The sequence below is a fragment of the Cylas formicarius genome, unplaced genomic scaffold (genome assembly GCF_029955315.1).
Source record: "Cylas formicarius isolate icCylForm1 unplaced genomic scaffold, icCylForm1.1 PGA_scaffold_2__14_contigs__length_35257938, whole genome shotgun sequence".
NCBI lineage: Eukaryota > Metazoa > Arthropoda > Insecta > Coleoptera > Brentidae > Cylas > Cylas formicarius.
Window position 1 is genome coordinate 1,746,074 of NW_026844319.1, and position 72,089 is coordinate 1,818,162.

Consider the following 72,089-nt stretch of genomic DNA (forward strand, 5'->3'; position numbering starts at 1 on the left):
GCTAGCGTGTACTCACTCTGAACCGGGTATAAGATGTCGTTTGTCATCCGCGTAAGACAACGCCACCTTATTTTTCAGTTCGACGTACATATCATGTAAATGTGAGCGAAACGAAGACATTTGGCGCAAGATTAGCGTGCCTTCCTCGTCGACAGCGCGCTTATAGTCGTCGAGACTAAGTTCGCGCTGGCTGACCGAGTCAGCAACGCCCTTGGCCTTTTTGGTCAACTCGTTGCCGTCCACATTTACGCAATAAGCTTTCGCTCCCGTACCCAAGAATTCCCACAACGGCCGTCCTGTGTACTCGTCCTTCATTTTACCAAGAACGGACTTGTTTACAGGAATGCCGTGTTGGTTGTTCTCCGAGTAATTAGACGTATCGAATTGGTCCAAATTTTCTTTCATATCTTCGTAGAAATTTTCGCAAAAAATTTGGACAACGAGGCTGTCGGTATCGGTGTAGAGTAAGACGGCTTTGTAGCCGTACTTAGCCTTTAGATAGCCGTAAAAAAAGTCGTATATGAGAGTCTTGGATATGTCCAAAATGCAAAATCCGGCGTAAATAGGCTTATCATATACGACTTTAGTCCTTTCCATCTGGTGAGCGACTATATTTTCGCTAAATATGGCGACATTTCCGGGCAAAAAGGCAGTTCGTTGTGTGCGTCATGCAGCACTTTCGGATAGTCCAAATCTACTTCGAAAATATAGCCCCTAGGTGAATCGTTGGGGATACGCGTAATATCTAAATTTTGAATTTTGCCCTCCTCCAACCACTCGAAGTTTCCCGTTGGGAGGTATTGTGACATGGCCGCCCCGTATAAATTGGTAGCGTCCAAGTAAATGACGTAAGAGGTAGGTTTGGAAGGGTCGTAATTAGGTAAAAATTTATTATTAGCCGCGGCCTTTCTCACACTACACTGACTGACTCCTCCGCGGATACCGTGCTTCAAGAAGTGTATCATGTCCACGTCGGTCAACAGGTCCAGTTCGACCTTTGTCGCCTTAAGGGCGCTCGTCCATGATAGACCCGGTGTCGTATAAAACTGACTCGGGTCCAGACCGTACGTTTTCAGACACACCTCTCTGAAGTTTTCAAAAATATCGGCTAAAAGTAAAACGTCGGATTTTAAATAAATATCTGAATATCCGCCACAGTCCAGGCACGCTTGTAATCCTCCCTGGTTATGTTGCTCTTTCGCATGGAGTCATAAAAGTCCTCGTGCGATGGCAGTTTGGTTTCGTCTAATTTTGAAAAAGAATCTAGATACGTATATGGAAAAACGCCCTTCTGTCGAATAAGTTGAAATTCTTGTTCATTTTTAAAAAATTTTTTGACTTCCCGACACTGACTATCGTTCAAATTTCGACTCAATCTGTCCAAACTGGATGCCATAAATCGAAATGAATCTAAAAATCGGAGTTTTAAAAATACCCTTTTCCCTTTGCCTCCTTTCTCCGACTCAATGTTATCGACTAGGACATTTTTCGTAAAGGAAATGTAACGTTCCTTGTTTTGGGCGATGACATCGATCTTTTCCCCTTCTTCAGCCATAAATTTTACAAATAGATGACTGTCGAAACCTAAATGGTGAAAAAAGACAGGGATGTGCCGCGGAACTTTGAAATTCAAGTTGCAAGTGGAGTGAGCCGCACCTCGAAATTCGCCCGTCATATGACAATGATCCCTTACTTTTTCGTCCTCTGCATTAAATGGCTTCTCGCAAATGTGACAAGCCGCAGCGTTTCGAAAGCCGGTCTCTTGTTCAAACGATAGAGTGGTCATGGGCACGGAAGTTTTCATGAACTTGTTGCAGAGCGCTTTGCAGTCTCTCTCCAACCATTCAATGAAAATTTTGCGTGCGCCCCGACCTCTGTACTGTTTAAAAGTAGACTGGGAATCGTCAAAGTCACATTTGACATAGTAGGCGAAAGAGTAAGGCTCGTGAATATGAGTTTTGACGGTAAACGATTTGTCGGGATTCGGTTCGCCTTCCACCTGTAAAGGAGTCATGACTGTTTCAAAGTCCGCGTACACAACAAAAGGCACTTTTAATTTCTTTTCAAATTCTTCAAATTTCAGCTTATTTGCGGGAACATCTTTACCGTATTTATCCTTGCGCAATTCGGTGGTCGGAAGTTTGATGAAAATGTGAGTGCAGTCGTGTTCTTTATGACGCTTTAGTTTTTCTTCGTTATAAAAATAAACCAAACAACCATCGCATAAAAACTTTGTGGTGGACCTTTTAGTTAATTGTTTTGAAACCAACCGAGACATACTTCTTATTAAACAATAATGATTTTCTCCATAGTCATTACTAATTAAAAAGAGGTTTACATGTCTCTCTTTACGAGATTCAGTAAAATGCAAAGGACCAACGACCTCAACATCATTACGGACTTTGTTATAGACTCTCTCGAGGCCATAGACATTGACCGAAATTTCATTAAGTCGTTCAAAAGTGGATATGTCCTTAAGTTTAACGGGAAAATCGATACCTGTAAAATCCAGCTCGTTCTGAAACTCTACATAGTTATTGACCCTGTTAGCGTTATTTGTCCAGTGAATTGGGTGAAGAGCAGCCAAGATCAACCACATAAAGCATTTTTCGTCCGTATTTTGCAAGTTCAAAACAGCTTTTTTGGCTTCGATTTCCTTGGGCAGGCTAACATAGGACGACGCCCTTAGAGGATTGTACTTGTTAATCCCTATTTCTAAATGGAGGAGTTCCTGCAACGCCCAGCCTGTAAAAAAGAGAAAGAAATTAGTTCGGAAATATACATTTTTATGAATCATACCGCTGTCCCTTTCCTGAACCTCGGACGCTTTGGTAGCCAAGATGTCGACGAACTGGACGTACAGCTCCTCCAGATCGGTGTTTCCGCTCACCAGCCGATATTTGGTATTGAAGGACTTGACCTACTCTTGTTCCTTCGTCTGCAAGAGGAAGTTTCCGAATAGCTCCATACCGACTTTTACGTTGTCGTAGCGTCGGACGTTCGACTCTACCAACGTAAGGATTTTGGACCTAAGGTGGTCCAAGAAGCCCTTAACGTCGGTAGGGTTAACGGTGGACGCCAGACGGTATGTAACTATGCGGTTACGGAAGGAGGTCTGTATCATTTCTACTCCTGGCTCCTGCACCACGCTGCATTTTTGGCGGTGAGCCAAAGTACGCAAGTGTCCTTGCCATCTCATTGCAGGAATGGTCAAGTTACACTGCGTACAATGGCGCGTGGATGATGGTGATGATGATGATGTCGAAGCTATAAAATACAATATGAGAATTGTATGGGATTTAAAATCAAAAATCCTTACCTTCCGGTAGGTCAAGTCTCGGGCGCTTGGGTTCGTCTGCAACAATAGGGGCGGCGGCGGGTCTTTTCGCCTTGGGAACCTCAAGCTTCTCGCGTTTATGGCGTCGGAGAGCCCCCTCGGATTTGTATATCCCGCCGCAAACGTCACAAATTTGTACTGCTGCGCGACAATCCCCGTGCCTCGCCAGGTGGTCTTTACGGCTGAACGAGCGGTTGCAATATTCGCAGGTGAACATTTTTATTTGCTGCGAGGAATAGGCGTCTCACTCTCCAACTGTTCCAGATCTCTACTTGACACTTACCTTTTTTAAGTGGTGAAACACAAACAAAAATCCAAAGAATGAAGTCTCACTATGGCGGCGGTCACTTGTTAATTAAGCCAATTTTTCTGGGGTAATGAATTTAAAATTACATTCGAGAACGTTCCTTCAGAATAATTAAGATTTGTGTTGGCGAGAATTGCGCAATATAACGCGACCCGCTGATAAAATTGGTCGTAGTTAGCGACCTAACCTAACCAAACCGTCGTCGTATGGGGCCGCTTCGTTTCGAAACTCGACCGTTGGTCGCGGCGTGACTGTAAATTGCAGCGCGATCGTGTGCGATGACTCAGGCGTACCGCCACCGTCGCGTTTGACGACTGGATGACATCATCGCCCGCTGCATGGCAGCGTGGTCGCGTCGCCGGTGTGCGGCAGCGGCTGCATGACATCATCGCTTTGCGAAATGTTTAAACGAAACTTTGGCGGGTGAGATCATCGCGTCGCCTGCCTTCGCCGCAAAAAAAAAATGTTTTAAACGAGACTTTCATATTAGACCGCTTAGGAACGGCATACGTGTTTTCCTGCGACACAAGAAATGGTTTGATATTCTTACCGCATGCGTTTCCTTCGATATCGAGTTTATCGTCGCATTTCCTTCGACGCGAACAAAAGCTCAAAAAAAAATCTTTAAACGAAACCAGAATCTAAATGTTCGATGAGGGAGAGTGCATCATCACCCCGCATTACTTCAACCACATCCCTCCCTGTATATATATATATATATATATATATATATATATATATATATATATATATATATATATATATATATATATATATATATATATATATATATATATATATATAGACACTCCGTAATTTCATTTTGTCAGTATGTTATACTTTGCGTCACCAAAAATAATTGTTCGATCACAATGCGAAATAAACATTCCTGTTTAAAGAAGCAAAATGGTCCATATCTGTGTCGGACCTGTCGAAACCTGTTTGTTAAGATTTATATACATAATATCAAACCAGCCTTTGGAAACGTCTGGTTAATGGCCACAGGCCATTAGCTTCTAAATAAATGCGAGATATTATGAAAACCGAAAAAGTTTGAATGGAATCTAACGTTTTCTTTTGTTTCTCAAAGTAGTAATTAAGCGGAAAAGTAGTCGTAGTATATTGATTAATTGTAGAAATGTCACATTTTCTACAAAACAACTTAAGTTAAATAAAATGCAAATTAAATTATTAAAAATTACCGCTTTGTTGTATTCGTTATTTACTATGCCCGAACCTACGACTACACTGGAGGGTAGCTTAAATTTGACCTGCTTGGTTTACCTGCCTTTCGTATGAATGCGAGTTGTTTCACGTGTCAGTCGAAGTTCAAAGAAGCGTTTGTGTTAAGGGTTTGTTTCTGTTATCCACGTTTGTTGCTTAATGCAATATCGCCAACGAGTGTAAGTTATGTGTTCATTGTGTATTTCATATACGGATAAATAAAACAAAAAAGACTGGAAAAAGATAGGTAAGAAGCTTTCGGAATTGCGACTTTAATGAGTAACCGCGTAACATTTTGACCTAGTATTATGTATATGTTCGACGAGGTTTCTATACTTAATTAAAAAAAAAATTGGGGAGTGATCAAAGGAGGCTGAGGTCGGAGATACGGATCTTGTTTAGTATCCATTTTTGTTTAATAAAACAACCAAAAATGCTCGCTTACGTTTTTGAAGTGGGTAAAAAGGAAACAGAATTTTAATAGAAATAACGCACGATATATCTCCCAAAAAATTCAGCCATATGAACAACGCGAAGAAGTTAAGCAGATAAAATTTTACAAGATTTTTGGGGACCAAGTGTATATTCGGATTATGGAAAGTAACAGATAGAGAGAATGAGTTACCTATATAGAAAAAGAGAGACAGAAAGGTAGATTTACTTAAACATTTCTCAATCATCCACCCATCGGAGATAAAAAATAACATTCGCTAGTTTTTATTTTGCATGTATTGAGTGAAGTTCGGAATAGAAATATGTCAATAGTAACAATTTAAATATGGTAATTTTTGGGGATTGTCATACGTCCGCCAGCGTATTGAAAATACGGTTTTAGGGGTTAGAACTTTTTAAGTTTAAAATTTTTGTATTCCGAAGCTTCTGTTGTTTATTAATTTATAGACCCTGGAAAATATAATAATAAAACATCCTACAGCTGACGATACGTGTCCGCTTAAACTCGAAAAGAGCTAATTTATCTTAGAAGAGCACGTATTTTTGGTAAAATAGATATTGTTTTTATTAAATATTTGACAGATCGATGTAATTCGTCAAGCAGAAACCGAGAAGAAAAGTGACGCTTGTGGTGTTAGCTGACAATCCGACCCTGCTTCGTGTACAAATGCAATGACATTTCGGCAGGGCTATAGGCTACGAAACCTTTCAAACTCGAAAAGGACGAACTATTTTAAAGAAAAAAGGTACTTCATTTCTGGTAAAAGTAATAGATAATTTTTTTACGCTAAATATTCGACAGACCATGGCAACTAGTAAAGCAGAATCCGAGAAGAAAAGTGACGTGGGAGGGGGGTGCTGTTTGCTGACAATCCGACCCTGCTTCGTGTACAATTGCATAGCGGGAAGACCTGAAAGATTTCGAAACTGCGTGCGTGCGTGGAAGGCTGCGTTGGGGCGAATTTTGAAAATTACTGAAAGTTCAACGATTTTGGACAATTGGCAGACGATATAGACTACGAAACCTTCCGAACTCGAAAAGGACGTACTATTTTAAAGAAAAAAGGTACTTCATTTTTGGTAAAAGTAATAGATAATTTTTTTTTACGCTAAATATTCCACAGATCGATGTAATTCGTCAAGCAGAAACCGAGAAGAAAAGTGACGCTTGTGCTGTTTGCTGACAATCCGACCCTGCTTCGTGTACAAATGCAATGACATTTCGGCAGGGCTATAGGCTACGAAATCTTTCGAACTCGAAAATGCGCTACTATTTTGAATAGGTACTTAATATTGGGGTAAAAGTAATAGATAAGATTGTTTTACATTAAATATTTGACAGATCGATGTAATTCGTCAAGCAGAATCTGAGAAGAAAAGTGACGGGGGGTGCTGTTTGCTGATAGTCCAGCCCTGCTTCGTGTACAAATGCATGGCGGGGAGACCTGAAAGTTTTCGAAATTGCGTGCGTGCGTGGAAGGCTGCGTTGGACAAATTTTGAAAATATCTGAAGGTTTAACGAATTTTGGTGAATTCGACAGAGCTACAGACTACGAAACCTTCTGAGCTCGAAAAGGACGAACTATTCTAAGGAAAAAAGGTACTTCATTTTTGGTAAAAGTAATAGATAATTTTGTTTTACGCTAAATATTTGACAGATCGATGTAGCTCGTCAAGCAGAATCCGAGAAGAAAAATTACGGATGTGCTGTTTGCTGATAGCCCAACCCTGCTTCGTGTACAAATGCATGGCGGGGAGACTTGAAAGTTTTCGAAACTGCGTGAGTGGAAGTCTGCGTTGGACAAATTTTGAAAATATCTGAAGGTTTAACGAATTTTGGAGAATTCGACAGAGCTACAGACTACGAAACCTTTCGAAACGAACACACGTGTCCTGTTGAACTTGAAAAAGACGAAATTATTTTTAAAAAGGTATATTGTTGCTAAATAATAGATTTTTTTTAATTAAAATATTTGACAGATCATGGTAACTCGTGAAGCAACATCTCAGAATTAAATCGGCGAGTTGTGTATTTGCTGACAATCCGAGCTTGCTCCGTTTAGATTTGCATAACGAGGAATCAAAAATTTTCAAAACTGCCATCGCGGAATGCCTGGTTGAATGAACATTGTATTCGTCGAACCTCTAAAGGTTAACGATTCGGATCATTTTGGAAGATACATACGCCGCGCTTTTCAAAGCAGGTAGACGTGCCCTTGTCCAACTTGATAAAGGCGGAATTATTTTAGGAAAGGTATATTATTTGTAAAAAAAATATACAATTTTTTAAGTAACATATTTGACAGACCATGGCAACTAGTAAAGCAGAATCCGAGAATTCAATCGGCGGCTGTATGTTGACTGACAAGAATATAATTGCTATTAATCCAGCCCTGCTTCGTGTACAAATGCATAGCGACGAGACATGAACATTTTTCGAAATTGCCGACCTATCCTCTTGGGAGTCTACGTTGGACAAATTCTGAAAACGACCCGAGAAATATAATTGGTGAGAAAATAGTTTTTTTTTTGTGTGTTAACAGTTAACAATTTTTTTTATTTTGGAAATAAGGGGTTTCAGTATGTACTGGGATTAGTGAATCAAGTTAATGACCACAGCATCTCTAAACCCCATCTTGAGACGCGTTAACGATCCGGATCGAGTTACGTCGAGTAATTATGTCACTTTTTTTCATTAAATTAAAAAATGAACCATACTTTAGGAACCCCTACTCCCCTTTGGAGGTGATGAAATAAGTTTTGGCATAAAATATAAGTTCCTCATATTACTTTGATATGATAAGTACAAGTCTTGCCTGTTTTTTTTTTAAAGGAGGTTCAAACCCGTGCAAGGTGAGCTTTCATATATGAAACAGACCAGTCATGGGGACACGAGATATGGAAAGTTTAAGCGTAGTCGTCGCCACATTGCTGCCAACACGGCATATATAAGGAATCACGAACCATTCCGGTAAAATTTTGAAAAAACATATTTATGGCAATATAGAACCTCTCTTTTTTTAACAGGAATATTGAGACGTAGACCAGTATCTTTTTAAGTCGGCATGTGGCGTAAAGAAGACGGAGAAGCTTCAGTCGGGTACCATCGGTAACGTAGGCGATTGATATATTTCCACCACTACATAAGTTGGATTGGAATTTCCCATTTGATGCTTTGACTGACTAAATGAGAAAACTTGGAGGAAAGCTCTTACGGAATTCTATGGAAATATGTTTAGGAACATATTGTTGCATTACTCTGTCTTCCACTCAGTTTCACATAAACTTTGCACGTATTATAGAAATTCCACCTATTTTTTTTGTTAATAGTAGTGAAAGTAGTAGCTGGTAGCTGTAGTCGTAAGCTCAGAGGGTGTCTGTTTTGAACATAATACACAAAATGGGCGTTCAATAAATCTGATTCCTTAGACTGCATGGCTTTTAGAGTGGGAGTAAACTATGGTCATATACCCGGATCAAATTCAGAACTAGAAAATCGTTGTGTCACTGCATTAAAAATAATAGTAAAATTTATTGTTCTAATTTTTTTAAATAATTTATGATGTTGGTGAGTTTCGTTTCAATTATTTGTTACTTAAATTTTCTGCGTATTAAACCTTACTTAACAATACGCTATTCGTTAACGCAGGTAGAATTAATGACGCTGACTAACCTCATTTTGTCCAAGGGGAGGCGTAGTACGGTAGTTTGTACTGTGATGTTTGGTAGTTTGGCAGTGAGCTCTCATTTATAAAACTGGGAAAAGTTTCGATATCTTCAAATCGTAAACACGTATCATTAGAATTATATTTTTAAAATATTGATTAGTACATGTACTGAGTAACTAAATGCTCTAGCAAAAATATTCACACACATTGCGGAAAACGTATAACTTTATATTAGAGAAAAATAACTATTTTTAGAGGTTTATTTTTCAAAAAGGCGGGGATTTAGTTAAAGAAGAGATATAGACTAAAGGGAAGCTCTATGAGAAAAGTTAGAATTAAAAAAATCGATGTTATTATTACAAATAATACTTGCATTAATTGTTGTCACCATTTGTGAAAAATATGGAAAATATCCTCTAGGTTCGCATACCTTTTTTTTTTAATTTTTTTAAGGTGGCTAACAAAATACACAGACAGAAAAGTTCAGATCCTGTTCGTTAATGTAGCGCATAGAAAAAAAATTAGAAAAGAGAACGTTTCGTGTATGGCATACGTAGTTAGTACGGAATATTAATCTGAAGGCTGCAAGACAGTGAAAGAGTGATGCGCTTAAGTGTGGTTCAGAGAGGTTATTTGGGCTGTAGAAGTTTTTCTTTGAACGGGGTTGAAATAGCGTCTCCTAGAGCGTTAGCAGAGAAGAGTATTACAGTATTTAGTATAAGCGTCCAGATTTCATTGTTGTTGAGATTGCCATAGAAACACACTTTAATGTAGTAGTCGCAGCAGCTTTAAAGTATATGACTTTTTAGTTAGGATGCCTTTCGAGTTTGTTTCATGGGTTGATAGGAAATTAAAGGGTAGATACAGATAAGTTACGAAAAAAAAAGTATGTACACTATCCTCAAAGATCAGCAATAAATAAAAGAAATTGATGAAATAGTAAAGTTGACTGCGATATCTTAAAATCATTAATAAGATAGATAAATTAATTTTGAAAATATTAAATAATAAAAACAAATAATAAAATAGCAAAGAAAACCAAAATCATCAATAAGATAGATAAATTAATTTTGTAAATATTAAATAATAAAAATAAAATCATAATAGCAAAAAAACCTACCACGGCCACATACACATAATATTTTCGACATATGAACTTTTCCCAGATAAATAGTCAAATATTTCACGATACCTTAAAACAGAAGAATGCGGAAATATGTATGAAGTTAACGCACGGTAGATGGCTTAGTAAATTAATAATGTATATGGTTTCTAATATCCTACTTTATTAATGAAAATTTTAACCATGTTTTTGTTTTTGGAGATATTATTGGTGGTGCCTGCCAGCTTCCAGTTCCGAAAAAAGAAATCCAACACTTTTCGTCTTTATTTCCCCTGTCCTTTGTGCGCAATAGTAAAAAGTACAGTTTGTACCCGCGAGGGTAACATTCGCAGAACTATATGTTTTTAAAATAAATGCTTTGGTCAATATTCACTAGGTGGGGTTACCTTATTAAAGAAAATCTTATTTCAAGAGGGGACACTAGTTTACATTCGAACCGCTAGAGGGTGCAGATGTGACGCGAACAATATGATCAAGTCTCATTGACGCCATTGCTTTTCTTACGGGTGGGAAAATATCTGGGCTCTGATTGGCTTCGCCGCCATCGCAAACTAGAGGAGGGGGATTGATTAAACCCCACATTTCTGGTTGCTTATCCAATGGGGGCCAATTTCAAGGGTTTATGGGTAAAGGGGGAGGAGCTAGAGAGTCGTGGGGAAGGAGGACACGCCTACAAAAAGGGAGAGGAGTGGGGGTGGACTATAGTGTACTTTTATACTACTTACGCCCTAAACGAACCAATTGTAAATGACCAAGCGCACCAACCGCACTCAACCAAAAGTTATGTTAGCACTCCGGAAATAATTCGGGAATACCTCTACAGACTCGGTAGCGAATACCGTGGTGGCTTTAAACATAACATTTCTTCGATCGTGATTTCGCCGATCGGAGGTTCAACGACATATGTTTGTTATCATTATTCCATTAAATTTGCATATTTTAATCTGGTTCGAACCTACGGATCGATCCATAATTTAATGGTTAATATAACTGTGTAAGTCCAGTTTTACGCCTATGGTGTTTTAGTCCAATACTCAGACTTCATATTGAATGTATCGAACCGTTTACCTATACGGTATTCTTTTCATTTTTACAACTACGAATTAGTTCGCTCATGCCCGCTACGGTGCTCGGTGCTAGGGTGTACGATGACAGATGCAGCGATTGCAGATCTCCGACGGATTGCTTTGAGCGCTGCCCCCTGTGGGCTTATAGCAGCGAAGGGGACTGAGTTTACCTGGGTTGTTTAAGACAGTGGAGAAAGCGGAATGTCCACAGGTTTTGCGATCGGATCGGTGAAATAACAAGATCTCGGGATCATTACTATTGTTTCCGGATATATAAAAAAAATCCCTGCGGACCACTATGGAACTTTCGAAAAACCATAGGCCGCCTTCGGGAAAATTTCTCACATTCTTGGTACACCCTGCATACTATAATATCTGCCAACTATACTAAATCACGGTATTTTTTACACTCATGCATTGTACAACTTAAGAAAAATAAATTATTTTTAGCTTGGTCACATGCGTAAATCCAAATATTTTTTTACGATTACATCAGGAATAATTTATAGGTATTTATAGGCGTTGCGAAGCCCGGTGCCGAATTAGGAAACCCAAATCGGGCTTCCTAAAATTAAGCGTGTTTTTGGCAAATTTGTAAAAACTAGCGAAATCTGAATCGTTGGGACTTGACAACCAGTTGGGTTAAAGGTTTCGATTTGGCGCTAAAGCTCAAAAGCCGCTAAATTTTTTAGCAATAATATAAATGAAATGTAAAGATAAATGTGTGGGCTATGTTTTAGGCAAATTAAAAAAAAAACTGAGATCGGAGTTTTTTCTAAGCTATTGAAAATAACCAATTTTTTTACGGGTTTTCTTTAAGAATTTTCTAAAACTTTGTTTAAACGTAGGTACAACTATTGGTAATTTATTTCCAAAATTTGAACTCGAAATATGCAGTAATAAAGATTATTAATTGATTTAAAGGTGAAATATTAAACAGCCCCCTTAATTTCTGTAACCAAAGGTACAACAAATTCCGCACTTAGCATGGGTTACCAAGTGACGCAAATGTTAGTTTAGCTCTTGTAGTAAAGATGGTAGCATTTGATTTGATTCAAAAATAATATGTATAATGAATTTGCTTGAAGGAAGCGGGTCCGCCTAAGAAGTTTACGTTTGTAATAATGTGTTTTGTACATTATCTAAAATGTATGACTTGACTTTAATGTCAAACATTGATTTATGATGCGAAAAATTATCAAAGTAATAACAAAACAAATAATAATAAAAATAAAACAAATATTTTATCAATAAAGGGCGGAATATATGCACGTCTATGCAGTTTCTTAAACTTCACTGCTTAGACTAAAGCTTGGCATAAGTCTTGATGAAACACCTCATAATTTAAAATTCAAGTCAGCTGAACATAATATATAACCAACAACATTCTCCAGCAGTTCTCAGCCGAAAAAATTGAAAAAAAGTTTGAAGATAAAATAATGAATAAACGCATAAAAAATTCAATAGCAATAATACGAAAATCGACCGAAAAGCACTTATCATAGTTTTCTTTTCGCGCAGATCATCTTCAAGACTCTAGAACGTTTGTTTCTTTTAAGTGTTCTACCATAGGTTCTGCCCATGATGAAACTCACAAAAATTTGATAATCGCTGTTTATTGAATAGCACAAACACACTTTTTTCACGAATCGATACAAACAATAAATTGCATTTTCAAGGGTTACCTTATTTAAATACAATCTGAAGGGTAATTAGAATTAAAGGTGTGATAATATTGTACCGATATAATTGCCAATAATTAAGAGGGTTATTTTGTAACTCTTAACGACATCGTTAACGGTTGTTAGGCAACAATCGTCGTAATTTTAAATAACCAAAAACGATCGTTTTCTTTCACTTTAAAAATATCCCATAAATACCTATTCATTTAAAACCATTAATGTGTACGCACATAAAATAATATTTTACCATTTTTTTATTATTTAGCTATTCTTTTCTGAGCCACTATAAAATATAAAATTATTAAAAATTGGTAAATTTTAGGTCTTCAAGAGAAAACTATACAAGGTGTTTCTTAAGTAATCTAAAATATTCAAGGAAGCGATTTTTGAGGCATTTTTTAAGAAAAAAACTTCATATGAACCTATGTCCTAAACGTCTTCACTTTTGGGATACAGAAACAGAGAGAAAAAGATGTTTCCATTATATTCGTAATACCGCTTAAGCTATCCTCATGAAATTTGGTACGCAATTTACTCAACGTATTCATGCAAAGGGGTTTTGTGTTGTAAAACTTTTTTTGACTTTTACTTCCAGTGGGGTCCGTACGGCATGTGCATTGAAAATTTTTCTTAAAAATGCGTGAAGAATATCACAAAAATACAGGTTCTTTATATGACCACGGTACCGCGCGTGAAAACGTTGTTGCCTCTTGGACACATCGGCCGAGTCTTCCTTTTTTGGTCGGCCCGGGGTGTTGCCAAATACACCACACTCCTCACTCCTAGATTTTCCTCTAGGTTGTGTAATTCTCCAAATGTCTTGAAAGGCGCCTCCTTGAATACTTTAGATTACTTAAGAAACACCCTGTGACAGTATAGTGACTTATTACAATTTAAAAGGGAAAATGAACATATTTGTTTGTTTTTCTTCCAAGAAACATGTCACGCACCATTGCTTTTTGCTAGTTTTGGCCACTGTTTTCTCAAATTAGCTTTTCGAGGTAAACTAATAAACAGGCCAACAAAATATAAAAAAAAATTTTTCGTGCCCGAGATCTAATAACTGAATTTAGATATACCGAATGTGCTGATTCTAAAACTAGCATCAGATTTTTTTCTATCACCTCTAGTTTTTGAGTTGGAGACTAATTGAATTTAGTTCTAATAAAAAGCAAAAATAAATAAATCAACATCTCTTTAAAATTCAAAATAGGAATTTGATACTCAAAACTGGGATTTAATTAGCCAAATATATCTGAAATTGTCCGCAAAGCAATAATATTCCTAGACCTCGTTAATTCTCTGATATGTCGACGGACTGGGTTTCCGAAAGAAAACAGTAAAGTTAATTACTTCCACTTTAATATCACAAAAATAGAGGTTCTTTATATGACCACGGTACCGCGCGTGAAAACGTTGTTGCTTCTTGGACACATCGGCTGAGTCTTCCTTTTTTAGTCGGCCCGCCGTGTTGCCAAATACACCACACTCCTCCCTCCTAGATTTTCCTCTAGGTTGTGTAATCCTCCAAATGTCTTGAAAGGCGCCTTGTTCTGGCCGGCCGGGGAGTAACTGGAGTCCCTGAAACCTGCTCTGGCGTGTTCTCTTCTAAATAGGGCCCATCAGCAGACGGTGAAGGGATAACGACCCTTGGAAGAATCTCTGAGGATTCCGCGAATCGCGAAACGTCGTAGTTCTGACCGTCCGGTCTCTTCGGTGAGTGTACGCGGACGAATTTCATCGGTATGTCTGCGTGTGATTTTACCATCGGGAGTTTTCACCTTGTAGCTGAGCGGTCCCGTTGATTCTATTACCGTTGACGGTAACCACCTTTGACCGGGAGCGTAAGACCTTACAAACACCGGATCATTCTCTTGGAAAGATCGAGGGGTTTCATTAGAAGAGTATTTGTCTTCTTGCTTGGCTGACATTTCTTTGGTGAAATCTGGTTGCATAGGGTCTAAAAGCGTCGCTAACTTTCGTCCCATCAAGACATCTGCTGGAGATCGACCTGTTACGCTGTGGGGTGTAATGTGCTGAGTTAGTAGGTATCTTGACAAAGCTAACTGGACGTTCTCGTTCCCCATTTTCTTGAGTGCATTTTTTACATTTTGCACCATACGTTCTGCTTGTGCATTACTGCTTGGATGGTAGGAAGCGATCAAACCTTGACGAATCTGGTTCGTTTTGAGGAATTGTTGAAATTCTTCGGATGTAAAAGCTGTACCATTTTCCCTCATGACTTTGATAGTCGCTGCACTTGACGTGTTCGGGACCAAACGAACTCCCAGCCATTTAGAGAATGAATCAATTACAATTAAAAATGATTTACCATTCATGGGGCCTGCAAAGTCCACGTGAAGTCGTGTCCAGGGTGCACGAGACCATTCCCATGGATGTACCGGAGCTTTTCTAGGCATATTTCGTGCTTCCTGGCACTCGGAGCAAGTTTTGATTTTATTTTCAATGTCACGGTCAAGGTTTGGCCACCAAACGTATGAGCGAGCAAGAGCCTTCATTTTTACCATGCCTGGGTGTCCAGAATGAAGAAGATCGATCACACTTTTCCTCCCTCCTGGAGGTGTTATGACCCTGGTTCCCCAAAGCAAACAATTTCGGTAACAACTTATTTCGTTCTGTGGTTGAAAGAAAGGCTGAAATTCGTCAGGGAATTTAGATCTTTCCATCGGCCAACCTTTCCATACCTATTGTAAAACTTTGGATAGAATTGGATCCTTGGCTGTTTCACTGGCGATACGCTTAGCATCGACCACGCTTTCCGGGATGTTCTCAAACATCAAAACATCGGGTGCATTGGGTGGTTCTGGAGTGTTTAATTTCTGGGGTAAACGACTAAGCGCGTCGGCGTTGCCAATTCTTGCGCCTGGAACCTGGTGTAAATTGTAGTCATACTCTGTGAGCATCAGAGTCCATCTGAACAATCTCAGTGAAAGGATTTCTGGGATTCCCTTCCTCGGGCTAAAAAACCTACGTTCGGATGCAGAATTTTCGTCCATATAGGTAATCGTGGAACTTCTTAACTCCTACAATGATAGCGAGAGCTTCTTTGTCCAGTTGTGAGAAATTTCTTTCTGATGAGGATAATGTGCGACTATGGTACGCCACTGGGACCTCTCTACCGGAGTCGTCAGGTTGACTGAAGACACATCCAACCCCAAATGAACTAGCATCGCAAGTAAGGAAGAGCTGTTTAATGTCCTAGTATGGGCTCTGTAATTAGGATATTCTTTAGTAAGTTTTTCATGTTCTGCATGCCACTGCCAAGAGACCTTTATGTAGCAGATCATGCAATGGATTAGCAATCGTTGCTTTGTCTTCAAGAAAAACGTGGTAGAAATTTATCAAACCGAGGAAAGCTTGCAATTCCGTTTTGTTGGTTGGCGCAGGCGCGTTAACAATTGCTTTCACCTTCTCTTTGGTCGGTCGAATTCCCTCTGCACTAATACTAAAAACCTAAAAATTCTATAGATTTCGTGTGAAAAATGCATTTATCACGGCGTAGATTAAGTCCATCTTCTCGAAAACGGGTAAGTACTTCACGCACTTTACGGTCCAAATCTGTTTCGGAATGTCCAACTATGAGAATGTCGTCGTAATATGGAAGAACTCCTGGGATTCCGGTGAGTCTCATGTCCACGAAACGTTGGAAAATTTGGGGTGCCACGGAGACACCAAATTGTAAGCGTTTGCTCCTAAAAGGTCCTTTGTGTGTGATAATGGTCTGTGCGTCTGCAGCTTCTTGATCTACACTCAACTGCAGGTAAGCTTGAGCCATGTCTAGTTTTGCGAATATTTTACCACCTGCTAGAGCTGCTAATATATTTTGAACAGATGGAACTGGAGAGGGGTCTGTACGTAACGCCTAGTTTATGGTACTTCCGTCACCATTGTCCTGGGCGACAACAACAATGGGAGTGGCCCGTTTTGGATGAGTCACTGGCTCCAGCACACCTTGATCGACAAGTCTATCCAATTCACGATCAATCTTGTCCTTTAAAGCGAACGGTATCTTTCGGACTTTGAGAACGATAGGCTTGATGTTTGGATCTAAGGAAAAACTTATGGGAGGCCCTTTGAATTTCCCTAGAGTTGACTCCAATACTTCCGGGTATTCCTTGACAAGGTCTGATTTATGTGATTTATTCCTCTAATAGTTAAACCTAGCCTTCCAAACCAGTTTCTTCCAAGCAGGCTTGCCCGGTTGCCTTCAGTAACAATAACTGGAAGGGTAGCACTTTTTTGTCCCCGTTGTACGTTCACGTAACACTCGCCAATTGTCGAAATTAGCTGGTTTTGGTAATCTAGTAGAATTAAGTTACATGGTTTCACTTTTGGAGGATTGTCCCTGACAAGTTTTTGAAAGGTTGATTTGAATATGATGGAATATCCAGCGCCCGAATCGATTTCCATTCTTATCGGTTTCTTATTCAGGAGGACGTCTACTAGATATTTACCAGTGATGCTGTCCGAATTCACATTGTTAAGCGAAAAATGGTACACCTGGTCTTCCGAACTGTGCTCATTTTGTGGCACGTTTTTGAAATTGCTTTCACTAGATTGTTGGTTCACTTTTGGTTTTTGTTTTGAATGTTTTTTCTTTGAGAAACATGCATGTCTGGTGAGTGCTTTTCTTCGCAGCGAAAACACCTTTTGGAAACTCGGGAAACGCTTGTTTTCAGCTTCGAGGGGTCTTTGTTTACCTTTTCGCGTGCGTTTACGTCATGTACATCAGCTGATTGTCCGCCGCCTTCTTTGATGATTGCAAGGCTGCGTGCTGCCACCTCGTGAGCAGGGCACATATCATGCGCTTTTTTTGAAGGTAATGTTTTCTTCCGCGAGCAGTCGTCGTTGAAGCCCGTCATCGCGCACGCCGCATACGAGTCTATCACGCAACATAATCTCAAAGTTATCGAATCCACAGCTTTCGGCCAACTGGCGTAGCTCTTTGATGTAGGCGGAAATGTATTCCTTCCTTGTCGCCAAAATGATATGTCGGCGGACTGGGTTTTCGAAAGAAAACAGTAAAGTTAATTAGTTCCACTTTAATATCACAAAAATACAGGTTGTTTGTATGACCACGGTACCGCACGTGAAAACGTTCTTGCCTCTTGGACACATCGGCTGAAACTGCCTTTTTGGTCGGCCCGCGGTGTTGCCAAATACACCACAAAATCATAAGCGGCACTGAATCCGAAGAGTCCGGACGACCGATTCAGATTCATTTGAATTAGAATTATTGTTGTGTCTATATTTTTTGTTTTAGTTAGAATCATAGTTAGCTGTCTTTAGCTTTTTATTATATCATGATTTTATCAAAATTGGTGCGACATATTGGGTTGTTCCAGTAATACATTAATTTGTTCAAATTAAACATCTGCGTGGAAATAGATATTTCATTCAATATTCAATTCAATACATAAGCAAATCGACCAATCGATATCGCAATTCGTCTACAATTATTATAATACTCCCATTCCTTTTCCGTGGTCTGTTTCTGTCGTGCATTTCAATCTTAAACCATTCAAATGGACCGTATTCCGCAAGGGGAATTCGATTTGTGTTGGTACGGTCGATCCATCGATCGTCGTCTCACTTCAGACCGGTCAGGGCCGCAGCGAGAGCGAAAAATGTGTTCGAATCATTACGAACAAACAGGATTCGTTCGTTCGATCATTGGAAAAGATTTAATAAGTGACCGAGTCAATCACGATTGACACAACTCTATTTCTAATTTGAAAATGAGACGAATAAGAGATGGTGCTTGAGACGTCGCTTTGCAATAGAATAGCCAGAGATGGCACCACTATGAATCAAAAGTCCCCTTGACTTTTTCACCCCATTTTGAGATGTGCGTTTTGCAAGAATTTTTTAGGCGATTTTTGCGTGTATATGTTCATAGTTATGGGATTTTTGATTTGACTTTGTATGTTTTGAGTTTGTGGTTTCATTTAGAAAAGTGAGTTAAAATACTTGCTTACTTTAGTGTTTGGTCTGCAATTTGTAATAAGTAATTTTATATATGTATTTCCATTTGTTGTAGAACGTGCAGAGAATATTAGTAATGATATTTCGACTAAAACTTAAGCGCGCTGTGTAGCCGAACCAACATGAGGCATCGTTTTCAGAAAAACTCTCCAAACATATTCAAGTTATGAGTGGATAGAGTTAAACCAAAAGGGCCCGAAGTTTTCACAGTGGACAGAAAATATGTCGTTTGTGATTATCATTGCATTCCAAGTGATATTATATTATAAGAAAGGAGAGGTATTAAACCAACACCAGTTCCCTGTTTGCTTATCCCCCGTGACTTTCTACATTATTTTATTTATATTGATAAAATATTGAATTATTTCAGTTATATCTGACTTATATATTTTAAATAGATATTTACTAAACTTTTTTCAGCTTGCCAGTGTCTGAATTTTTCAATTTACAATTTCATCCAACTTCTTCTGCAAAAACTTAATATTGCTACTGCAGCGACTGATTCTGATTTTTTGATGTCTGATGCAGCAAATGTAGAGATACAAAATATGGACATAGCTGCTGCTGGTCCTTCTACACAGTGTAAGTATCTATACTGGAAATTAAAATCTACATTTTTATTTTATTTCAAAATACAAATATTCATTGATCTAGAGTTGATAACACATTTGATTTTTTTTTCATTATAACTTTATTATTCATATTACCACACAGATTGAATGTAGTTTGATAAAGTTAATCAAAAGGTACAAAATATGTGCAGGACTGCTGTTGGAACTTCTACACTTTTCCAGATTATTGCTGTCAAAAGGCGTATATATATACCGGGTGATTCAAATTCGACTTTCATCATTAGGATCAATGAGAATGTACTTACAAATTTTTGTTAAGTTTTAAAATGAAGACATAAAAAAAATGAAAATAAAACCGGAAGTTTCAGATTTTCCGCCATATCTCCGGAAGCAAGAAAAATAAGTTCAATTTCAAAGCAGGATATTAATGAACTCACCGATGTGCAACTTTGCCCTAGTTTAGGTCACCCTGTATCTCTTACCGTTACCGAGATCCTAATGGTGAGATTCGAATTTGAAACACATACACATTTATTATAAGTTGCAGTACACATTTAATTCTTTTAGAGAACCTTTGAACAAGATTTTAGAGATATTAGGACAAGCTAATGTCACTCGTCACTTCAGATTAGAGTAGGAACTGCCGAAAAACTAATAAATACACCAAATTATGGTAATTTGCTGCACCATGTAAATGTCACTTTTTCAATGTTATATGGCCGTTTCCAGTCTGTGGCTTGTAAACAAGCATAGCGAGAAATTACTATTTTTGAGTGTATCCCAGATAGTTTTTTCATTTTGTGAGTGTGGGTGAGTCTTTTATTTGTATGAGTTTAGTTTGTTGTATTTTATTGATTTGTTTTGCTTCTACGTTTCAAGTAAATGCTTACCTAAGAAAATTGGTCATCAACATGACATTGGTCAACAAAAGTATTTTCATTCATCTAATAAATAGGGTTTGGAGTTATTTCTCTGTGAGCTGAATCGTGAAGATACTAAATCAAGATACTTTCAACAAAATGGCAAAGATTTCAGATAATATCTGACACTGAATTGATATGAAGAATAGGCAAGAAGTAACTGACCAAGACCCGTTTCTTATCATAATATAAATATCATAAGCTTAATGTTAACGGGAGTAGAAAATAGGCTAATAAAATGGGCATGGAATTTTGAACATCTCAATTTGTTAATCAGTTTTTGGTTTATGAAATCTTCAATCATTTTCATTAGTTCTATATGGAAGCTATGCCCATGTTAACTACTGCATCTACTGAAAGACAAAAATTTTAATTGAAGTTGTGGCGGTTACCGAGGTAATTACTTTTCAAGTTATCGCGCTAATAATTATATTGTTACTTTTGAAGACAGGGAGGTTAACAGATAAACAGTGGAAATGCCAAAGGGGATGGATATGTGCCAAAAGTATGTTTTTGAGATACTCAAAAAAAACTGTTTGAATTTACATATGCGGCGGGGGCACATACGACAATTGTAATATATTAAAAAATGGCACATACCGCCTTTGACATTTCCACTCTTCAAATATGTAAATCCAGTAGTTATGTGTGTTAATTGCTGTAGATATGGGCATGTTAAGACTAATTGCATAGGAAATGCGCCTAACTACACCTTCTTGATTAAACAATATCTAATAGACAAGCCTTACTTAAATATACTTCAATCTAATTCATGAAATTGTAGAATTGGCCGGTCAATTTTTTTGGTGTAAATTGACCAAACTAATTTTAAAAGTACAATGAAATGAATAAAAACGATTTTTTTTTAATATAATCATTGAAATAAGATAACACATCTTCATTTTAACAAAAAATAAAAACTAGAAAATTAACCAAAACATATTTCATATTTCTATTTTAACTTAAAATAATAAACAAATAATATTTAAAAGTTTTTTTGGAAATACTTTTACACTATTTCAAAACAAACAAAAATAATAAACATGGTTAATTATTGAGACAAATAGGCAGTGATAAGTTGTGTGTGAGACTAATTCCCCAAGTTGACCAGTTCCTTTCACAAGAAGCTGAGGAGACCGGCATTCTTAGTAGTTTTGTTCAAACCATTTGACTATCGATTTTTTTTGCTAATTATTCCACCAAGTCATGATATTTTACATATTGATTTCATGGTTTTTACGGTTGTCCATATTCGATTATTTCAATTTCTAAGTTGTACGATTAACATAGTCGCTCATTGCAGTTCTTGTGGAGCTAGATTCTCCCCTTGATATTTAGGATAAATGAATATGCTGTATTGGGCGTACCAGTACATGCAATATCATTTTTTTTTATTACTAATGCAGTTATTTCTTCTTTTCTTCTTTTATCAAGCACAGTTTGTGACGGACAAATGGCAGAAGTATTTTCAATAAAGGTAATCAGACGAACAAACTAACCAAAACTAAATGGAGTCGATCGATAATCGCTAAATATGTATTCCGGGTATTCCATTGAAGGGCTATAGGTAAATTGGACATCACAAACAAATAATCATTTATTATAAAATACACATTATTATGATAGATAGCACTCTACAAGTGTAAGATGTTATTTAAAACATTTTGATCGAATTTGACTAGTCAATTCACGGTGAACTCACTACTAATTCATATACCTCAAAATCTTGCATTTTCCGAGTCATCTAAGAAATTTTCAAAATAAGATTGCTTCATGCATATTATACAAGTAATAAAATAAGGAAACTATTTAAAATATTTAAATATTTAATAAATCCAAGGTCTAGGGCAAATATATTTATGAAAATTTTAAAAAATCATTTTTGTGAGCTCATTTATATAAATAATATGATATACATACCAAATTGTGCGTACGATTAAAAAAACAAATTTCTACGTCAAAAAAATCCAAAATGACCGTGTATTTTTGTTAACGTCATGTTTTGTTTCACAAAAAAGTAGCTAAGAACTGCAAGAACTCATGGTTATCTCTTCACTAACAACAAACAAAATGAAACAGAGTGTAGAATTCATATAGTATACTTATCAACTAACTATACAACACAAACTAACTAAATTTACTCAAGGGATTAAAACCACAAAAACATGAAAATGTTAAACCAAGATGTCACTAAACAAACACGAAATCCACGACACAAAAAAATAATAAATACAAATACTATAATAAAAAAAATCAATAAGTATGAGAAACAGAATTATATCACCAAATTCACCGTCTCAACATGTATCTCCAATTGAACACAAAAAACACGACATCGACGCTTCAAAAATTTTAGAAAACAAATTATATCGTAATATCAGTCTTTAAAATAAATTAAGGCATTCGTAAAAAAAATTATAACAATCACGTTTCAATCTAAAACAACAAACCCAAGTATATTTTCTTAAAAAAAATATCTAATTCAATTTCCCGATTTTTAAAAAATTACATATTTCTTAAAAAACAGATGAAGTACAGTCCCGATTATTCAAAATGACAGAAGTTACAGCAGGTGAAAAAAATATTGCTTTCAAGTTGAGCGAGCACGAGCATTGTCTAGTAACACAACACATTTTCTGGGGTACTCTGTGCTCTAAAAAAAAACTACTTATGGTATTTGAGGCCAACATTTTGAAGTTCAAGCCCGTTTCGTCACAAGTGTAGACCTGGTCTGGTTGCAGCACTTACACCATTGCGATTTTTTCTCTGGAACCGTACTTACGCTTACATCTAAATCATTTACTATATTTTTTTAAAAATCACTCTTATCTAATACTTGAACCGCTTTAAGTTTTTCCTGCAAGCCGATAACAACGCCTACATTTATTGCCCTGGCGGTGCATTTTGTGAAATATGTCAAAATAAAACTACTCTTTTTGAATAACAAACGTTATTATACACTTGGAGCGCTCTGAATTTTTGTTTTTTGATAGTTTATTTCGGATAAACCGGATTTCGGAAAATCGTGATTCGGATAATAATATATATAAGATTCTCGAGAGAAGTGGCATGAATTAAACATACTTAATATTATACAAAGCAAACAAACAAAAACACTCTACCTAATTGTCGTAATAACGCCCATGCTACTTTAATTGATTAAATTGAAAAAATTTAAATGTCAGTGTAGTGGCGGTTACTGGGGCAATTGTACAAGTTATCCCCACTAATGATTATACTGTTGCTCTTGAGGGGAAATCTCGTCCTGACGTAAAAGTTAAAATATATATAAATGCAGTAGACATGGGTGTTAATTGCAGTAGATATGGGCAGGTTAAGACTAATTGCATAGGAAATGCGCATAACTACACCTTCTTGATTAAACAATATCTAATAGACAAGCCTTACTTAAATATACTTCAATCTAATTCATCAAATTGTAGAATTGGCCGGTCAATTTTTTTGGTGTAAATTGAGCAAAATAATTTTATGTTAGGTCTAATTGCAGACGGAAGGTACCTAGCTATACCTTTTTGATTAAACAGTAATATGCAAATCTTACTTGAAAATACTGCAATTTAATTTTTATACTCATAAATTTTCAAAATAATTGTTTACGGTAATTTAAGTTTTTGCTTTCGATTTTTTATCGAATTGAAACTTGACAAGGGTATAATAAAATAAGCATCACTAATATAAATAGATTATTCGGATATCAATGATGAACGGGTAGCAATGCACTTTTCAAAATGTGAATTATCTGTTTTATTTTTTTATGGGTCCCCTCTATCTTAAACTTGTCCTTTCATTAGCCTTTCTTTATGAGTCCCCAAAAAGCATATCCTCCCACCTGTAGGTTTATCTACCGTCATAATGTTTGATGTTGTTCAGTTCCATTGGAAACATATGTGTAGGTAAAGAAGGTAAAATTTTTGAACCCTTATGGATTCTAAAGTTCCGAAATCCTCAAAAACTATTTAATTTTTCGGCATAAATTTTTGTCGGTCAAAATAGATAGATATTAATAAATATATTAAAAGGCACACTTAAAAGCAATCAGGAACAACCTGTTCATAAATATAAACCAATCAAAATTATAATTTTTTTCAATATGTTGTTACAATTAAAATAATAATAAAAAACACGTCTTTCAATCTCTGCATGGTTTGCTGAAATTCATGACGCGTTTCTACATTTCGTTTCTCGAAGGTATCTATCGTTCCCAATGCGCCATGGCCTCCTCTGCAACTTCCGCTTGTTTTAAAAATCTGGAAGCCCTCTGGTCAGTACCAAGGCTTTTTTATCACTCATTGCCTCCCAATACTAATTACACTTTAATTCCAAATATCCATGATTTCCGATGTTTTATTACGACCCAATTTACAAATTTACTATCTGTAATCAACCGATCATTAAGTGAATGAATCGAAATTTGCCAATGAGGATTTAATTTTCTGTAAACGGTCATGTAATTTTTATGTTTACATTTACATATAAACCATATATTATATTCAGTGAAAGTACTAAAAAATAAATAAAAACGTTATCCTAATATTTAAGTATCCAAACTAATTCAACCACAAATGTAAAATAATTACTAACAATCACGTTCTAATGTAAAAGAACTGCTCCAAGTCTCCATCTATTTTCTTAAAAAAATTTCTATCTAAATCAATTTCCCAGCCTCAAAAATTACCCACGTAGTTTGATCGATTTGTAAAATCATATCACTAACACCAATTTCTGCCACCAATTAATTATTTTTAAAAATTACATATTTCTTATCAAACATATTTAAAACAAAAAAAAGTATAAAAACACAAAAATTTATCAAAAATAGATACGATATTATATATTCACACTTTGTCCAACAGCTTTTTGAATGAGTATTTCATTTTTATATTTTATGTATCTGTTATCAGAGTCAGTTGATCGAATATTTGTAGGTAAAATTGAAGTTCAAAATAATAGTATTATCTTAAGAAATATTTACAGGTCCTCTAATTCCGATTTTATGCAAAAACTAGGGAACAAAGTTTTCTGTTAGGAAAGAAAAAAATATTTGCAAACAAAAAGCTCTAATTGTCTTGATAATGCAGATGCTATTAATAATTTTTGTCTGTAACAACTTACCCAGCCCAGAACTTCTTAACTTTTATAAAAATACATTACACATTATTGATAGCATTGAAGTACAATTTAACTTTAGCTTAACTGACAAAATTGAAGTGGTTAACATAATTAACACTCTTAAGGCTAAAGTAACAGAAAGCGGCAGTATTAATATTACTTTAGTGCAACTTTGTTACCCCACGTACTTCTGGCTAAAATAAAAGAACCTACCGAGTTTGATCAATTGCATTCTAGAGAAAATAATGGATAAGCAAATAAGAGCATTTCTCAATAATTAGAGTATTTTGCCCTCGAAACAATTATGTTTTAGATATAGATATAATTGTAAAAGCGTTTTTGCGTTACATAGGATTCAGTGAAGTGTCGTGTAAATGTGTATCATACTTTGGCCTTTGTTTGTTAACAAAGGAGTACCGCAGCGTTGTATTTTAGTTTAACTTCTTTTTGCGATTTTTACATTCAGGTTTTACCATTTTGTGATCATCATCTTTTTGCCGATGACACTGAGAAGTGCTTTTATGAAGGAAGTAACAGTATTCTGATTTCAGTAGCTTTTACGATTCTATCACTTAATATATGCTAGTACTTAATACTAATAAGTCCGCCTGTTTTAAAAATTTGGAAGCCCTCTTACGATGGGCACAGGCTTAGTGAACCAAATTTTCGCATGACGTAAAATTTGTCACTGAGAGCTGCCCGTCTATCTCAAAATATCAAATATATGTTTGGTTGGGTTTATCCCCATATGCTAAATGAGCTTCTTGTCTATTCACACGATAATCTTTTATAATGTGACTACAAGCTTTTTGGGACATTTGTTCCAGTTATGCCCGTTTTCTTTGCAATTAAAACATTTTCCGTTCGCCTTTTTCCCAGATATGTGTTTGTCATTATAGGGTTTTTTAGATTTATGTATTGGTATTGCTTTCGATAGCAAAATTTTTTCTCTTATCGACTTATTGCTATACATTTGCAGAGTTGACAAATTTTCGGCATAGAGAGCTTTAGGCGTTTGATACCGTCCAGCCCTAGCACCAGTCTGGATATTTGATTCGTTTATTCCATCAATAACACACAAGACTGCATCTCGTTCTGTAATACGACAGCCATAATTTATGAATTTTTACAAAAAATTAACATTTTTCGCAGATAGATCTTGGTGTTTAGGAAAAGTATCAACTAATAAATATTTCCATTCGGTCCATGTATAATTATAAGATGTCAGATTATCATACCCCCCTCCTTGCCACTCCGGGTAATCTATTTTACATGACAAATATATTCATAGGCTCATCCCAGTTTTGTAACTCTGCTAGTTGTTCAATTTTGTAAACTCGTTTAGTACTACTTAAAGCTGGATTACTTAGGGCAAATTCCGGTACGCGATCAGGTTTAATATAGGAATTGGTGGGCAACGCGAGGCCTGTCCGAATCCTGCGGTGATAATTTTTCCATTAAAGAATCCACCAATTGAGCTTGTTGAAATACGAGGTTCATCGCTCGCCGCGTTGCGTGACGAAGTCGGCGGTGGAGCAAAACTCGTCCGAATTATCCGACGTCCGTTCTCTGGCGTCGCGTAGCCATATTATAATATAAATCAAATAATCTGCCCAATAGGCTGTTAAACACACGCACACAGTAGCACGATACCGCTCGAGAAAAAAAAAATAACAAAAGCCCCAAGGTTGTTATCTCGCCGCTGCAGTATAAACACAAAAAATTAAACGGAAGTCAATAATGTGTAAAACTATGGCCATATAACTATATTGTCGACCTAACAATCAAAAACCAAAGTTGTCAACATGCGAATTATGTTCAAGCGAACACGAGGTGACTTTTTAAAAACTTTATTTTCAAAATACAATCGAAAATTAAGAGTTTCTGCAGCAGCAGTTACAACAAGAATAATCATATTACTTAAAACTAAGACTTTATAGGTTCGTATCGGAAAAGCTGACAATGTGAATCTCACGGTCTCTTCATAGTACCATCGTGGCCAAATGCAGACATCGTAGATCTCCTGGTGTCCTATCCTTATTACGTAGAAATCATTGTACATAACTAGCGCTATCATTCTAATAATTCTTACTACGCCTTTTCGTGTAACTAACTTATTCTATTACATAATTATATACAGGGTGTGCCGAAATTAGACGTCAATATTTTAACCACGTATTCTGTGGCCCAAAATAAGGATAAATGAAGAGGTGATGGCAATTTTTTGTAAATATTTTCGAAACACGTAAATATTTTTAACTATAATGTGGTACAGTTACTGAACTTTTTGGGCTAATTAAAACTTAGTATTGGATTGTCTTCAGAGGTGGGCAACACGGAGAAGGCGTCTTAAAAATTTGCCGGAAATTTTTTGTTCGTCGAATTTTCGTAATTTGGACTGCAGAATTTGAAAATCTCCGTAAATAAGGTAGCCTTGTCGCACCTCGCTAGAACACGCCGTTTTCGAGAAAAATGCTTTTGACAATTTAATTACTTTTTTTTATTTTAATGTTTACAATCGAGGTGCAGATAATCATTGGTGCGTGTGTTTGTGATGCTGGGTAAATAAAAATGAAATGTCAATTATTTGACAGCTTTCAATTTTGTTCATTGTTGGTAAAAAATAATTTTGGTTAGTTTTTTACTTGAATTGTCCTTATAAATCCATTGATTAACGAAAGACAAATCAAACTATTAACTGTAAAGCTAATTATTCTAATAAAAAGTATATATATATAATTTATTGTTGATAAAAAATAAGCCATTTAAAGCTGATGGAGTTTTCAAATAGAGAATTAGCAGATATTCATTTTGTATACGGCATTTGCAATGGCAGAGCTGGGGAGGCGGTACAAGAGTATCGTAGGAGGTTTCCTAATCGTCGAGTTTTTATTAATGCATATAGGCATTTAGTCGAGCATGGATCATTTGAACGTAATCGTGGACAGGGGAGACCGTGGAAGATGCACTGAATTTAAATGAAGATGACCCAATAAGGAGTATTCGAACTGTTTCCATTCTTTCGGGAATACCCCGATTAGCAGCAAGTAATATTTGTTTTTTAATTTACAATTTCACCACTGCTATTGTTACATTAATTCAGCGGCGGATCCAGAATTTCGTTTTAGGGGTAGATATTTTTGGATGATTTGTAATGCATCAGCATTAAGGCTAATTTCAAAATAAGCGTCGCCGGTTAAGGCGGCGCGACGCTTCAAAATCATGATTAATGAATTAAATGATACCGTTCACATAACTTTTCAACGTTTTGAAACTATTTTTTACCAACAATGAATAAAATTGAAAGCTGTCAAATAATCGACATTTAATTTTTATTTACCCAGCAACACAAACAAATGAAACGCGTCATTAACTCACTAATGATAATCTGCACCTCGATTGTAAACGTTAAAATAATTTGTAATTAAATTTTCAAAAGCATTTTTCTCGAAAATGGTGTGTTCTAGAGAGGTGCAACAAGGGTACCTTATTTACGAGGAAAACAGATTTTCAAATTGAGCAGTCCAAATTAACGAAAATTCGACAAACAAAAAATTTGGGGCAAATTTTTCACACGCCTCCCCTGTGTTATCCACCCCTGAAGACAATCCAATAGGTACTAAGTTTTAGTTTGTTAAATAGAGCCGAAAAGGTTTAGTAACCGTACGTGTTTCAAAAATATTTACAAAAAATCGCCATGACCTCTTTAAATTTAACAGCCTGTATGTTAAAAACTAAGACGTTTTGGACCCTAGGTTATATGAACATTTATCCTTATTTTGGGTCACAGAATACGTGGTTAATGTATTTGCGGCAATTTTTTTATTTTATTGTTTTTTCATTTTGATCCTTATTATTATAGTTCTGTAGGTATATGGCTCCTTTTCAATAATTATTGGGCATTCACTTAATGGTACTGGAAAGATCTATTTTTCCATTAACTTTTTTAGCATTTTTTTGTTTTAAATGAAATCATTGTTACAGCATTTTACTTATCAAAATAAAACAAAAATTTGCTTTAGACAACGCCATAACACACAGGAATGTTCAGATATCTATTTTTTTTACAGACTTTTTTTGCTTACTAATAATTTTTATATAATAGATATAATTATTTTTCATCACTATACAGGGTGATTCGTGGTGGATGGTAGAATAAAAATTATTTATAGAAGTTCCTTTTTCGCAGGTAATACAAAATTGAACTCCACCATCGTGATCTTGGAAATTATAAGGGAAACGAGTGTTGTTAAACTAGAGCAACATTGGTAATTTCAGTCCTTAACAATATGCGGTTTAGATATTTTTAACATTCCAAGTAGTTTCGGAAATACTTGAGAAAATCTTAAAAGTTGATAAGCTGCAGCCCTGTCACATGATCTTATTGTATCAATCTGTGATGGCTTTAGATTTTAGTTTTTTACTATGCTGTACTTTTGGATCCCATGATCTAAGAAAACTATGTCAAATAAAAAGTACTTTGTTACCGGGTTGCGGTACGACCAGACGTGTTCTTTTTTAACCTGTCTCCTCTAAGTAAAATAGAAGTTAAACAATAAAATAACAAGCCCCTATACAAAAGCACTTGGCACTTATTTTCAGTTAGCATTAGTTAAGTTATTTTCCCTCATCCAAAGCATACAAGAATTTTTAACTCTAAAGATGGTTTGCTTGGTTATGTTATGAATTCATTGATGAATTGATATATAATAAATACATTTCATTTTTGATAACAAATAAAAAAATCGCCAAATTAAAGTTGTTTATAAATTAACTTCCTTTCCTTTTGCATCGAAATTTAATCCCCGATTCATAAAATTAATAAAAAAACGGTTTCACAGTACAGTAAATTGGAGATGCATTTTTTTTGGTGGCCAACCCTGTGGCGCACCCATTGTTCTGATTTGAGTTTGCAACTTTTTACAATCTCGAAAATGGATTTAAATTTGCAACAAAGAATTTGTATAAAATTTTGCGTTATAAATGGATTTAATTGTGCGCGAACGCTACAAATGTTGTAAAAGTGTTTTGCAACGATTCTCTAAAGCAAATGATCGTTTACCAGTGCCACGAGTGGTTGAAAAGGGGCGTGAGACAGTCAAAGATGATGAACGCAATGGCAAAGTAGGTAGAATGGTAGAAGGCCAGAGACTAAACAAAGAGTATTATTTGTGCGATATGAGACATTTGCGTGATGAAAGAGACCAGAATTGGGGCTAGAAAACTCGCGGATTTTGCACCCTGATAACATACCGTCGCACAATGCCATCATTATTCGTATTTTTTTGACAAAGAACAACAAATACTATCGCACACCCCCCGAATTCGTTTCCCTGTAACTTCTTTCTGCTGAATCGAGTCAAAAAACCATTACGGGAAACGCGTTTCGGCAGCCTAGAGGAAGAAATGGAAAAATGGCAGGAAGCACTAATGGGCATACCAAAAACCAAATATAAAAAATGTGTTGAGGAATGTGTTGCAGTCGATGGGGATTAGTTTGAAGGTGACAGTATAGATTCAGATGGATAAAACATATTTTTAATTTTCTGAATAAATTCAGGGGACTTTGTTGTTTCTAGTATTGTTTTCAGTCTTAGGAATTGGATATCATTGTACATGTGTCGTCAACTGCCATTTTATTTAATGGTAGACATGCGGTTTCAGAAAATGCCAATCCGAGAGGTGATCTACAAATTTATAAACCAAATGTACTTTTTTTATTGTGGTATTGGGGAAAAGTATAAAATCCTTAAGGTTTAATTAATTAATCTCTTGTTTTGTTCCATATTGGTAAAATTAATACCATCATTAAGTAAATATATAGCTGGCTATTTGTATTTGTCTTTTAGGGTTTTAAATTGAGGGTTTGACACTTTAGCCATCTACATAGCCTCGTGCATAGTTGCTGGGCATCGGTACATAGCGTGATACAAAGTTCATCGGAATTGTGTGCTGTTCTGGGAAACTTAAGTCCGCCGATACAGAAACCTGCGAAGGTAAGCCATATCTTTTTTTTCTTCACCAATTTAATGTGTTGATAATAAATTCCCTAACAAAATTTATGTAAGCTGGTGTAATAATTGAAAATACTTTTTCTGTACCAAAGATTTCATTTTAATTTAAATTTTTTGTATAACAAAAATTATTTCATTTGCACTTTCCAAGCTGATTATACTGAAAAAAAGTTGTAGTCTTATTCCACATATTGAGGCTGTACTATATTGTTTATTTCTCATCGCTAATTGATGCAGACAATTTGGCCATGTGGTTACACGATTATGTGTCTTAGTGGGGAACTCTGCCTCCGTCATTCAGATTGCCTGTATTACGGTATATTTTGCTGCCTTTATATATCAAAGTTTCGATATCGACATATATATAGGGTGTTTAAAAATAGATGCGAAAAATTTAGTTTCTATATAAAAAAATTAAATGTAGGTCGAATGTCAAAAAAAAAATAAATAAAAATACAAATAATTTTTGTTCGGTGTTGTGTGTTGTCCAACGGTATTTGTACTAACATTTATGATAATCTTCCAAACAATTATGTTTCAAAAATAATTTATAATCAAACATAAGCTGTGATTAGGTATACCATTTAGATATGCTTGTGTATAAGTACAAACTTTAAAGAATCAAAGAATTTGAATTTGTTCTCCATTACTTAAAATGCATTTCTGCATTAGTGTAATTAATCATTATTGAATTAAAACTTTTTATTATTAAACAATTGAAGGATTAGATAATCAGTTTGAATTAGTGCTATTTTTTATTTAAACTAACTAAGTATTGTCAAATGAAACAGTAATAAGAAACGCCATAGGAAGTGACTATAATTTTTTTGATTATATTTTTTTATTTGTGGACAGTGAGTATTATGAAAATATTCTAGAAGACAAAAGTTTCTATATAAAACATAAAAATTAACAAAATAAGTTTTTCTTTGGTGCTATATATTTTCTTCTTTCAGATAAAACATAAAAACAAAGTTTATATAACCAACTACCCTCTATTTTACACATAGAATTACCCCCTTAAGTTTTTCTTCTTTGTTTTGAAACACCATAAATACAGGGCAATTGACGCTATGGCCAAATGGTTTTCAAAAAATTTTGCTTATGGGATGCTTAAATTTCTATTATGGTATTTTTAAAAAGCCATTCAAGCAATAAGTGACCTCATCTGAATAAACATAAACTTGGGAAATTTGAATTTAAATAAGATTAACCCACTCACTCACCATTGCGAAGTTCCTGTATGAAAATAACATTAACTCTAAAACCTAGAAGTTACAAATCCCCATGAACAGGTTACTTGAAAGCATTGATATTTTCATTAATAGTTATGGTTTTCCGAATGCAAGATAGGTAACTCTACTCCTACTTTCCACTATTCATCTGCATTGGGTTTAAATTATTCTATTATTCTCTTTCGGTTTAAGTAAATCTAACCATGTTTTAAGTTTCACATGCATAAGGAGTGGTTCTGTAGCTAAACAGGAAATTAACTATTAACTGATCTTTTGATCAAGACGAAGATTTTTGTAGTAAAAAAAGTGTTTCTTTTTTTTGCGGTTTGCACTTGTCTTTTCCGCAAGGGTGATATGGTGGAGAATTTAAAACTTGATATCAATCATATGACAAAATTTAAAAATGCTTCCTTCTTGTAACAATGTTCCTATGAAGCGCATTTCTTCGTTTTGAAAATGACTGGTATATTGTCACTTGTTATTTTACTGGTCATTGCGATTCTAGATGTTTTAAGTTCGAGGATTATCTGGATATATTGTCCTATCGCTGAAATTTGTACCTGCATGCCACATTACATCAATTTTCCCTTGGAGAATTTTCATGATTCTTAGGTTATAACGTTCTGCGTCAGTTTAGCATTTAGTGTGCTTTTGGTATCCGTTATTCCTGGTCAATATTTTGTACGATTACCTTGATTACACCTGTATTTTTGTGTAAAACTTGTTGCATTCTGATTTTTTTAATTGTTTACTGTAATCATACGTCAAGCTTCCAAATGTCACCGGCCGGAGTCGTTACTGGCGCAGTTGCCAGATTGTGGAATAGTCTCTAAGGTTTCTCGCGAAGAATAATAATTCCTTATGTTAAAATTAATTGCTTTTGAGTGTTTGGGTAATGTAACTCGATAGAACGTTTCTGGTCTTTATTACTTGTTTAGTGTTACGTTTTGCTCCGCATTCTCGGTTGTTGTGATTGATACATTGATTTGCTGGTTGATTTGGCATTACGCGTCGAGTTTATCTCCACCTGTGATCGTGAATGCGGTGGAGTGAGACGCCCAATGGGACTATGTGAATGTTAGACAAGCATATCTTGATCTTCGTTGTTCATGAGGGTTGATTTTGCGTGTAGAGAACACATTAACGTTCGAATGGGCTTCGCAGTGTAATAGAATTTTTCGGTGTGATTTTGGTGATTTTAAAGAAAATACCAGGCCACCGAGTTGAGACATCCGCCAAAGATTCTTCGAGTAAACTATTGTGCCATCATCTGGATCAGACATTTGGATGTTTTTGTATTTGTTTTCTGATAGGTTGTCTGCGCCATTTTGGGGATGTGATATATGTACGTACCTCATGCATCCACATGAGGTTCTTATTTTTGCTTTGTTGGCACAATGGCAATTAGTTGATACGTCTTACACTCGTACGTAAACCCCGATCATCACCTACAGGTATGTGATATTTTATTTCGGGTGTAGTAACTGATTTTTGGCATTCCCTTACAGGGGTTTTTCTTTTTTTCCTTTTATTTCCTTTTTTACCATTTTTTCTTCCGTTTTCTATCTACGTTGTTTGCCTTGTACGGCAACGTTTTGGAATTCAACAACTATTTGCTGTTCGCTGCTGGAGTGACTCGCTTAATTTGGTAGCAGCTCTTCACCGCAACCAGTCAATCGATCGCGACCGTGCTATCGGATACAGCCGGATTCTAAATCAGCGTACACGACTGCAGCCACTACTTACAGGAACCGCAAGGTATAACACCTTTTTTTTTATTCAACTGAATTTATCAAAACTGAGTTTATATTTAGCCTTTTAAATTTTTAATTATCATTTTCATAAGTTAGTTAATAAGTATTTTACGTACTCTATAAGTGAGACATTGCATTATGGGGGGTACGTCCATGTAAACAATCGTGATCAAGGGTTGGTTAAAAGTACTCACTCAATTAATAGTTTTTTTTTCATTCATTTATTTTGCTGCACACAAACATCTTTGAATCCTTCAATACTTGATGCAACACATCTTTTTTCCTTTTTCTTTAGTCAATTTTTTTTTCTTTATTTCTTTAAATATATTTCACACTATCTTTCCCAGTTGAAACGAGCTATCCGCCGTTTAACATGATCTCCAGAGTCGTTCTGCAAACTAGCGAAATTTCATCAGAAAACACTATAGTTGTCTCACGCTAAAGCACTTGTGTAGTAGAAAAAGTAAGGGCACCCAAATGGATCCATTCAAAATGGACATTTTTAACTGACTACACATATTTTTGTTGAAACTTCTGTCTCAAATTAAATCTAGAAAATTTGAAAAACTTGAAACTAAGAAAACATTCTTCTAATTCGAAAAAATTAATTCTGGAACTAAATATTTTATGAAGCATTCTTGAAAATTTTCTTGAGTCATCTAACCATTATTGCTGTTTGCTTTCCAATTATCAGTGGCGTCAGGTAATGAGATTTTGATGCCTTTGCAGTAGGTCTACAACATTTTCCTTGGCCGAGTTGTGAGGGTTGGCAGCTAGTAAAAATTGCATCGAATTGACCTTTTTCTTTGACATTTTCACTATTTGGCATTCTTAAACTGTGCATTTTTTTTTAATGTCAACAGTGGATTCAATTATAATTCACTCTCATCTCACAAACCCCAGTTTCAAAATCAAAATATGAAAAATAATTTTAATAGAATTTTCTGAAATTTATTGAATTTTTATAACATTGATTTTCATACAACATGGCGCCTATGAATCGAATGTGCAAGCTGCAAATATTTTACTCACAAATAACGAGCGTAATGATTTATTTTCTGCCTCTTAGTAGTTTTAATTGCAAAGTAAAGAAGACTGTTTTTAATCAACCGGTCGCCTTGTAAACGTGGTAGTTTAGCAACTGTAAGTGTTGGTGTTACTATTTTTCTTAGGTATACTATACTGTAATCATAATAAATGCTAAATGCGTAAATAAAAATTTTGATTTTAATTTTATAATGTTTCACAAGCGACAAATCATAATAAAATTCTGGGATGACCAGCTTTTCAACCAGATGTTAGAAAAATAAATACAACTAAATTCAATTTCAGGTATAAAGAAAACGGTCTTATAATCTTCAGGAGGAATAATTTAGTTTTTCTACTCCCGTCTGTAAAATACCTAATTATCCACCGATCTAGCGTGCGGGAAGCGTACCACGAATCCGAGCCACTGCGGACATTTCCGCGATTTTACCGCACGGGTTTGGGAGCAATCGGATGTTATCGGAGATAATTCCCACGTTTTTTGACGTTTGTCAATTCTGACGGTCATGTCAGTGAATGTATTCCTGTTGTTTTACGAAAATGTACCCATACTCCTTGTGTGGGCCCTATGTATTGTTTATGATGTTCTGTAGATTATGAGTTCGTAGCACAATTTAGTCACACTGACGTGTAAACTGCTTACAATGAAAGTGATTCTGGGATCCACGAAATGTCCGTATATTAGGTTAGGACGCATTTAACATAAACCTATAAGATATACAGAAATCTGTTTTTGCGTTCTAATGGTTTTTATAATGCCTGCTTACAATTGGAATTTCGGCAGAAAATTTGTTTCAATTTTATTGTTGACAATGTTTACGTTAATCCTCGATATGAGGATAGCACGGAATGGTACCCAACACTTTATGAGGCCTTTATTGCTTAATGTGGCGCAGTTTTTGTCGTATTGTCCGGCTCTTTAACCCATAATCGTGAAGTGAGGTAGATGAAGGAGGGCATCATATATGTTTGTTTCTGGCCTGTTGCGAATGCGAGTGAGGCTGGTAATTTCAGATTAGACTAAAACTAAGAACTGTATTCAATTCGTGTAGCACGAATACGTGGCTTTTTGTAAAATTGAAGGTTTTCGGTGTTATTGTTGGTTTAATGCATTTTGTGCCAGTTATTTTTCACTGTAAGTGTCCATATTCCTTGTCTGCTATAGTGCCTACGCCCTTTTTGAGATATATACCCACATCTACCTCGATTAAAGCCTAAAGGTTTGTGATATTCTATTTTACATGGGCTATTCAAGCTCGCGATTGCTAGTCGCAGGAACAGGGTAGAATTTGGTTTTTGGAGTGATAGCTTACTTTTCACACCAGATCGGCTAACTCCCGGTTTGGTGGAGCTTTTTGCAGCCCAACAGCTCCTTCATTCTGTTGTTCGCCTGTAGATCATTGGCCAGGATGACTGTAAGTTATAACTGTTTTTCATTATTTGATTAACAACCTGATTAACAGAATTTCTATATGGGGAGGCATAATATTCAGTGCCCTTGATTGCTAATAAAAGAAAAACTTGTGGCGCATAATATTGTAAGCAAAAATATATGAAAGTAGAAAGTAAGAAAGGGAAATAAAATGAAATACTAAAATAATTAGTTATTGATAATGGGCCAGGGACTGAGTTGCAATTGATTCTGAAAAGGATTCTGAAACTAGGTTTGATTATTGATGTAATTAAAATGGTGTTCTGTCAAATAGGTTTGAAAAAGCTTCAAAATAGATGCAAAACATCCTCATTATCTTATATTCCCTAGGATTGACTCCCACAATCCACAAAAAATCAAAACTTGATGCTTGAAGTACTATACTTTTTCTACAGTATTGACAAAATAATACATACTACTTCTTTCCATAAAAGTTAATTGATCAATAACTAAATGCCCATTCAAGGTGTATTTTACTCTATCCAATCCAAAAACTTACTTTTTTTTTGTTTTTTATCTATAATTTTTCTTTTTACATTTTCTTTACATGGGATATTCAAGAGTTATCGTTTTGTGGTTGTGGTTTTATGGCTTATCCCCCTTATTAATAAAGCTAGCCTGTTGCAGTTTTTGTCATACTTTGGCTTTGAAATACTGCATTTTCAGAAACCCTTGGTAGTTTGGTTATGCGTTAACTTATTGAAAAGGCGAAGACTGACGTAGGTATAGTTTTTTACGATCCAGTGGCGTAGTCAATTTTCTTCTCAATTTTTCCTGATTACGTCAGAGCTAATTCAAATACAATCATTTTATTTTTTTATTGAGCAAGTAATGACCAAATGAGCTTCTGCTTTCATTAATGCTTCATTAATGTTGCAAATCTTTATATATTTTGTCCTTATTACTGTTGTGACTAACTTCATCACCCCACAAAGCAATCTACGAAATATCTTGCCTGCCTTACATATATGTACTTGTTCTTTTTTGCCAAATCTAACAGCTGTATTCCAATTATTTCCAAGTAATTGTATTAATTGAAAAATATTTCTTCATGCTTTTTTTTAAACTGCATTTTTTCCCAATAAATTGGTCCCAAATAATTTATGAAAAAAAAAGAAGATGTTTGACGAATGTGAAATATGTATCTATTAGTTTATTTGTATATGCAAGATATATCTTACTCTGACTTTCTAATTTTTAATAGGATGCTCTGTATGTTACTGCAAATTTGGACGAGTCGAATGACGTAATGTATTGTGTGGGTCTGGGTACCAACGTTTCGGATTTTTTGATTTTGTTCTTCAGTCTGACAAATTCTTGAATTAACAAATTCGGTAAATAAAAGTTTTTTGAGATTTGTTTGCATGAAAAGAAATCGAAATGTTATTTTAACTACACATGTTTAAACATTATTGTTAAAATTTAAACATGTTACTGTAAACTACACGTTTTGCTATTAAAACATTTATTGATTTACTTTTTACAAAATTTCTTGATTCCTCCTGCGTCAGTTTTTGCTGAGTCGAACTTGCCGACGTTTCGCCAATCATACTGTTGGCTTTTTCAGAGCTTCACTGAAACTGATTCGTATTTTACTCTGGACCTGCTTATATATTGTTTGAGGGGGGCAGAGCTAAATTAGCGGCATAAACACCGTCTCGGATGACTGATCCCCATATTGATGACAGATAGAGACCTGAGTCGCGGTTAAGATTGTTAGGTTGTTTATAGATTTGTATAGATTGTCGGATTTTTCGTTGGTAGAAGAACTGATTACATGCAAAAATTTTAGTTTTATCGAATAAAATGTTATGTCCGGTTTCATGAGTGTGTTCGGCAACAGCCGATGAGTTTATTTGTCTTAGAGGTAAGGCTCTTTCGTGTTCTTTGAGCCAGCTGATATTTTTCGTCCGGTCTCTCCAATTTATTCTTTGCCGCATATGCATGGAATGCTGTAAACTCCTGGCATCGCAAATGGAATTTTGTTTTTGACGGACCGAAGATGTTGAGAGATTTTTGAACAAATGGTAAATCTGGTTTTGACGTTATACTTCTTTGGAACTTTTGATATGTGGTCAGTGATCGCTATTGGATGGTTGTGGTGAAGTGTATTTTTTGATAGAACGCTCAATATCTTTCATGTGGAAATTATTAGAGGGAAGAGCAGAGGTAAGGTGTTTTAATTCTGGGTTCAGTGACCCGGGCTGAGATAGTTTTACGGCTCTGTAAACAAGTGAGTTGATAACCGATGATTTTTGTGCCGGATGGTGATGTGACGATGCATTAAGGTATCGGTCTGTGTGCGTAGGTTTTCTGTAAACACAATGACCCAATGTTAGGTCTGATTTTCTATTGAGAATATCTAAGAATGGAAGGTTATTATTAGTTTCCAACTCAATGGTAAAACGTATGTTATTGTGTATAGAGTTTAAATGGAAATGTACTAGGGTTTCTTGACCATGAGGCCAAATAACAAAAGTATCATTCATGTAGCGTTTAAATAGTTTTGGTTTTAGATGAAAGGTGTCGAGAGCTTTCTTCTCAAAGGCTTCCATAAATATAATCGCGATGACTGGTGATAGTGGGGAACCCATAGCTGTTCCCGAAGTTTGTTAAAAAATTTGACCGTTACAAGAAAAATATGTTCCCGATAAGCATTTTTCAACTAAGGTGAGAAGGTTGGGTTCCAGAATCTCGGATTTTAATATATCTTAAATGATGTCTAGAGTTTCGGGAATAGGAACTTTGGTAAAGAGGAATTCTACGTCGAAACTAACTAGAATATCTTGTGTATCTAATGTAATGCTTTTTAATTGTTCAATGAAGTGAAAGGAATTAACTACGAAACCGAACAATTAAATTAAAAAGCATTACATTAGATACACAGGATATTCTAGTTAGTTTCGACGTAGAATCCCTCTTTACCAAAGTTCCTATTCCTGAAACTCTCGACATCATGTCAGATATATTAAAGTTCGAGAATCTGGAGCCAAAACTTCTCACCTTAATTGCAAAATGCTTGCCGGGAACATATTTTTCTTATAACGGTCAAATTTTTGAACAAACGTCGGGAACAGCTATGGGTTCTCCACTATCACCAGTCATCTCGAATATATTTATGGAAGCCTTTGAGAAGAAAGCTCTCGACACCTTTCATCTAAAACCAAAATTATGGAAACGCTACGACGATGATTCTTTTGTTATTTGATCTCTTGGTCAAGAAACCCTAATAGATTTTCTTAGATATTTAAACTCTATACTCCCAAACATACGGTTTACTATTGAACTAGACACTAATAATAATCTTCCATTCTTAGATATTCTTATCAATAGAAAATCAGACCTAACATTGGGTCATTGTGTTTACAGAAAATCTACGCGCACAGACCGATACTTTAACGCATGGTCACATCACCATCAGAGTTAAAACACCTTACTTCTGCTCTTCTCTCTAATAATTTCAACATTAAAGATTTTAAGCGTTCTATCAAAAAATACACTTCACCAAAACCTTCCAATAGCGATCACTGACCACATATCAAAAGTTCTAAAGAAGTATAACGTCAAAACCAGATTTACCACTTGTTCAAAAATCTCTCAACATCTTCGGTCCGTCAAAAACAAAATTCCATTTAAGATGCCATGAGTTTACAGCATTCCATGCATATGCGGCAAAAATATCAACTAGGCTTAAACAACACGAAAGAGCCTTACCACTAAGACAAATAAACTCATCGCTGTTGCCGAACACACTCATGAAACCGGACATAAAATTTTATTCGATAAAACTAAAATTTTTGCATGTAATCAGATCTTCTACCAACGAAAAATCTGAGAGAATAGAAATCTATATACAACCCAACAATCTTAACCGCGACTCAGGTCTCTATCTGTCATCAATGGGGGAAGTTCGACACAGCAAAAACCGATGCCGGAGGAATCCAGAAATTTTTGTAAAAAGTATGACAGTACCCTGTGGAAGTTTCTTTGAAAAATTTATTTATTTATTTAAATGGAACCCCCTGTATTGGCCTTGTGGAATTGTCCGGTTAAATTTTTTTTTGTCAATTGACCGAAATGATTTTGAAAATACAATGAAGTTTATATTTATTTATATTCTCCGTTCTGAGAACTAAATGGATTTGATAGTTTTATTGGGATTTCCCGAATTACTAAGTATCGTAAAAATTATTATATGATAATAGATAACACTCTACAATTGCAAAATATTATATTTTTTACTACTCAATTAAGAAGTGACCAATTGAACAGCTACACTGTATTCAGGGTGAGTCGAAAAGATGGGTCAACCCCTTATTGACAAATTGTTTGAAATTATGCCCTATAATGCAATTTTTCATTTTCGCCCACTTTATTTAAAGAAATAACATTTTTATTTCTCTTTCCCTGTTTTTCAATTGGTATGCATAATTGTCCCGCAAATAAAAACGGCATACTAGCAGAAAAAGGTGCTGTCCTGTGTCCTATGACTCCACTATATTTTTTCGATGTACGCCTCTGGTCGTAAAACTCACATTGTTTGATATACTTTGCATAATTTTTCTTATCTTATGTATTCCCGATTACAATTTCAGTTTTTAGATATTAACATATATATTAATTAAATAATTCATAATTAAATAAATCAAGTGAAAAATCGAGTGAAAAATGACTTTTTTGAAAAATATTGTAACACCTGCGTCAATATTGTAGCTTTGCTCAGCTTTTTATCAAAAAATCATTTAACTATGTCGGAATTTGCCTATTTTCTCTCTTGAAAATAAAAATTACAAATAGCAATTTTTTATTTTTGAGAATTTTTTCTTGGCTACAATTAAGATAAAAGAACGTTATTTACTATTGGTCATTTTTCAACTTTTAATTTATTAATTATTGTATAATGTTTTAAAAACTACAACTGTTATCAAAAATACATAAGAGACAAAAAGTGTAAAGTAAGAGGTTTATTAAACTAAATAAGTTTTAATACCATTGGCGTACATAAAGAAAAGTTGCTGATAATCCACATAAAAATCTACATAAAAGTGAAATATGTGTAAAACTGCGAGATTTATAAATAAAAATGTTATTTTATGAATACATTTTTACACCCTGCATTTTAGAAACCGGCCCTGAAAATGAAAAATGGCATAATGAAAATCACATTTATACACAATGTGTCATTAACGGGATGACCTATACTTTGACTCACCCTGTATAACATATATTTAAATAGAATAATGGTATATTATGCGAAAAGTGTGGTAAAGCGGAGCGAGTGTTTATTAAATGAGTGACTTAAAAGGTTTACCAAACGTGTTGCATATTATGCTTTATCTACGGCTGTCAGTTCTTGTGTATTGTAGCCTATATTGTTAATAACAAGTAGTTTGTCCTCAAGTCCCTTATTATTATGTAAAGCCATTATATACAAAAAGACAACATGTTTAAAGACTTTTCGTAAAGATCTTGTACAGGGTGGCCACTTAGTGTTGCCTGGGTAAACACAACTTCATTTTTTTTTAAATCGAACATCCTGTATATTATTATATTTTTGGATTCTACTCAAATTTCTAGGAAAATTTTATATATAATGTTGTTTCGTTTGCATGCTCTTTTAATAGTTTAATTAGTGTAATTTAGTCATTTTTCTAATATTAGTTGCCCTAAAAAAATACAAATTTTCTACCATTACCAACACGTTTTAATTCGTCGTTCGTGGTTTTCTCTCTTCATTGTTGCGGTCGTTTCGATAGACTTTATCCAAGTTTGTAAGAACTGAACGTTTTTTTGTGAAAACCATGTTGATTTTGATCTATGTCATTCTTTACCAGAAAAAACAACTGTAAATAAATTGCAGCCTCAAAAACCTGTGCAAAGAGTTTTCGTCGTGTAAAACAAATTTGATTTTTTAAAAAACTTTATTAAAGCGAGATGACAAATAGCTGGCGATGTGGTTCGCACCGTGGTTTTATATAAACAAATTGCTGACGCTTTGGGAAACAATATGTATGGGAACTTTTATTCAGCGGTTTACAATATTAGAGCGTTTATAACACCTCCGCCCTTAGATGAAAGCACGGGTACAACAAGTGGTTTTAGTTTAAATGATAATATTCTCTTTTTGTTTATTAATTTTAGGTAACCTTTTAAATGGAAAACATCTATATAACAAATAAATCAAAATCAATATAATTATTAGGTACAACAAAATTGTCCAAACACTAGTTCTTGTGGAATATATAGGTAATGACATCTTTCCAAGGTTTTCTTTTGCTTCGTCCATTTGGATTTGTAGCTCTTTTATTGCCTTTAGGTTGATCGTGTCCAGTGTGAGTTCTGGTGGATCGAAGATTGTTTTCTGTTTGTGTAGTAGTGAGAAATTCACTTCCGGTAGACGGGTGTCATCAAATCTCAATCGATTAGGGGTATAGGTCCCTAGTCGTTCAATTTGTACTTTGCAAATTGGGGAAGATTCGATAAGGTGAGATCCGAATAATGGTACAATGTTAATGTCGTCATTACATTGTACTGTTGCTATTGTCTTCTTAGGTGTCACAATCCATTTTCCATTTTGGATTTTAAAAATTTTTATTTCTTGAAGTTGGATTTTAATTGGTTTACAGTTTGTCAAATTGGTCTTGTGAGTTATTATTTCCACTGAACAAGGCGGGTGTTCCTTCATATAGGTAATATATATATTTTTACACATCAACTCATTTTTTAATAGTTTCACACATTTAGAGTCCATAAATGAGTATATATTTCCACTCAGGTATGTTTGGATCGGTATATTGACGTAATATTGCAGTTCTTGTTCACTATTAACTGGTAGCGGATACAATTGGTAATATTGATAAATTTCTGATTCTACTAATGGTAGTTCCAAAATAAAAGTTATTATTAGTCCTCTAGAGTAGCTTTTTATTTCTATAATTTTTTCAAAATTTAATATATTTTCGATAGATAACTCGAACGGTAGTTGGTTTTCCTTTAATTCTTTTTTAATGTTTTTAATTTCTTCGACTAGTTCGGACGGATCAATTATTAAATTATATAAAGTATTTAATTTAGCAAAGCTAATTGCGGTTTCGATTTTCTCAAAAATGTTATATATTGAATTATACATAAAGGTAATTTGATTCATTACTACATGTATTTGGAAATACTCATAGTCGTTCGTTTGTTCAACAGTTATCTTTTTGATTATTTGATCAATTTGTAATATTTTGTATTTAAGGATGAGTTGGTTATGAGAAATATTGGATATCAAATTTTTAAATGAGTTGATTGTTTTTTCTAACGGTTTTATTTGATTAATTGAATTAGTTCCTAAATTATTTTGGTTTTCTTGCAGTTGTTTGATTTCTATATCGTTTTTTTGCCGCGTCAGATTGGTCTAAGTTTCCAGTAATACATTTAATAATAGAACCGATTGGGTTTAATAGACCTCTTTTATTTCTTTTTATATATGATGGATTGAGTTGATTAATTTGGTTTTCAATGCGTTTTGCTAATGTTACAAGAGGGATGACTGAATTAGAATATTCGTGAGAATAATTAGTATTATTTTTAATCTGACTAATTAATATTTTTACTTGGTTATAGATTGCATAGAATTCAGCTGGGTTTAAATCAAAAATTTGTATAAAGAAGAATTGATTAGAGGTTATTTTTGCGGTACCTAGTTTATAAGGAAGGATTCCTAGATAGTTGTTCAGGTTGTGGAATTTTACTTCGTTTGCTCCGATGTTTGCGAGCCACCTGGAACAACGTTCATTATTTTAGTTTCGTTAACGTGAGTTATTTTGTTTTTTATTTGTTTTTGGGTTTTCTATTTCAATTTTATTATTATCTAAGATTTTTGTTAATATGAATGGTCCAGAAAATTTTTTATTTAATTTACCTTTTCGACTTTCGATGCGCTTATACACCGTTGCGCCAATTTTTAGTTCTACTGGAGTTTTGTTTTTATTAATTTTTATTAGTTTTATCGATCGTTTTTTGTTTTTTTTAAAGGGAATCGTTATGCATTTTTCGTAAAGAAGCTTAGTATTTGTTTGATGGTTATTTACGTATTCACAATATATTTGAGAAGTGATTAGGTTCATAGGGTCACTTGTATCAGTGTGTCCTAGTGTTAATTCAAAAGGCGTAAAATTAGTATTTGTGTGTATAGTGTTATATGCAATGATCGCATAGGGCATAAGTGAAATAATATCGGATTTTTTATCTATTTGTTTTGGTATTCCATAGATTGAGAAGAAATGTACTAATTTTTGGCATGCTGAAATCGCAGTTCTTAGAGAATTTATCAATTATAGTTAAGAATTTTTGTCCGCCGGCAATAAAGGTATCGACGTGTATAATTTCTAATGGTTTTGAAGGTGTTTCAGTTAACATTAAAGGTTGATCTGGTGGTTTTCGTTGATATTTTGCTCGCTGGCAAATTTCACATTCGTTAATATATTTTGTAACATCTGACTTTAAGGATTTCCAGTAATAATTATTTTTTAGAAATTTACAAGTTTCTTCTATGTCTCTGTGATTAGTTTTACCTTCATGTTTATATTTAATTAATATATTTCGTTCTTGTTATTAATTTCATTTAATATAGGTATTCCCTGTAAAGTTTCGTCAGTATTAGTACTATGTATTGTATTTTCAAAAACTGGCCTGAAAAGTTTGTTTTCGAGGATGATTATTTTTGGACTTTTTAGGTGTTTATTTTCTATTTCCTCGAGTGTTTTTGAAATTTCATTCCAGTCTAATTTATTCGGATGAAAATTGTTGTCTAAAAATGTATTAATATCGAGATCAATATCTCCAGTATTATTATAAATAGAGTCGGTTTCTAAAGCATTTAATTTTATTGGTGACAAGGCGTCCGCATTTGTGTTTTGTTTGCCATTTTTATAAAAAATTTCGTAGTCAAATTCTTCTAGTTTGTCTCCATCTCATAAGTTTTGATTTTGGTCCTTTTAGGTTAAACAACCAGACTAATGGTCTATGGTCCATAAAAATTAGAAAATTAATTAATTAAAAAAATTAAAACCGTTAGCTAGATCCAGAGTTGAAAAATACTGAGCTTACCTTACCGATCCCTACGACCTTTCAGCCCTCACGCCGGGTTATTTTCTTACATTGAAACCTGTGATGGCACCCCTGAAAACGATTACACTTCGACTTCTGGTAGTCACTTAGATCGTTGACAACTACTCCAGCGAATGCTTCAAGATTTCTGGGCCCGGTGGTCCAAAGAATTTTGATATACGTATCATCAGCGTAGCAAATAGTATAAAGATCCTTCTTCTGTTGTAATTGGTACGCTGGTACTAATCAAAGATGATCTCGACCCGCCAATGCAATGGAAGACGGTATAGTTAGAGTGGCTCTTGTAAAGACTTCAAATAGCCCGGTTATTAAACTGTCCGCTACCAACAAATAACACATTAAAAAAATTCGTTGTATTTTGGTAGGCGGAATGTTACGTTTGCATGTTCTTTTAATAGTTAATTAATTTAATTTAGTCATTTTTCTAATGTTCGTTGCCCTTATATTAAAAGGGAAAAAGAATTTACTACCACCGCAATTTATGTTGACACTTTCTTAGTATTTTAATTTCCCGGTACGTTTTAATACGCAAGTGCAAAGTGCAAGTAGTGGTTTTTTGGATTCGAAATGTATCGATCGATCGGTACTCGGTAGAACGTTGCAGAAAAATTAATTTGTCGCTCGTGATGTTCTGCCTTCCCTGTTGCGGTCGTTCCGATAGACTAACAATTAACAATTATCTGTTAGTGACAATTTAGAGTGTTCCAATCGCCTCAGCCGGCCGGCTCCCCGCATAATCCGGGACTCCCAGGTCGATCAAACACACACTAAAGTAATAAGGCCTCAATTCGTAGTTTTCCTATAAATTATGCAGTCCATTTTCTCGCCAATCTAGCCATTGTTGAGTTCGTCAATTAAATGTTCTATATCTATGTCTAATGGTTTTTGACATATTTAAGTTTTTATTTTAATTATGTCATTTGCAGGCCCTAGGACTAATACCAATTTTTCCTAAAAGGAAATCTTTATTTTTTAATTTGGGTTTAATACGTTGTTGGCAAGAACATACTTTATCACAATGTTTATAATATGTTGTTAACTAATAATGCATGCAGGGTGTTCAAAAAGTAAGATTAAATACTAATTTAAGAAAACTGTCAAAATCTTTTTTTTTAATGGACCGACCCCTGCAATTTTATAATTTTATCTTATTTATCATTAAAAATAAAGGTAAGTTTGTATAAGGTAAGGTTGTTTATGCTGAACATGTTTAGTTTTCGAAAGATTGATAAATTAATATTCTTATATGACGATTTTGCTGCGGTTTCAAACTTTATTATATCTATTCTTAGTTAGCTAACACAGCGTTTAAAATCAATAATATTCCAAAGAAATATATGAGGCTGGTGATAGTTGCTATTTCAAAATTATCAATAATTTTTTGACCTAAATTTTATAAAATGTGACATATTTTTAGTTAAAAAAACTATAATATGTCAGATATAATACTTAAAGAATTGACTTGGATTTGGATTGGAACAACAGGTATTATAATAAATTTTCAACATGTCCTCCATAAACCGCCAAACACGTCGTATATATAGTTTCCATTTTATTTATAGCATCACTAACCATTTTAGATTCGTTGATATTAAGTATTTCCTGTATTATTTGCTCTTTGTTCTCCCTATGTCAGTCCGATTTTGATAAACTTTATTTTTTAGGTTTCCCCATAGAAAGAAATCTAAATCAGAGCTAACAGCTGTCCAAGGTATTGTTCCGGGTCGACCTATCCAAGTTGTAAATGGGTTGTTCAGCCAGTTAATAACAGATCGTGACGTATGATAAGGAGCACTATCTTGTTGAAAGATTTGATCATGTTTAACTTGTTCCAGTAGAGCGTCAATAAGCGGATAATTCTGCGTAGCTAGTAGGTTTAAATACCGATCACCATTAAGATGGCCTTCATAAAAAATAGATATTATACCACACTAACTTCTGTAACCCTGCTTCTGAATAATTTTAACACGGTGTTTGTTACTAGTAGATCTATTAATAATGCCGGTCGTATTAAAAAAACTTTCGTCAGTCCATAATACTGTTTCAAATATGGATTCAAAGTAACGGTCCATCATTAGAGCGCAAAATGTTGCTCTTGCATCCTTATCTTCAGCTGTTAATAACTGAACAGGGAGGAATTTTAATGGAAAATAATTTTGAGTGAATAGAATTGAATGCCAATTTGACTTCTGCAATGTCACGCGAGGCTTGCCTTTGGGGACTTTCTTCCCTCTCTTCGAAATACAGCAAAACATCTAATTGTTTTTCTTCAGCATGGGCAGTTCTCGGGTTCGTCCTGGTGTTTTTTTATGGCTGAAGTATTTCGTAGGTTACGCACTATTCCACTAAAAATCTGTTTAGTGGGTAATCTGCTTGCTGCATATAATTGCCGGTACTCCGGAAGATCCAAAGCTGGACTTTCATTATTGGGAATAAAGCACTCATATAACTGGAAACGCACTTCAACAGTGTATGGAGCCATATTTTTGACAGTAATAAAATAAAAACGACGAATTTACATTTTACCAAGAGCCTGTGACATTTTTGGCTTTTTTGTTTATCATGTTCTTCTTTCTTGACTTTTTATTCGTTGTCAAGTATAACACAGCACGAAACCCGCAGTAAAATCGTCATATAAGAATATTAATTTGACATTCGTTCGAAAGCTAAACATTTTCAGCATAGACAACCTTATCTTATCCAAACTTATTTTTATTTTTAATGGTAAATAAGATAAAATTATGAAATTTGGGGGTTTCCATTTAATGATTTTTGGAAGTTTTCTTAATTTAGTATTTATTGTTACTTTTTGAACACCCTGTATTATTAGTCATGAAAGGATTATAGAAATTCTCTTAAACCCAAATTAAAAAATAACGATTTCCTTTTAGAAAAAAATTCTTGTTAGTCCTAGGGCCTGCAAATGACATATTTGAGATAAAAATGTAGACATAGGAAGACATTGGTATAGAGCATTGTATATGAAATTTTCCTAGAAACTTGGGTAGAATCCAAAAATGTAATAATATACAGGATATTTCATTAAAAAGTTGTGTTTACCCAAACAACATATTCTTGTATATATTCAATGCTCCTGGGACATACGGACAAGTCAGCAGTGGCGGAGCATACGCATCATGTTTGAAGACACTCAGGTACTGGACAGGACAACACATTTTTATCGACGACTTTTCAGAGAAGCCATTGAAATTCAGAAACATCAGAATAATTTCAACAGAAAAGAAAAAGGCCTTAACGTCAGCAGAACGTGGATTCAGGTCATAAACAAAACATCATGTCTACCCGGACGAATACGACCTATGCCTAATAGCGAGGCCACGCCCACTCCAGCGCGCTTATATACCGGGGATTCTCCACTAGGCAAATCAGTCATCGCAGAGCAGTACGGAAGATCACTTCGACCGTTACCGCATCGCCGCTCTTGAAAATGTCTGCCGCAGTTGTAGACGAAACGTCGAGTGTAATCTCGGGGCCACGGCTCAAAAGTCCGGAAATACTTAGCAGTGTAGTTTGTGGCCGTGAAAGCCTAACATCTTTGATACACTGATCTGTTTTTAAAACCCACCTGGTGGCGATCTCTGTGTATAATTATCTTGAGAGTCATAAGCTCTTAGCAGTGTATATTTCGGTGATTTTGGAATTTTTCAATTTTGAGGCACCTCTCATATCTCCGGTATTCTATGAAATATCGGAAAGGTGAAAAGGGCATCCGATGTTATATGTCCTATATGTTATTCAAAAAGATAAACCGAAACGTCAACCTAGATATTAAAACAATTATTTAAAGTGATAAGGAACATAAAAATTTTTAGCATTTTTTGCAAATCTGAACATAATTCTTTTAATTAATAAAGCTACGTTTTAGTTTCAGTGTGGCCTGTTTACTAGGCACCGAAATCGTATATCGTATTTTTGGAGATAATTTGATTGGTGTAGGTTGTGCTTTAGAGAAAATGGTTGACATTTTCAACAGTTTTTTTGGCTTTTTAAATTAAAACAATAGAATTCAGATTGGCAAAAAATGTTAATATTTAATGTTTTTTATGTTTATCTTTGGCGGATCGGGTGCAGATGGAGGCGGCCAGGACGGCTGTGAGGCTGGCGAGCTGCGGGCTCTGGAGGGAGGGAACCTTCAATCGGGGCCCGTACTACATTTTAGAGGGCGGGCCTAAGGATCGCGGGGTCATGGGCATGCCGAGTGATGTCATGATCCCCGAGATGACCTTCTTTGACAAATGGACCTTTCTGTTCCCATCAATTGAAAAGTGGAGAGAGGGCAGAGTCGGCTTCTGGGATGGACTTATCTGGTACACGGACGGGTCCAGAATTGGAGATCAGCCGGAGCTGGAGCGTACTGCGAGAGAATGGGCTCGAGCTTGGGTTTGGGTCAGTACTGCACTGTGTTTCAGGCGGATATTTTCGCTTTATTGATGGCGGCCAGAGAGTTGCTTCGGCTCAACCACGGAAACAGGAGGGTCTTCTTCTGCTCGGATAGGAGGGCTGCACTTATGGAGCTGAAGTCAGTGCGCACGCGCTCCTTGTTGATAAAGGAGTGCAAAGGGGTACTGAAGAGAGTGGCCGAGGAGAGGAATGTCACGTTGCTCTGGGTCGCGAGAGTCACACCGGTATCCGAGGCAATGAGGCAGCGGACGGTATTGGGCTACAATAGTTGTTGACCTTCTATAGGAGGGCGTGGGGGACGCAGGGCGCCCCACTTTAGTACCAATACCAATACCCCTTCCTTTCCAACGGGTTTGCTAAATCATAATTGCTAATTTGATAAGTCTGGTAGAAAAAATTCCTTCTTGAGAGAAGTGTACTACGCATCCATCGTGTTGCAGTCACGCATCTCCTCTCGTAGAGGGACGTTTTTTTTTTTTATAAAATCGGCAAGTAGTTAAATCGATCACCCAAAATACCACTCTCGACGTTCACATTCGACCTCTTTTGATAATTCGCTTTCACGCGTCCAATGGAAATTTACTGGCGATAATGCATATTATGCATTGCATTGAAAGGCATCAATATACACGCTATGCAAATTGACTATTTCTTTGCTCGAAAAAGTAGCTTCATTTGTTCGTAATATTCGAAATAAAAAATTTGGGGTCCTCATCTATCCTACAATTTAGCCAATTATAGTATTCTATTCAAAGAGAATTTTAAGTAATTTAGTATAACGGCGTAGGTAGTGGTCTTTTAGAATTCGGTGTATCGATGTTTTACTAATACCCAAGTTAAGCCTGAATGGGCCATAGGCAAAAACAATAATGACGTTTCGTCCTGTTTTGAGCCAATATTTACTTAAACGACTACGACTTTAGGTTCAGAAAAATATATTGGCGGTTTTCACTGGGTTGTTCTTTTGTTTGTCTATTAATAAAAAATAATATCTTCGCATTTTTTCCTTTAGAAAATTCTGTCTAGTGCCATTTCAGAACCTCAAGAATAATTTTAGTCATTCAATTTTTTTTTCAAAATTTTAAAAACATGCATTTCCCCAATATCGTACCTAATTGCCCCTACTAAGACACACATAGATTAAAAGGAAGCTGGTATAAAGGAAATGATTAAGTTAGAACTTGATCATATTTATTTATTGAAGACCTTTTTAAAATTAAAACAATAAAAACAAAACAAAACAATAAAATAAAAAAAATATGTGAGTATGTCCATGATTTGAACAAATTCAAAAGTTATAATTAATAACTGACCTATAAAACTGAGCAATTAGTTTTTTGCAGGTTAATTGTAAGGTCATAGTAATATTTTTTCTAAATCTCATGGAGGTAAGAAGTTGAGAATGTTTAGCTCCACATTTTGTAGCTAAGCCCTTCATGACATTTCCATCCATTCCAAATCTTCTGTGTTCTGTGAATATTGTATACGGCTTCCATTTGGGAATCACATCTCTAATTTTAAGAGACAATATGCTTTTAAAAATGATAGAAATAGGTTTTGTTCCTTTGCCTCCTGTAACCACTCTTAAATTGTTTGAATATAATTTTTTCCGCGGTAATTAAGGATTCAGCATAAACTGCCTGATTAAATATGGTGGTTTGAGCTGGTACATATTCACCACGCCACACCACACACACGCACACCACCACACGCACACCACCACACGCACACCACCATAGGCACACCACCACACCGGGATCGAACAATTACTCCCATTCATTTCTTTAAAATTTGCATTTAATATTGAAATTGTATAAATAGAACAAATGTGGCACTGGAACATATGATATCGGGATTTAGCGTTAAATTTTAGTTACAAGAGAATTGCTTCATTTTGTTCGATTCCGGCCTTAACCCCTACGTCCTGTTCTCAAACTTCAGCCATCTGAAATCCAAGATACCTAAATTTAGCTACTTGTTGTAGCACTTCGTTATTTACTCTTGTGTTCGTTGGCCCAAATACCTTTTTGGAAATAACCGCAACATTATTCTTAGAACATTGTGTTCAGTTCGTATTCGTTCCCGGCTTTTGTAACTCTTGAAGCGAGGCTTCGTTTTCCGTATCCGTAGATTGTTAAAGACCTCCCTATTTATTTTAACATCTTTCACGAAACCATTTAAAAATCTTTCGCTTTAAGAGATCAATTCTCTCGACCGCTCTCTCATAATCGATAGTGTGGTGGGAATTTGCAAGTTACTGATTTTAAAATGTCTAAACTTTACTCAGTATATGCCGCATTCACAAGACTTTCTCGATCTCGGAAAAGTCTTACCATATAATTTTCTCTTGTGTAGTTATTTTTTTGGATATTTTTAAGATTTTATTTTCGTTGTGGAGCAGTCGATGCGGAGGTTTACTTTTAAATAAACCATAGATTTCCTTTTATAAAATCATGGTCATCGCGCATCGTCACGCATCATCTGGAGCGCGTCAATCTACCTGTAGGATTTTATAGTTGACTCTTCCTTCGCTTCTGTGATTTTCAGTTTTATTTGTGAGTATTAATATTTATCTTGTAGTCTGGGGCTTATATTGTCTCGCTTTTGACAATTGTTTCCTTAACAGTTTCCAATAGTGATTGTGTGTCATTTCCTTCAGTGTAATTTCTTGCCTTTCATTTTGTTCGAAATGTTTGCTTTAATTTCTTTGTCATTAAGTAGTGCGATGTTCATTTTCTTCTGTCTTGTTTAAATCTGTCTTCGGTTTATGCCTATATAATTATTTCTGAAGTGTATTCTGATCGTCATGTGTTCAATCTCAGCCCTGTTTGTCGTCCTATGGCGATCTCCAGCTGTAAAGACTGCGTAAGGGTAATCTAAAGCATGCATTGCATGCATTGGTCATATCGTCCTCGCTCTGTTCTCATTCTTCGCCCCGTGGACATTTTAATTCCTACAACGGACTCAAGGCCATTACATTACATTTTTAGTCATGTATACTTGGAACAATAGTTAATGGTTCTGACTGATTCGTGCCCATTCTAAACCTCCTGGTATTGTGCTCACGATCAGTTAAGGATCACCCGTTGCCGTTATCTCTTCTATACTACCCTTAGTGGGGCTGCTATTTTTGCCAGATCTGCCTTGCAGGAGCTTAACGCTGCTTTTCTTGTATTACGTAATGAACTCAAATTATCGAATAACCGTTTTATGCTCATAAGCACGAAACAACCAGATCAGTAAATTCATCTTTATAAAATAAAAATGTTACATAGCCATTAGGGTTTGTTTCTGAGCTACCGGTACAATTACAAAATCCTACATTTTGGTTATCGCTTAAATAGTTGGTGTTACTGAGTTGGATTATCATTGAAAAAATCAATTTAAAAATAGAGGGCATAATCTCCCGTGATTAAATCTTCAGAAAATAAATACTTTTCGTTTTTCTAACACGCCAGTTATTTGTCGGTCGTGGGGACAACCTATATATATTCTCATCCGTCTTTTTTATTGCTTCCCCATTTTACGCGAGGAGAGGACAATGCATGGCGAATAATTCTAGCAAGTAGGTAATAAATTATTTATTTAGACTAGGTTTTTTTTCTCTGGAGATATTAGTTACGTTAAAGTACAATGACACATAAGATTTGCAGCAATCCAATGGAAGTGCCCTGTAATTAGTTTACTAGTATTACTCAGGATCAAATAATGCCACTAGTTAATATTTGGTTCAAATAGAAATGGTTTAATTTTTGGATATGTGGTCCAATTTTTCTAATTCAACACAAACTGTGGATGGAATAACTGGTCTCAACGTGCATATCCAGAATTTTGTTTAAAGCCAGCGTTGTTTTTTGGTTTGTATTTTTGCATTGGTTTGTTTTCAAGAGCGAAATAACTTTTGACCAACAGTCTGCTTTAAGAAAAGTATGACTCCCTACTCTTAGTTCTGCTTGTTTGCAAGAAATTTTCGGTCACTCTTGATAGCACAGCGATCAATATGAAGAATCGTTGTCATGTTCATCTTTGACATGATAATTTGGATAAATTTCAGTACTTAAAAATAGTGGTATGGACCCACATTTTTCTTCTTTAGGTGTTCGACGTTCATTTCCCTCCTATTCACTAACAAATGCATTTAAAGGCAATGAATGCACAAAATGTGTTCCACTAGGTGTTTTAATATTACGGTAAGTAGTAACTTTTTTATGCATTCTTATACTGGCCAAAAAAACACTTAACGAAATGTAATGTAATGCAAATGTAATGTAAGTCAAAACAAAAAAAAAGTTCTACAATTTTATCGAACACTAACTTCTTGCATTATTGTGGAACTGACTGCATTTATATGGGGATCAAATGGTTGGTTTTTGGACCTCGGAGGTAGTTTGGGTTGCCGATGCCTGAACTATATTAAAACTCGGAGAAACGTCCACTGCTTATTAAAGCGTATACCAACAAATCCTACTTCCACGTCCACGTCGTGATCCCTGGCCAATGCGTTTCGTACCATTGGTGTGTACGCTGCGTAGCTAACGGAAGAGGGTGAAGGCGAGTTTCCGGCGCCTAAAAACTGGAACATATCGGTTAAGAATAACCCAAGAAATTGGTCTTGACAAATATGGAAGTTACTTTCGCAAGCCAACGTGGTGAATCCACCTGTAATAACAACAGCAAACAAAAAGTGCATTGGATTGTTTAATAGAACAATTAAAGTAGCAACCTGGAAAATTTTAATAGAAGAAGCGAAATGGCGACGATTATGTAATCTGTTCGAGCAGTAAGAAAAGACAATATGTTAAAGGTAAAAAGTATTGACGGGCACATCTTAATTACTTTATATTTTCGAAAATAGCAAATTTGAGGAATGTGTCTTTCTATAGGCTATGAAGAGCAATATTGAATAACAATGATGTAAATTATTCAATAATTCAAGTGGCTGATGTATTTCTAGAATCCAATTACTAATAATATTGTTCGTTCCCACAGATAAAAATAATTGAAGAGTGAAGAGTAAAAAGAATAAAAGTAGAGATTTTACTACTTTTAGCAACCTCGATAGCCTGGTAATAAGTGTTTACAAGCAATTCTTTTGCAGTCATGAAATTAATTTTATAGACAATCTTTCAAAATGCCAAGTTGGATTTTGGCGAACCGTCTCCGAGATTCCAATCGGACATCAACAAACCAACGGATAAAATTCAATACCAGCTTACCACCAACGTATAAGTGAGAAATGGCAATGCCGATTATATGAAGACTCCTTGCGTTAATTCAATTAACATCTCCAACCTGGATTGGTCAGTGCTTGATCTGTGCATCCCTGGGACGGGATATCTGTGCTCAAGTGTTTTTCCACAAACGCGAAACTCTTGATAACATCCAACTACGGTTTTTGTGAATTCTCTTAATTTGTATCACGGTTGGCTTTTAGTTAGACTTAAAGACCTGATATGTCTTCCAAACTTCCGAATTCTTTCGACTTGTCTCCTCATTATTCAAATTTGAATTAATTTTTGTTTTCCAGAGTAACCTAAGTGACAGGCTTATTAATTTCAGTATTAATTTTATTGGTGATGACGTCGGGCCGACTGCGGTACGGATGCTTATGCGATAAATCGCGGGCATTCATCATTTTGGCAGCCATTGAAGTTAATGTCCCGTTATGGTCGGAATCTCATTGTAATATAATGTTATATATCTTTGTCTTTTCTCATTTTTAGTTATGCGCCCGCCTCGCACAAGAGTTAAAGGTTTTTTCGTACATTTTGATTCTACTTTTTGGTTGCATCCTTTTATTCAATGAAGAAGCGATCAATTCTATTAGCTTCTGTCAGTTAATGCTCTTTCGGTTACGAAGGTACACTTTTTAAGCCTTCATCTACATATGATAAGGAATAAAAAAATGAGATGTTCTTTTTCTAAACACTTTTAAAGAGTCTTGAAGAATGTTGCCTCCTCGACGCCGTCGTATCGGTTGCCCTTGAGGTAGGACTTCAATTGTGGAAAGAGATGAAAGTCGCAGGGGGCCAGGTCCGGGCTGTAGGGGGTGCGGAACCGTTGGAATGCCGTTTTTGGTCAAAAAATCGCGAACTGCGAATGAGGAGTGGGCTGGAGCGTTGTCGTGATGCAGCACCCATCCACGTTCGGCCAATTCCGGCCGTGCACGAAACACACGGGCCTTCAGACGTTTCAAAACTTCAATGTAGAACTTCCCATTGACTGTCTGACCTGCTGGAACGTATTCGTGGTGTACAACTCCATTAATATCGAAAAATGCGATGAGCAAAGATTTCACTTTTGATTTCGACATTCTGACTTTTGTGGGGCGCTTCCCCCCCTTTTCCACCCACTGCATGCTCTGTCGTTTGGTCTCAGGGTCATACTGGAACACCCAAGACTCGTCTCCGGTAATAACATTTGACATCCAGTCTTCTCCTTCCTCCTCATTTCGAGAAATCATGTCTTCACAGATGGATAAACGAAGCTCTTTCTGCTCAACTGTGAGCACTTTGGGAACCATTTTCGCGCACAACTTGCGCATCCCTAAATCCTCGTGTAGCATCTGTCGAATGGTTTCCTTGTTGATACCCAACTCGTCTTCCAACATTCTGAGGCTTACCCGACGGTCTCCGAGCACACGCACGCGCAGGCGATCGACGTTTTGTGCCGTTCGAGAGGTGGAGGGAGCTCCCTCACGTGAATCGTCCTCCACCGACTCCCTGCCTTCCCTGAACCGCTTAGCCCACTCGTAGACAGCTGTTTTTTTCAGGCAATCATCCTTGTACACGTCGGTTAACTGTTTCATAATTTCCGCGGAACTTACGCCACGTTTGACCAAAAATTTGATCACTACTCTTTGTTCAGTTTTTTTAGCACACATTTTCGCGACAAGGGGTCCAAACACGCCGATGATCAAAGTACTGTAACACACGAACTGAACAACCGATCGAGACGAAACTTGCACAGACTGACGCAGAAATGAATCCTCTTTCGAATGACACAACGCGAACGCCGTAGCATAACGAGAGTCGCAGTGTTGCCACTTTTCCGGGAATCTAATTGACAGACCTCGTAATTCGTCTGCTATTGGCGGTACTAAGGTTCTCGGATAATTTTGTGTGAATTATCCGAACAATTCATAACAAAAATATAAGTCGTAAGTAAAACAAAAACGCATAGTTTACAACAATATATTCATTAAATAAATACGTAATAAATAAATATATAGGGACCAATTAAACATTTCTATAAACGACGACGTGATTCTGCATGCTGTGACTTTTTGGGGTTAACCATAGTGTCACGAAAGTGGCCTACCTGCCGGGCGCTAGGAAGCTTCACAATCCATAAGTTGTTGATACACTTCTATAGAGCTACGATATGTCGACCACACTTGTTACATTCGAGAAACCGATGAAATCGTGTTTCACGAAAGTAATTGCGCTCCTCGCTAAACTCGAGATCTTGGTAACATTTCGTCGTACTTGGTGGCCGTTGGTACCAAAGGATTTAGCGTCGATAAAGAATACCTTTTTTTCTGTCCTCTGTTGTCTGTTTCTCTGTAACGGACCCGCGGGGGCTTTTGGAGGCTATAACATCCGAAAGATAGGAAGTACTGGCTTTAAGTTTTCCTCCGTACTAGTACGAGGTCAAAGAATTTTTTATAAGAATTTAACGATTCGTCGGATAGAAAAAAAACTTGAGGCGGCTGTTCGCTATAATTACAAATATTCTACATCTCTGAACGAGATAAGCTCCACTCTCGTGACTAACTTGAGGCAGCCGTTTTCTATAATTATAAATACTCTACGTCTCTGAACGAAATACGTTTCCACTCTAGTGAGGGACTTGAGGCAGCTGTTCGCTGTAATTATAAATATTCTACGCCTCTGAACGAAATAGTATCCACTCTCGGGACAATCTTAAGGCGGCTGTTCGCTATAATTATAAATATTCTACGTCTCTGAACGAGATTGTCTCCACTCTCGTGAGGGACTTGAGGCAGCTGTTTGCTACAATCATAAATATTCTACGTCTCTGAACGAGAGAGTCTCCACTCTCGGGACTGATTTGAGGCAGCTGTTTGCTATAATTATAAATATTCTACGTCTCTGAACGAGGTAGTCTCCATTCTCGTGACGGACTTGAGGCAGCTGTTCGCTATAATTATAAATATTCTACGTCTCTGAACGAGGTAGTCTCTACTCTCGTGAGTCTCCACTCGCGTGAAGGGCTTGAGGCTGCTGTTCGCTATAATTATAAATATTCTACGTCTCTGACTGAAATAGTCTTCACTCTCGTGAGGGATTTGAGGAAGCTGTTCGCTATCATTATAAATACTCTACGCCTCTGAACGAGATAGTCTCCACTCTCGGGACGGATTTGAGGCAGCTGTTCGCTGTAATTATAAATATTCTACCCCACTGAACGAGATAGTCTCCAGTCTCGTGAGGGACTTGAGGCAGCTGTTCGCTATAATTACAAATATTCTACGTCTCTGAACGAGACCGTCTCCACTCTCGTGAGGGACTTTAGGCAGCTGTTCGCTGTAATTATAAATATTCTGCGCCTCTGAACTAGATACTCTCTACTTTCGTGAAGAACTTGAGGCGGCTGTTCGCTATAATTATAAATACTCTACGTCTCTGAACGAGATATGTCTCCATTGTCATGACGGACTCGAGGAGCTATAATTATTAATATTCTACGTCTTTGAAAGAGACAGTCGCCACTCTCGTGAGGGACTTGAGGCAGCTGTTCGCAATAATTATAATTATTCTACGTCTCTGAACGAGATACTCTTCACTCTCGTGAGGGACTTGAGGCAGCTGTTTGCTATAATTATAAATTTTCTACGTCTCTGAACCAGAGAGTGTCCACTCTCGGGACTGATTTGAGGCAGCTGTTCGTTATAATTATAAATTTACTACGTCTCTGAATGAGAGAGTCTCCACTCTCGGGACTGATTTGAGGCGGCTGTTCGCTATAATTATAAATTTTCTACGTCTCCGAAGGAGATTGTCTCCACTCTCGTGAGGGACTTGAGGCAGTTGTTTGCTATAATTATAAATTTTCTGCGTCTCTGAACGAGAGAGTCTCCACTCTCGGGACTGATTTGAGGCAGCTGTTCGCTATAATTATAAGTATTCTACGCCTTTGAACGAAATATTATCCACTCTCGGGACAATCTTGAGGCGGCTGTTCGCTATAATTATAATTATTCTACGTCTCTGAACGAGATTGTCTCCACTCTCGTGAGGGACTTGAGGCAGCTGTTCGCTATAATTATAAATATTCTACGTCTCTGAACGAGGTAGTCTCCATTCTCGTGAGGGACTTGAGGCAGCTGTTCGCTATAATTATAAATATTCTACGTCTCTGAACGAGGTAGTCTCTACTCTCGTGAGTCTCCACTCGCGTGAAGGGCTTGAGGCTGCTGTTCGCTATAATTATAAATATTCTACGTCTCTGACTGAAATAGTCTTCACTCTCGTGAGGGATTTGAGGAAGCTGTTCGCTATCATTATAAATACTCTACGCCTCTGAACGAGATAGTCTCCACTCTCGGGACGGATTTGAGGCAGCTGTTCGCTGTAATTATAAATATTCTACCCCACTGAACGAGATAGTCTCCAGTCTCGTGAGGGACTTGAGGCAGCTGTTCGCTATAATTACAAATATTCTACGTCTCTGAACGAGACCGTCTCCACTCTCGTGAGGGACTTAGGCAGCTGTTCGCTGTAATTATAAATATTCTGCGCCTCTGAACTAGATACTCTCTACTTTCGTGATGAACTTGAGGCGGCTGTTCGCTATAATTATAAATACTCTACGTCTCTGAACGAGATATGTCTCCATTGTCATGACGGACTCGAGGAGCTATAATTATTAATATTCTACGTCTTTGAAAGAGACAGTCGCCACTCTCGTGAGGGACTTGAGGCAGCTGTTCGCAATAATTATAATTATTCTACGTCTCTGAACGAGATACTCTTCACTCTCGTGAGGGACTTGAGGCAGCTGTTTGCTATAATTATAAATTTTCTGCGTCTCTGAACGAGAGAGTCTCCACTCTCGGGACTGATTTGAGGCAGCTGTTCGCTATAATTATAAGTATTCTACGCCTTTGAACGAAATATTATCCACTCTCGGGACAATCTTGAGGCGGCTGTTCGCTATAATTATAATTATTCTACGTCTCTGAACGAGATTGTCTCCACTCTCGTGAGGGACTTGAAGCTGTTTGCTATAATTATAAATTTTCTACGTCTCTGAACGAGAGAGTCTCCACTCTCGGGACTGATTTGAGGCAGCTGTTTGCTATAATTATAAATATTCTACGCCTCTGAACGAGATAGTCTCCACTCTCGTGAGGGACTTGAGGCAGCTGTTCGCTATAATTATAAATTTTCTACGTCTCTGAACCAGAGAGTGTCCACTCTCGGGACTGATTTGAGGCAGCTGTTCGTTATAATTATAAATTTACTACGTCTCTGAATGAGAGAGTCTCCACTCTCGGGACTGATTTGAGGCGGCTGTTCGCTATAATTATAAATTTTCTACGTCTCCGAAGGAGATTGTCTCCACTCTCGTGAGGGACTTGAGGCAGTTGTTTGCTATAATTATAAATTTTCTGCGTCTCTGAACGAGAGAGTCTCCACTCTCGGGACTGATTTGAGGCAGCTGTTCGCTATAATTATAAGTATTCTACGCCTTTGAACGAAATATTATCCACTCTCGGGACAATCTTGAGGCGGCTGTTCGCTATAATTATAATTATTCTACGTCTCTGAACGAGATTGTCTCCACTCTCGTGAGGGACTTGAGGCAGCTGTTCGCTATAATTATAAATATTCTACGTCTCTGAACGAGGTAGTCTCCATTCTCGTGAGGGACTTGAGGCAGCTGTTCGCTATAATTATAAATATTCTACGTCTCTGAACGAGGTAGTCTCTACTCTCGTGAGTCTCCACTCGCGTGAAGGGCTTGAGGCTGCTGTTCGCTATAATTATAAATATTCTACGTCTCTGACTGAAATAGTCTTCACTCTCGTGAGGGATTTGAGGAAGCTGTTCGCTATCATTATAAATACTCTACGCCTCTGAACGAGATAGTCTCCACTCTCGGGACGGATTTGAGGCAGCTGTTCGCTGTAATTATAAATATTCTACCCCACTGAACGAGATAGTCTCCAGTCTCGTGAGGGACTTGAGGCAGCTGTTCGCTATAATTACAAATATTCTACGTCTCTGAACGAGACCGTCTCCACTCTCGTGAGGGACTTAGGCAGCTGTTCGCTGTAATTATAAATATTCTGCGCCTCTGAACTAGATACTCTCTACTTTCGTGATGAACTTGAGGCGGCTGTTCGCTATAATTATAAATACTCTACGTCTCTGAACGAGATATGTCTCCATTGTCATGACGGACTCGAGGAGCTATAATTATTAATATTCTACGTCTTTGAAAGAGACAGTCGCCACTCTCGTGAGGGACTTGAGGCAGCTGTTCGCAATAATTATAATTATTCTACGTCTCTGAACGAGATACTCTTCACTCTCGTGAGGGACTTGAGGCAGCTGTTTGCTATAATTATAAATTTTCTGCGTCTCTGAACGAGAGAGTCTCCACTCTCGGGACTGATTTGAGGCAGCTGTTCGCTATAATTATAAGTATTCTACGCCTTTGAACGAAATATTATCCACTCTCGGGACAATCTTGAGGCGGCTGTTCGCTATAATTATAATTATTCTACGTCTCTGAACGAGATTGTCTCCACTCTCGTGAGGGACTTGAAGCTGTTTGCTATAATTATAAATTTTCTACGTCTCTGAACGAGAGAGTCTCCACTCTCGGGACTGATTTGAGGCAGCTGTTTGCTATAATTATAAATATTCTACGCCTCTGAACGAGATAGTCTCCACTCTCGTGAGGGACTTGAGGCAGCTGTTCGCTATAATTATAAATTTTCTACGTCTCTGAACCAGAGAGTGTCCACTCTCGGGACTGATTTGAGGCAGCTGTTCGTTATAATTATAAATTTACTACGTCTCTGAATGAGAGAGTCTCCACTCTCGGGACTGATTTGAGGCGGCTGTTCGCTATAATTATAAATTTTCTACGTCTCCGAAGGAGATTGTCTCCACTCTCGTGAGGGACTTGAGGCAGTTGTTTGCTATAATTATAAATTTTCTGCGTCTCTGAACGAGAGAGTCTCCACTCTCGGGACTGATTTGAGGCAGCTGTTTGCTATAATTATAAATATTCTACGCCTCTGAACAAGATAGTCTCCACTCTCGTGAGGGACTTGAGACAGCTGTTCGCTATAATTGTAAATATTCTACGTCTCTGAACGAGGTAGTCTCCATTCTCGTGAGGGACTTGAGGCAGCTGTTTGCTATAATTATAAATTTTCTACGTCTCTGAACGAGAGAGTCTCCACTCTCGGGACTGATTTGAGGCAGCTGTTTGCTATAATTATAAATATTCTACGCCTCTGAACGAGATAGTCTCCACTCTCGTGAGGGACTTGAGGCAGCTGTTCGCTATAATTATAAATATTCTACGTCTCTGAACGAGGTAGTCTCCATTCTCGTGAGGGACTTGAGGCAGCTGTTCGATATAATTATAAATGTTCTACGTCTCTGAACGAGGTAGTCTCTACTCTCGTGAGTCTCCACTCGCATGAAGGGCTTGAGGCAGCTGTTCGCTATAATTATAAATATTCTACGTCTCTGACCGGAATAGTCTTCACTCTCGTGAGGGATTTGATGAAGCTGTTCGCTATCATTATAAATACTCTACGCCTCTGAACGAGATAGTCTCCACTCTCGGGACGGATTTAAGGCAGCTGTTCGCTGTAATTATAAATATTCTACCCCACTGAACGAGATAGTCTCCAGTCTCGTGAGGGACTTGAGGCAGCTGTTCGCTATAATTATAAATATTCTACGTCTCTGAACGAGACTGTCTCCACTCTCGTGAGGGACTTGAGGCAGCTGTTCGCTGTAATTATAAATATTCTGCGTCTCTGAACTAGATACTCTCCACTTTCGTGAAGAACTTGAGGCGGCTGTTCGCTATAATTATAAGTACTCTACGTCTCTGAACGAGATATGTCTCCATTGTCATGACGGACTCGAGGGGCTGTTCGCTATAATTATTAATATTCTACGTCTTTGAAAGAGACAGTCGCCACTCTCGTGAGGGACTTGAGGCAGCTGTTCGCTATAATTATAAATATTCTACGTCTCTGAACGAGGTAGTCTCCACTCTCGTGAGGGACTTGAGGCAGCTGTTCGCTATAATTATAAATATTCTACGCCTCTGAACGAGATAGTCTCCACTCTCGTGACGGATTTGAGGCAGCTGTTCGCTATAATTATAAATATACGTCTCTGAGCGACATAGGTCTCCGTTCCCATGACGGACTGGAGTCAGACTTAGGCAGCTGTTCGCTATAATTATAAATATTCTACGTCTCTGAACGAGACCGTCTCCACTCTCGTGAGGGACTTGAGGCAGCTGTTCGCTATAATTATAAATTTACTACGTCTCTGAACGAGGGAGTCTCCACTCTCGGGACTGATTTGAGGCAGCTGTTCGCTATAATTATAAATATACGTCTCTGAGCGACATAGGTCTCAGTTCCCATGACGGACTGGAGGCAGACTTAGGCAGCTGTTCGCTATAATTATAAATATACGTCTCTGAGCGACATAGGTCTCAGTTCCCATGACGGACTGGAGGCAGACTTAGGCAGCTGTTCGCTATAATTATAAATATTCTACGTCTCTGAACGAGATCGTCTCCACTCTCGTGAGGGACTTGAGGCAGCTGTTCGCTGTAATTCTCCACTTTCGTGAAGAACTTGAGGCGGCTGTTCGCTATAATTATAAATATTCTACGCCTCTGAACGAGATAGTCTCCACTCTCGTGACGGATTTGCGGCAGCTTTTCGCTATAATTATAAATATACGTCTCTGAGCGACATAGGTCTCAGTTCCCATGACGGACTGGAGGCAGACTTGGCAGCTGTTCGCTATAATTATAAATATTCTACGTCTCTGAACGAGATAGTCTCCACTCTCCGGACGGTCTTGAGGCTGTTCGCTATAATTATAAAGATAAAGATTTTCTTTTTATTGCAATCGCTTGAATTAACTCCATTTTTTTTGGATAGCTTTTTTAACTTTTGTTTTACATTTTTCTCCGTTTTCGATTGCCGTCATAAGTTGTTCAATTTTTGTATTGGTTGATTTTGAGTATTTTTTCTCTTCTGAGTGGTTTATTTGGAAGTTGTTTTTTGGCTTCTGGTGTTGGCTGTTGATTCGGTGTTTTTTTTCCGTCAGTTCATTATATTAATCCGTGGATCTTTCTTATATTTTCGCTTCTGAATGGTTTATTTTTGTTGGTTAGTATATCTTCGATTAATGTTGATATATTCTTGAGTTCTATTCGATAGCTCGAAGTTGTTCTTTGGCTGCTGTGGTGGCTGTTGTATTTTTTTTCGTCAGTCCGGTTGGCTGTTTTTTTGTTTTTTGTGACCCTTGGTTTTGCAGCTTTCGTGCGGCTTCTGTTGCTGGTTGCTGTTTTGATTTCGTGGGTTCTTTTGGTTTATCTTCTACTTTTGTTTGTAGCTTTTGATTTTGTGATTTTTGTTGGGCTTCTGTCGTTTCTGTTGTTGCTTGCGGTTTCGGTTTCGTGGGTTCCTTTGGTTTTTCTTTAACTGTTATTTGTAGGTTTTGATTTTGCGATTTCTGTTGGGCTTCTGTGGGTTTTGGTGGCGTCGGTTTCTGTTTCGTTGGTTTCTGTCCTGTGAATTTTTTTTGTTATTCTGCCGTTTTTTCTTTTCATTTCGCGGTTCCTGTTCTATTTTTAAGTTTGTCTCTTGTATGGATTATATTTTTTTCTTGGCTTTTCTCTGTTTTGCGGTTTTTTGGTGTTGGTTTTTCTTTTGGATGTAGTTCATTCACGAGTTCTTTAGTTGGGGAGGATTTCCGTTTTTCTTTGTTGTTCATTTTGTAGCACTTCAAGCACGATCTGTCGATACTAAATAAAAGTTGGAAGGGTGAGGGTTCTCTTTTATATGGAACATGTCATTAAAATTCAATTAGGGACCGGTAGCCTATGAGGTTAGGGTTTATCTATGAATTTTTTATTTTGTTCATTTATTTTTTGTTGAAAAATTTTATGAGACAATAATTAGAGACAATATTTAGAAAAATTAAGTGTTTCAAAATTTGTAGAAAGGAATGAAAATTAAAATTGTTTTTCGTTTTAAGTACCGTAAACCGGGGTTACTTTGATACAGGATTTGCATATTTTGAATTGTAGCACCCTCATTTTCCAAGATATTTCAACAATTCTGGATCAAAACGATAGCTTAACATCTCAGCTTTAAATTACTGTTGTGAATTCTTCGATATATTGAATAGGTCATTTGTTTTTTGTATTAATGTTACCCCACCATCCGGGGTTACTTTGTAACAACGTGTTTTCTCCATCTAAAACTTCTGTTTCGGTGGTTTGTAATAAAGTAACCCCATCCAAAAGATAGCCTGAGTCTTTTTTTAATAACAAAAATCAATTTTTCAATTATTTTTTTTGTTTGAAAAGCTGGATTTAAATGAAAAGTGGTTTCTACCACTCTAAGCATGCTATGACAGGAATAAGGTTTGAATCAAATTGAAAAGAGAGAAATTCATAGAAAACTTCTTTATTACAAAACATCAGTTGAAAAAAGCTTGAAATCACATCTAGCGTGTTTTTTAAATGCAAAACCGCAATGTTTTTCTTAATTTCGACAATAAAAAATATTACCACTTGATTAGAAAATAAAACTTGAAAAAGTTGAAAAGGATAAAATTAAAAAATTACCAACGCCCGAAAAAAAAATTAAGAATAAGGCACAGAAATCACAAACTTTTTAAAATAAATGAGGCGCTTGAAATGTTTCTCATATCATGAACATTATCCAAGGTGCACTCACAGCAGTGTGTGTGATTTATGGCTTCAAGTCAACTGAAAACAGTGCTTTCTCTCCAGGTATGATCCTCGGGATTCGAATCCTGCAACAGATGCGGCTAGGATTAACCCACAGCTTATCCTCTTCTTGTGGCCACGTCCACCACTTTCCAGATTTTTTCATGCATGTTACTTCAAACTCTCCATCCTCCTCTTGTACAACTTTCCCCGGGTATTTCCGTCCACCGTAAACTACAGCTACATAGTCCCCTTCAATCAAGGGTTTCTCCATTATAGTCGGCAGCATTGCTGGTTGCGGTGGGGAGTAGAGCTTCTTCATCTGACATATCTGATTCGAAATTGGGAGGGCTTTCATCGCTTTCAGCATATGGCAAGTCATCACTGTTCAGACTACCAGCCGTGGAGCACTCGGATTCGTAAGAGGCACTCCTGGCTCTTTTTTTGCCCTTGGGTTTCACATTTTGGCCTTTCCCCTTCTTTTTCGTTGCGGGAACAGCTTTAACGTCTTTGGGATCCTTAAGATCATCCGCTGTAATGCCCTTCCCAGTTTGGATAATCAGCTTTTTTTTGCGTGTCTTTTTTGCAACACACTCAGTTCGAATATTTTTCAAGTGTTCAACAAAGCTTTCATGAATCTTGTCCTTGAAGTCGACCTTTTCACAGATAGAGTCACTAAACCTTTCGAGAACTTTATTCGGGTCCAATGGGAAAATTCCACATTTTCGGAATCCTGCTTGCAAGTTGGTGTTGCTCCGAGGTTCCAGGTTTTCTAAGGTGGTTCTAAGTAATTTGGGGAACATATCCTTCGGCACTGTCCCGCACCTTCTCCCTTGAGGAGTCACTTTCCACGCGTCCAACGTGTTCCGCCATTCAACCTTTAATGGCCTAAAAAATGCCACATCTAGTGGTTGCAGAAGGTGGGTTGTATTGGGAGCAAGAGCCACGAAGACAATGTCATTTTCTTCACATTTTTTTTATGACATCAAAATTGAAATGAGAAGATAAATTGTCTCCTAAGAGAACCTTTTTTCCCTGTTGTCTTCTAACGAATGCTAAAAAGTGGTTTTCAAACCAATCACTAAATATGTAGGAATCGATCCACCCACTTTTAGAACGATGGTACCTGCAACCTGGTGGTCCCCCCACAGTCCAAGTGTTATAGACGTTCTCTGCTCGGTAGATGACATATGGTGGTACCAAATCTCCAGCAGCATTCCCACACATCATTACTGTGGTGCAGGCTTTTGTTGCATTTTTTATAAGTTCAGGGTACTTGGTACCTCTTTTCACAAGTACATTTCACAAGGACATCCTGGGTCATCCACGAAATTTGTCTCATCATAGTTGTAAATATTTGAAGGTGGTACCCCCTCAACCTCTTTTTCAAAATGTTTGAAATAGTCTATAATCACAGTTTTATCCACAGAGGCACGGCTCAATGATATATTTTTTGCCGCTCTTTGAGAGATTTCAGGATGCCTTCCCATGAAAAGTTTGACCCAGTAACTTCCAGGTAGGTTATCTTTAGAAACAGAAACATTCCGGCCACACTTCTCCAGGTATGACTTGACAATGACTTTGAGATCATTCACGCAAACAGGAAAGCCATAGGTTGCTACTGCCAGGATGTGACTTGTCAGAACCTCCTGTTCCTCGCGGGAGAACACAGTTGGCCTGAAAACTCTTTATTTACCAAGTTGGGAATGTACATTCGTAACTTATATAATCTGTATTACATTTTACTGATTAAATATGGGTGTCGAAAATGTGGCACTGTGGCTCTGCTATTTACAAAAATTGGTCTTAAATATCTAGTGTCTTCATGGTTTGGGATCGGAGTTGCGGTTGTACACTATCGTGGGCTTCATGCGTCTCTTGGACGTCTGTACCTCCTTTTTGGGTCGTTTGGGCAGTAGTTTAGGCTCTCTCGAATGAGGGCTGAGCTGGGGTCTGTGGCCTTCCTGAAGAATCTCTCGTTGGCCGTGGTGAGGTATTCTGTAATCTCGGGGACGCCCAGGTCGCGCCGTATTTGTGTATTTCTGACGAACCACGGGGCGCCCGCGATTCCTCGTAGGATCCTCGATTGAAGGATCTCCAGGTCCTTCAATATGCTCTTGCCCGCATGTTTCCACGCCGGGGCGGCGTAGGTGACAGCGGTCCTGATAACTTGCTTGTAGAGCATTAGCTTGCTGTACCGGCTGAGACTGCTTCGTGTGTCTAGCAGCGGTCGGAGCTTAGACTTCAGCGCGTAGCCCTTTGTTTTTATGTACGACCTGTGATCCTTCCAGACCATCCTTTTATCATATTTGATCCCGAGGTAAGTGATGTTGTTCCTCCATACTGCTATGGATCCATTTACTTTGATGATTTCCCTCGGGATCTTCTGTTTCCTTGGGGCGAAAAGGATGGCCTGTGTTTTTCCCCCATTGATGGCGATTTTCCATTTGTTGGCCCAGGTGGTGATTCGGTTTAGTTGCCTCTGTAGGGCCTTTGCCGCCCCGTCCCTTTGCCTAGATGTGGCTGTGATTGCCGTGTCATCGGCGTACTGGAAATTATTCGTCCCGGCATGTCTGGGAATGTCATGAGTGTACAAGTTGTACAGCATAGGTAACAGCGGGGAGCCTTGCGGTGCTCCCGCCCTGTTTTGTAGGAAACTACCGAGGAGTCGTAGCAGTTGGACTGGGATCCCATTGGCGTACAGTTTGTGCAGCAGTCCTTCATGCCACACCCTGTCGAAGGCCTTCGAAATATCCAAGAAAGCAGCGGCGACGTACTGCTTCTTGTTGAAGGCCTCCAGGATGTTCTCTGACAAGCGGACTGCTTGCAGTGTGGTAGACTTTTCGGTTCTGAAACCGAACTGTTCCTCTGGGATCATACTTTGCACTTGCGGTGTTTCCTCTAGCCGAGCTAGGATGATTCGTTCTGTCACTTTCCCCAGGTTGGAGAGAAGGCTAATTGGGCGGTAGTTCGCGGGATCCGTTCTGGTTTTGCCCGCTTTGTGTATCATTATGATACTTGCTTCTCTCCATGTTGTCGGGAAGTGTTCCAGTCGCATTGTGGCGTTTATTATGTTTGTAAGCTCGGCTGTCTGCTTTCTCGGTAGTCTTTTCAGGGCGTCGTTCGGTATTTGGTCTCTGCCGGGCGCTTTTCTTGGTTTGAGGCCCCTCAGGATAGTGTATACTTCCTTCGGGGTTGTTGGTTTCGGCATATCCGGTGTCGGAATGTGATCAATTACCTCTAGGGTTACTTCCACCGCCTTGTCGGTGGTGGGGCAGTTTTTCTCCCTGAGGTTGACCGAAAACTGGCTGTGAAGTTGGGCCGCGAAGATCTCTGCCTTCTCCTGCGGAGTGGTTATCGCCCGTCCTGCGTGTTTTAGGACGGGGATGTTTTGGTTTTTGGATTTGGTCAGAGATTTCGCGACCTTCCACAGACCAGATTTGGTTGCTTCCGACGCCTGCAGCCTGTCCTGTCATTCGTTGTTCCTGTGACTGTGAACTTCCTCTTTTATGATTTGTCGGAGGTTGTTGAGGTTCCGTTTGATTGTCGGGTCCAGTGCGGCTCGGTGCCTCCTTGCTGTTCGGTTTTTGACCCTGATGAGTTCCCGGAGCTCCTCGGGGAGTCTCCGGCTTGTGGGCCTCATTTCCCTGGTTGAGGTTGCATTTCTCCAAGCCAGGGCGATGTCTTCCGTTAGTTTGGTGACTGCTTCCTTCAGGTCTTCTCTGGTCCTTATGGTCGGGATGGGTCCCGTGTTGATGAGGCCCTGGTGGAATGCGTCCCAGTCGGTCCAGTTGACTGTCCTCCTGGCTCCTGCAAGAGTTTCGACCCCGTCAAACGTCACTAGGATGGGCGAATGATCAGAGTCTAGCTCGTGCAGGGCGGTGATTTGGGATGTTCTGTTCACTTCCTTCACCAGGAAGTGATCGATTGTGTATAGTCGCAATTTGAATATCGTATCTACAACAAACAAAAAGATACCTGTATAAATCACATGCATTCGTCAAGAAACACATTTCCATGTCAACATAGGAGGTTAAACTTACTTTTCAGCAGCAGCTCTGATTGTTATCTGACGTTTGAGACATTTATCCACAGCTTCATGCAAAGTTTCAGCACTGTAGTTGCGGTAGGCACGTGCCCCAAGCTTACGAATGTATTTTCGTGGCATTTCAAGTCATTAAACTGCGAAAAAAAAAAATACAAAAAACATGATGTTCTAAAGTAACCCCATGGCCATGTTCAGAATTCCCTATGTATTAAAGTTACCCCTTGAACTTGTGTTGTTTTGTGTTTTAATTCATAGTAAATCGTAGAATTGAGTCACAGGAATAAAAAAAGACAAAATCATCTTAAATAGTTGTGTAATCAGAAAATAACTCACCGGAATTCAACAGGTTGCTCAGTTGGTGGCACCAGAAGAGGTTACGACGACAAACTGAAAACAGCTGATATCACTGGTAACACATTAATCAGTGTTGCGAAAAATATTTTTCTGTTTCAATTGATTGGCGATGTCAGTGCACTCTGATAAGTGATTCTTGAAACCCCGATACCACCAGGATGGCGCTAGTTGTAAAAGTAATCCCGCCAGAACGGTTCAAAAATAAAAAACAGGTTTTTCTAAAGTTACCCCGTCAGTCTAAAGTAACCCCGGTTTACGGTATATTAATGGTATAAAATTTTTGGGGAATTATGTCATATAATTTTAAGAAATGATGTGGAGTTGAAGTAGTGTAATTTTTACAAATTGTGTATATCGATTTTTTTTCTATGGTGGTAAGATTATGATTTTAAGTATTGCGGAGGTAGTTTAGTGTTCATGATGTTTATTTCTTGTTAACTGTTTTTGTTTTTGATTAGTTTGTTAGCATTGAAATATTCATTATCGGAGGGAAAAGTTTGCGGTTAAGCGGTGAGTTGTAGGGGTATATTTTGGGATGGAGTGGAAAGACCTTAGTGTTTTTTATTTTAAAACAAAAAACACCGTGCCTTTATCAAATGTGAATATCAAACGGTACCGATGTTTATAAATACAAAGCAGGTAGTAATTATTTAATGCGAGGAATTAAATTTAGAATCAAAAAAAGGGGGGTTTCCATTCAAATCCAGTTGATCATTAAGTAATACATTCGAACCTCTCATTTTATTAATCTCCATAGCTTCTAGTAAATTTAATTTTCTACTTTTTGAAACAGTGTGTAAAATATCGAAATTGTCGACAAAATTGTGTTTTTCTAAATTTAAATATATAGCGTAATTAGAATCTGAACTATTGTTTTTAAATGATCGTCGAAGTTCGTTGATACGTTTTTTGAAAGATCTACCTGTTTGTCCAATATAAATCTTAGAACATGATCCGCAATTTAATCTATAGACTCCAGAATTCTGGGATCTATTAGATTTAGATTTATTTTTTTTTAACAAATTTTCCTAGGGTGTTATTAGTTTTACTAGCAATTTTGAGGCCACATTTCGAGAGATGATCTGAAACTTTATTACTAGGTTCTCCTATGTATGTTTTAATGTTTTAAAACCTTGAGACTCAGTAATAGAGCGGGGATATATAGAATTCAAAGTTTTTTGAAATTGTTTCTT

At 36.8% G+C, this 72,089-nt stretch overlaps 3 protein-coding genes across 8 annotated transcripts; 1 reads left to right on the top strand and 2 right to left on the bottom strand.

Moving 5' to 3' along the window:
- Positions 1-319: 319 nt before the first annotated feature.
- LOC132698115 (uncharacterized) lies at positions 320-4,290 on the bottom strand. 3 transcript variants are annotated; one of them, XM_060663995.1, is made up of 3 exons: positions 3,621-4,290; positions 3,320-3,563; positions 320-3,267 (listed from the first exon to the last, which is right to left on the bottom strand). In XM_060663995.1, the coding sequence occupies exon 3, from the start codon at positions 2,795-2,797 to the stop codon at positions 1,130-1,132; it is 1,668 nt and encodes a 555-aa protein (XP_060519978.1). In that variant the 5' UTR covers positions 2,798-3,267; positions 3,320-3,563; positions 3,621-4,290; the 3' UTR covers positions 320-1,129. The 3 variants fall into 3 exon arrangements, with proteins under 3 accessions (XP_060519978.1, XP_060519979.1, XP_060519977.1); XM_060663996.1 differs by having other exon boundaries at positions 320-2,745; positions 2,800-3,563; XM_060663994.1 differs by having other exon boundaries at positions 320-3,563.
- Positions 4,291-14,250: 9,960 nt separating this feature from the next.
- LOC132698596 (uncharacterized protein K02A2.6-like) lies at positions 14,251-17,844 on the bottom strand. Of its 2 annotated transcripts, XM_060664785.1 has the most exons (3): positions 16,152-17,844; positions 15,854-16,092; positions 14,251-15,745 (listed from the first exon to the last, which is right to left on the bottom strand). In XM_060664785.1, exon 3 carries the CDS (start codon positions 15,546-15,548, stop codon positions 14,484-14,486), a length of 1,065 nt encoding a protein of 354 aa, XP_060520768.1. In that variant the 5' UTR covers positions 15,549-15,745; positions 15,854-16,092; positions 16,152-17,844; the 3' UTR covers positions 14,251-14,483. The 2 variants fall into 2 exon arrangements, with proteins under 2 accessions (XP_060520768.1, XP_060520767.1); XM_060664784.1 differs by having other exon boundaries at positions 14,251-16,092.
- An 18,965-nt stretch (positions 17,845-36,809) lies between these two features.
- LOC132698493 (uncharacterized) lies at positions 36,810-51,621 on the top strand. 3 transcript variants are annotated; one of them, XR_009618381.1, is made up of 2 exons: positions 36,810-36,954; positions 47,750-48,764. XR_009618381.1 is itself a non-coding variant. In XM_060664596.1 (2 exons), the coding sequence occupies exons 1-2, from the start codon at positions 36,949-36,951 to the stop codon at positions 50,535-50,537; spliced, it is 366 nt and encodes a 121-aa protein (XP_060520579.1). In that variant the 5' UTR covers positions 36,810-36,948; the 3' UTR covers positions 50,538-51,621. The 3 variants fall into 3 exon arrangements, 1 of the variants encoding a protein (XP_060520579.1); XR_009618380.1 differs by lacking the exon at positions 47,750-48,764 and adding an exon at positions 38,539-39,009; XM_060664596.1 differs by lacking the exon at positions 47,750-48,764 and adding an exon at positions 50,178-51,621.
- Positions 51,622-72,089: the final 20,468 nt, after the last annotated feature.

Coding starts and splice junctions, on each gene's coding strand:
- LOC132698115 (XM_060663995.1), bottom strand. CDS start 2,797: ATGATTCATAAAAATGTATATTTCCGAACTAATTTCTTTCTCTTTTTT.
- LOC132698596 (XM_060664785.1), bottom strand. CDS start 15,548: ATGGAAAGATCTAAATTCCCTGACGAATTTCAGCCTTTCTTTCAACCA.